This window comes from Protopterus annectens, chromosome 16.part0, assembly GCF_019279795.1.
Source record: "Protopterus annectens isolate FY-2018-M chromosome 16.part0, PAN1.0, whole genome shotgun sequence".
Taxonomy (NCBI): domain Eukaryota; kingdom Metazoa; phylum Chordata; order Ceratodontiformes; family Protopteridae; genus Protopterus; species Protopterus annectens.
Genome location: NC_056750.1, coordinates 821,043,366 through 821,115,454, shown reverse-complemented (window position 1 = coordinate 821,115,454; position 72,089 = coordinate 821,043,366).

Below are 72,089 nucleotides of genomic sequence, written 5' to 3'. Positions count from 1 at the left end.
GTATTCTAATAATGCACAATACACATACAAACCCATTACTCATAATTCTTCTTCCATTCCCCCATCACTACAACAATACTCTAACTATGCGCACTACACTTACAAACCCATTACTCACAATTTTTCTTGTATTCTCCCTTCACTACAATACTCTAACTTTGCGCACTATACTTACAAACCCATTACTTATAATTCTTCTTCTATTCCCCCTTCACTATAATGCTCTAACTCTGTGCACTACACTTACAAACTCATTACTCATAATTCTTCTTCCATTCTCCCTTCACTACAATACTCTAACTATGCGCACTACACTTACAAACCCATTACTCATAATTCTTCTTCCATTCTCCCTTTCACTACAACAATACTCTAACTATAAGCACTACACTTACAAACCCATTAGTCATATTTCTTTTTCCATTCTCCCTTCACTACAATACTCTAACTATGCACTACACTTACAAACCCATTACTCATAATTCTTCTTCCATTCTCCCTTCACTACAACATTACTCTAATGATGTGCACTACACTTACAAACTCAATACTCATAATTCTTCTTCCATTCTCCATTCACTACAACAATACTCCAACTATGCGCACTACACTTACAAACCCATTACTCATAATTCTTTTTCCATTCTCCCTTCACCTCAACAATAATCTAGCTATGCGCACTACACTTACAAACCCATTACTCATAATTCTTCATCCATTCTCCCTTCACTACAACAATACTCTAACTTTGCGCACTACACTTACAAACCCATTACTTATAATTCTTCTTCCATTCTCCCTTCACTACAATACTCTACCTATGCGCACTATACTTACAAACCCATTACTCATAATTCTTCTTCCGTTCTCCCTTCACTACAACAATACTCTAACTATGACAACTACACTTACAAATCCATTACTCACAATTCTTCTTCCATTCTCCCTTCTCTACAACAATACTCTAACTATGCGCACTTCACTTACAAATCCATTACTCACAATTCTTCTTCCATTCTCCCTTCAATATAATTATACTCTAACTATGCGCACTACACTTACAAACCCATTACTCATAATTCTTCTTCCATTCTCCGTTCACTAGAACAATACTCTAACTCTGCGCATTACACTTACAAACCCATTACTCATAATTTGTCTTCCATTCTCCTTTCAGTACAACAATACTCTAACTATGCACTACACTTACAAACCCATTACTCATAATTCTTCTTCCATTCTCCCTTCACTACAACAATACTTTAACTATGCGCACTACACTTACAAACCCATTAATCATAATTCTTCTTCCTTTCCCCCATCACTACAACAATACTCTAACTATGCGCACTACACTTACAAACCCATTACTCATAATTCTTCTTCCATTCTCCCTTCACTATCATTATACTCTAACTATGCGCACTACACTTACAAACCCATTACTCATAATTCTTCTTCCATTCTCCCTTCACTAGAACAATACTCTAACTATGCTCACTACACTTCCAAACCCATTTCTCATAATTCTTCTTCCATTCTCCCTTCACTACAACAATACTCTAACTATGCGCACTACACTTACAAACCCATTACTCATAATTCTTCTTCCATTCTCCCTTTCACTACAACAATACTCTAACTTTGCACACTACACTTACAAACCCATTACTCATAATTCTTCTTCCATTCTCCCTTCACTACAACAATACTCTAACTATGCACACTACACTTACAAACCCATTACTCATAATTCTTCTTCCATTCTCCCATCACTACAACAATACTCTAACTATGCGCACTACACTTACAAACCTATTACTCACAATTCTTCTTGTATTCTCCCTTCACTACAATAGTCTAACTTTGCGCACTATACTTACAAACTCATTACTCATAATTCTTCTTCCATTCTCCCTTCACTACAATACTCTAACTATGCGCACTACATTTACAAACCCATTACTTATAATTCTTCTTCCATTCTCCCTTCACTACAATGCTCTAACTATGCGCACTACACTTACAAACCCATTACTCATAATTCTTCTTCCATTCTCCCTTCACTACAACAATACTCTAACTATGCGCACTACACTTACAAACCCATTACTCACAATTCTTCTTGTATTCTCCCTTCACTACAATAGCCTAACTTTGCGCACTATACTTACAAACTCATTACTCATAATTCTTCTTCCATTCTCCCTTCACTACAATACTCTAACTATGCGCACTACACTTACAAACCCATTACTCATAATTCTTCTTCCATTCTCCCTTCACTACAATACTCTAACTATGCACACTACACTTACAAACCCATTACTCATAATTCTTCTTCCATTCTCCCTTCACTACAACAATACTCTAACTATGCGCACTACACTTACAAACCCATTTCTCATAATTTTTCTTCCATTCTCCCTCTACCTTCTACTCCACCTTACCTATCTCCCTGATTTCTCATATTGTCCACCCTGCTACATAACCTCTACCCATCCCAAAAAAGAACCCTTCTATTCAGCCTACATTTCTTCTCACCTCTATCAATCCAATAACTCTCACTTAGAAAGACCCTTATGACCTCAAATATAACCCCCACCTCTCAGATTCTCTATCCTTCCTTCTCTCCTCCCCTCACCTCCAACTCTAGGGACTCTAAAGAACTGCTATCCTTCCTTCTCAACCTAATCTCCATCCTCCTTTCTGGTGATATTCACCCTAATCACGGACCCCCTAACAACCATATTACCAATTCCACTCCACCGCTTTCACCCTCTCCCCACAAGTCCTTCCTCTTAGCTACTATTAATGCCCAAAGCCTCTGTAACAAACTACCAAACTTCCATGCCTCGCACCCTAACATTCTATCCATTTCTGAAACTCAGCTCAAGCCACACCTGAATGACTCCGAAATTACCACCCCAACTACAGAATTATTAGAAATGAAAAGTCTCATAAAAAAGGAGGAGGAGTAGCCATACTTTTTTCCTCTTCTCTAACAGTAACATCCTACACCATCCCTATACCTCAATTCACCACAGCTGATATAACTCTGGCCCTCCTAAAAATTTACAACCAGAAAGACATTGTAATAGCTGCCATATACATTCCACCTGGAAACAATATCCACATTATTGAAGATATTCTTTCTTGGTTCTCAGCTAATATTTCTAATGAAACAATTATTTTAGGAGATGTTAATTTTAACTGGTCTTCTATATACTCAACCACTACCTCCCGCAGTATAAACCTATACAGTTTCTCTCAATTAATTAACTGTTCTACCAGACCCACTAAAGACAACTACTCAGGCACTATCCTGGACTGGATATTATTTTCTCACCCCAACATCTCTGACAGTGGTACCATGCCTAACTCCCTAAATGATCACCTACCTGCCTTTGAACTACACTCCCCTTCACCATATTCCTACAGCATAACTATCTCACAACCTGTACCCTCACAAATTTCAACCCTCAATCCTTCTCTGACTGCTTAAAACAGCTGAACTGAAACCCTCGGAAAACTCCTCCTCTCAATGATACTGTTACTTCAATTCTTTGTTCAGTAATATATTCAACAGCTTTTCCACTCCTAGAACTAAATAAGTGAAATCCAAAACCACCCCATGGCTTTCCAAAGATGCTATAATACTTATGCATACCATGATAAATCAAAAAACGTATTGTCTCCGACAGTAAATCCTACTACTCAAAACTCCAAAATAATCACAAATCCAACTCCAAGAAATTTTGGAGTAGCATCACTGCCCTCCTTAGTCCTGGCAGAAAAGATAACCCTTGCCCAACCCTAGCACTCCAGATCACACCATAGCCACTAAAATTAACTCCTTCTTCATTGACTTTATAGCCAAGCTCACCACACCTTTCCCTAAGAACTGTCTAGCTACTTCTGCAACTCTCTCCTCTAACCCTTCTCCTTCTGCCACCAATACTACCCACCCCCTTCCTTCTCCCTTAAATCTATCCCTGCCAATACTGTAAATAAACTTCTCAATAAATTAAAACCATGCTCTAATGCCCTGACAACTTACCATCAAACTTTCTCAAGTTAGATGCAGACGGCATAGCTCTCCCTATCTGTATACTCATTAACCATTACATCCAAGAATCCTATGTGTCCCTCCTCTGGAAAAAAGCCTTTATCATTTCCCTACACAAAGGAAGCAAAAACCCTGACATCCCCAACTTCTACCCTATAGCCATCCTCTCCCTATCTCAAAAATACTTGAAAAAATGTATTCACCTACAACTCTTACCCTACCATTTAGACAATCATCTCCTGACCCTTACACAACATGGTTTCAGACCCAGTCATAGTGCCATCACAGCCCTCCTATAATTCCTTGACAACATCAACTACTCCCAAGACACAGGTAATGTTGTATCTTCCCTTTTCTTGGACCTATCCAAAGCTTTTGATACCATTTTCCATACCCTACTATTGTTAAAGCTCTCTCACCTTAATCTCTCCTCCCCAACTATCAGTTGGTTTTCCAATTACCTCTCAAATAGGCAACAGGCCATTGAATGAAGCAATTGTACCTCTTCCTACATCGACACTAGCACAAGCATCCCCCAAGGTTCTATCCTGGGCCCTTTATTATTTAATATCTTCATTAACGACTTTCATCATTGCATCCCAAATCCTAAACTCATCCAATATTCAGATGACTCTACTATCATCTGCTCTGCTGAATCTATCCCCAAACTTATGCAAGTAATTTAGGTGTTTTAACAGCACTGCGACATGGATGCTAAATAGCCATCTATCCCTTAACGCATCTAAAACCAAAATCATGATTTTTACCCCATCTAAAAACACTAAAATAGACAAAAACTCCTTCTCTATAATAAGCCAAAACATTACTCCCATCAAATATAAGCTTCTTGGAGTCCTTATTGATGAACAACTAAAGTCTGACATGCACCTTCAAACTTACATCAAGAAATCTCACTAGAAACTCAGCATGCTCTACCATCACAACCGCTATCTAACCTCTTCAACTAGGCTTACCCTCTCTAACACTTACCTCCTCCTATCTATCATGTATGGGGCACTTATCCTTACCAACCTTCAAGCCACTCATAAAGCTAAACTGGCGTCCTGCTACAATAAAATCTCCACGTTTGCTATGAGCTCCAAATCATCCTCTCATCACTGTGACTCCTTACACTCCTTGAATAGGCTGGAACTCCCCAACTATCTCTCTTACATTCAATGCTCTAATGCCCATAACTCATCTTCAAGTCTTCAAATTGCCCTTCCCTCTTCTCCAGCCTCACTATGCACCTTCCTGACTGATCTCTCAAATCTAATAAACAGAACCTGCTTGAAGTGTATAAACCATTACATACTCCTGGCCAGGCTCTATTATCATTCTCACTAGCATGGACATGGAACTCATTTCCTCCCACATATTAACTAACCAGAACCTCTCTACTTGTAAGACCCTACTCCACCCTTATCTCTTTTCTACTTGGGAGTGCTCCTACTCCCATCCCTCCTAAACTCCTCGCTCTACCCATACTGCCCTCAAGCAAATCATCTCAAAACTCTACCTAACCCTAAGCCATCCTATTCTTCTCCTCCTGTCTCTTACAACTACCTACTCCCCTTCTCCTCCTGTCTCTTACAACTACCTACTCCCCTTCTCCTCCTGTCTCTTACAACTACATACTCCCCTTCTCCTTCTTTCTCTTACAACAACCTACTCCCTTTCTCCTTCTGTCTCTTACAACTACCTACTCCCCTTCTCCTCCTGTCTCTTACAACTATCTACTCCCCTTCTCCTTCTGTCTCTTACAACTACCTACTCCTCTTCTCCTCCTGTCTCTTACAACTACCTACTCCCCTTCTCCTTCTGTCTCGTACAACTACCTACTCCCCTTCTCCTTCTGTCTCTTACAACTACCTACTCCCCTTCTCCTCCTGTCTCTTACAACTACTTACTCCCATTCTCCTCCTGTCTCTTACAACTACCTACTCCTCTTCTCCTCCTGTCTCTTACAATTACCTACTCCCCTTCTCCTTCTGTCTCTTACAACTACCTACTCCCCTTCTCCTCCTGTCTCTTACAACTACCTACTCCCCTTCTCCTCCTGTCCCTTACAACTAACTACTCCCCTTCTCCTCCTGTCTCTTACAACTACCTACTCCCCTTCCCCTTCTGTCTCTTACAACTACCTACTCCCCTTCTCCTTCTGTCTCTTACAACTACCTACTCCCCTTCTCCTCCTGTCTCTTACAACTACCTACTCCCCTTCTCCTCCCGTCTCTTACAACTACCTACTCCCCTTCTCCTTCTGTCTCGTACAACTACCTACTCCCCTTCTCCTTCTGTCTCTTACAGCTACCTACTCCCCTTCTCCTCCTGTCTCTTACAACTAATTACTCCCCTTCTGCTCCTGTCTCTTACAACTACCTACTCCCCTTTTCCTTCTGTCTCTTACAACTACCTACTCCTCTTCTCCTCCTGTCTCTTACAACTACCTGCCCACCTTCTCCTCCTGTCTCTTACAACTACCTACTCCCCTTCTCCTTCTGTCTCTTACAACTACCTACTCCCCTTCTCCTTATGTCTCTTACAACTACCTATTCCCCTTCTCCTTCTGTCTCTTACAACTACCTACTCCCCTTCTCCTCCTGTCTCTTACAACTACCTACTCCCCTTCTCCTTCCGTCTCTTACAACTACCTACTCCCCTTCTCCTCCTGTCTCTTACAACTACCTACTCCCCTTCTCCTCCTGTCTCTTACAACTACCTACTTGCCTTCTCCTCCTGTCTCTTACAACTACCTACTCCCCTTCTCCTCCTGTCTCTTACAACTACCTACTCCCCTTTTCCTCCTGTCTCTTACAACTACCTACTCCCCCTTCTCCTTCTGTCTCTTACAACTACCTACTCCCCTTCTCCTCCTGTCTCTTACAACTACCTACTCCCCTTCTCCTCCTGTCTCCTACAGCTACCTACTCCCCTTCTCCTTCTGTCTCTTACAACTACCTACTCCCCTTCTCCTCCTGTCTCTTACAACTACCTACTCCCCTTCTCCTCCTGTCTCTTACAACTACCTACTCCCCTTTTCCTCCTGTCTCTTACAACTACCTACTCCCCTTCTCCTTCTGTCTTTTACAACTACCTTCTCCCTTTCTCCTTCTGTCTCTTACAACTACCTACTCCCTTTTTCTCTTTAAATATTACAGGCTGTCTACTTCCCCATATAACTAAATGCTTACTAGCTCACAATGGTGCAAAATCTATAATTACGACATCCCTTACAGTCCTGTTTTTATATTGTGTAAAATTGTGTAATAACCCTGTTATTTTTTATACTACAATATCCTGTATTAATTTTTGTATTAAGCTGCTGATATTTGTGTATGTATGTACATGGCGCTTTTCTCCCCAGGCCTCCATTGAAAAAGGGCTCATCTTGGCCCAATGGACTTTCCCAGTTAACAAACTACAAATAAATAAAAATAAAAAAATATTATTACTATGTTTTTTCATGTGTTTTTCCAGTTTATAGTATACACATCCTTGGTCAAATGATTAACAGAAATACTTGCATTGTTCATACTCATAATTCGGCCTGAAAATAAATGAAATGTTCTCACCATCTGACTTTCACATTTAGATCAGCTCCCATTCATAACCAGTGTCCTAATATTACCTATGAAATGCTATTTCACAGTGCTACCAAGTGCACAGCACTTTAGTTATTTTCATAAATATGATATTTATGCGTTTTTGCTGTACTGCATTGCTAAAGTACAGATGTCTGTAATGTAGTGGTGGAGAGCAGGTTATCGCTGGGAAGCTGTCATGCATTATGTAAGCTTTCATTTCATACCATAGAAACTACTCCTTGGTCAGTGAATTAATAGAACTATTACTATAACATTTATTCATAATTCAAAGTGCAAACTACACTCTCACTTACTGACCACTCTGTTTGGGTCAGAAGCAATTTCTGACTTGTGTGCTGACTTGGCCAGTGAAATTTATTTTAGTTTACATTTGTTTACAAGGAAGTCAGAGAAAGCCCAGGGAGAAAAGTGCCATGAACTACATTGCAATGTTCAGCATTACACTAGTACAATTGAAAACATTTATGGTGATGCAGTACTTGGTAAGGAAACAGTTCTGGACAGTATTAAAGACAATATTTACATAGTCAGTAGACTGATAAATTAAAACACTGTCAGTGAAAAGAAATGGTACTTCCATAACAGCAGATGAGCATTTTTTTCTTTATAATAAGAGTAGAAATCCGAGACGGTTCTTCAGTTGCTTAAGTAGGAAGTTAAGGAGAGCAGGTAGTACAGGACAAAGAAGAATGTATCAGATGACAGGTGAAAACTGGAAAAGAAGGGTGGATGACAGGAGCTGATGGAGAGATTTTAGCCAGGAAATACACTGTTCAATACACTGTGCAAGGAAACGTAACTGTAGATGAGTTTTGAATTTTTTATGGTTTTTAAGCTGTTCAATAGTGGATGCTAGAGCATTTTGGAGCTTAGCTACAGAACTGGAATAAAATTAGATTCATGCTGTATTTTTTTTCCTCACATTCTACCTTGTGCTAAATGCTTGGCTGAGTGTCCCCTACCCATCCTGATCCTGTCCAGTCCCAAAGCTTTCACCCCTGGTGCCAGTAATCAGCCCTGGAGGCCAGACATCCCTGTTACAGTACAGCTGGGCCTCGGGTCTTTTACGGCTACTATTTTCACCATCCAATTTGCAAAACAGCTAATTCACTAGAACCCCAAAGCACTCGTCCCTGGTGCAAGTAATCTGCCCTGGGGGCAAAACATCCCTGTTACAGTTCAGCAGCACCTCAGGTCTTTTGCCGCTAATATTTTGATCATCCAATTTGCAAAACAGCTAATTCACTAGAACCCCAAAGCTCTAGCCCCTGGTGCCAGTAATCAGCCCTAGAGGCCAGCCATCCCTGTTACAGTACAGCAGGGCCTTGGGTCTTTTGCAGCTACTATTTTCACCATCCAATTTGCAAAACAGCTAATTCACTAGAACCCCAAAGCTCTAGCCCCTGGTGCCAGTAATCAGCCCTGAAGGCCAGACATCCCTCTTACAGTACAGCAGGGCCTCAGATCTTTTATGGCTACTATTTTCAGCATCCAATTTGCAAAACAGCTAATTCATTAGAAACTCAAAGCTCTCACCCCTAGTGCCAGTAATCAGCCCTGAAGGCCAGACATCCCTGTTACAGTACAGCAGTGCCTCTGGTCTTTTACTGCTATTATTTTCACCATCCAATTTGCAAAACAGCTAATTCACTACAAGTATGTGTAAGCCTGTCTTGGTCACCTGGATGTCAGTTGTGCATTAGTTGCATTTCTTACTCTGTATTAGGCTCCAACCTGGAGGGACATGTGGGCAGTATTAGGGACATTAGCCATTTCTCTTTTCTTTCTAAATAACCTCTCTGCCATAGCTCATTTTTTTTCCTCCTTTTATTTTTCCTCCTCTAATCACCAGCCTTGCACTTGAGAGTGGCCGTCAGTCCATCCACCCACTTTCTTTCTGCTGTTATTTTTTCTCTAAACTTTTGTCCAGGCAGTAATCACTTATTGTCTCCAATTTCTACCCACCTTTTGACTCACTGTTCTACAGCTTTCACTTCCCTTAACCCCTACTTTTTCCTTGTGTTTTTTCTTTTGTCTTTCTCCTGCAAGATCTCTACCTTATCCTCGATTCTAATACACAGCCTTACACTTCGCCATATTTATGGGTAGCGCTCCACTGACTTACCTACATTCTCATCTCATTTATATCCCTCTTTGAGAACACTTACTGATCATTTTTTCATCATATTCTTTGCAGCTTGTGGCCCGGTGTAGCCCCGCTCCCCTACCCTACAACCATTCCCACCCACCCCATTACAGTTTTCTTAATACCACCCACTCCCTCCCCTTCCTCTCACATCATCCACTCGCTACCAGCTTACTGCCATAACCACTCTCACTATCACATCTATCATACTTAACCTTCTAGACTTCTCAATTTTCACTACTATACCCACCCTATAATCTCTACCTACACCCTAATATGCTACACCTTCTTATTTCCACTACACTCCTCATATTTCTCTCTACCCTTACATCCTATCACTCCCCAACTTCCCCAGCCACAGTCATACTCTCCTACAGCCTACACCTATAATATTCATCCTACAACATCCTGCTTTTTTATCTCCCCAACTCTGTTTAATCTCTCCACCGCATGTCTTTATAAACTACCTCAGCTTCAAATACTTCCACCTACCAACAAATTTAAACCAAAGCTATACAAACTTCATTTACCTTTTGCTATACACTATCTTCTGACACAAAAACCTACTTACCTCTGGGGACATCCACCCCAATCCAGGCTCCCCCACCCACTCCTTTTAGACATATACCCCCAAACCTACATCTACCTCCCCCTCTTCACACACTTCACAGCCTCTTACACCAAATTCATTTTTATCCAAGCACCTGTCTATAGTATCTCTGAATATCCAAAGTCTAACCAATAAAATAACAGAGCTGCACACCTGGATAGCCTATACCACTCCCCACATCCTCTGCTTATCTGAAACCTGGCTCAAGCCACATATCACTAACAATGAAATACTCCCTCCTGACTATAGCTTCTTCTGTTCAGACAGACTTCCAAAAAAAGGAGGGGGCATCGCCATCCTCTATTACAATAGTCTCAACCTCTCACCTTTTACCTCATCTATCCCTGACTTCCACCCAGCTGAACTTATCATCCTAAACTGCCACCTTAATGCATTTAAGAAATTTGCTGTTGCCTCCATCTATATCCCCCCTGGGAATAATTTGCCCAACCTAGAGAATATCCTATCCTGGTTTTCCCTTAATATACCCTATGAAACCATCATCTTAGGAGATGTTCATAGGTTCCTAGATTAGCAGGTTCATAGATTAGTACTAGGCTAACTGCCCCTGTAGGCCATTGTTTTAAGCCTAGCCAATTACCCCATGTGAGAATCGAACCCTGCACCTTGTGTCTGTAAGGCGAACACCTTAGCCATTATGCCAGCCCCCTCCCCTTAGACTGGTCCAAACTTACAACTGACTCTCTACAACTCAGTATCAACCTACATGGCTTCCATCAACTGATATCCTCCCCCACCTGCCTCCATAAAAACTCTTCATCCAGCTCCACTATTTACTGGATCCTCACTAACTCCCCCCACCACTACCATAACCCCACTACCTTACCTGAGTCCCTTAGTGATCACCTCCCCACCTCTGTGCTAAGACACTCCATCCAACCTCCCAAACCCCACCTTTACAAAGACTGCCATAAACTCTCTGACTTCAACATATCCTAATTCATCTCCATTCTTTCCAGTACTGACTGGTCCATCCTTAGACAAATCCCTCTCAATGACGCAGTCAGTTTGTTCAATAGCATCTTCCTGAATACCTTAAACTCCTTTACTCCTCAAGAAAGACTAGGATAAAATCAAATTATACTCCCTGGCTTTCCAAGGAAACTAGGCCCCTTGTGCATAGAAGAGATAGTGCTTAGAAAGCATGGATAAAAACAAAAGAACTTCCCCTTCTTCACAAATATAGACAGCTAAGGAATCTTACAAAGAAACAAACAAATAAAGACAAAAAGTCCTACTATAACTGTGCTCAACTAAATTGCAAAGCCAACCCTCAGAGATTCTGGTCTACTCTTAACAAGATTATCTGCCCTGGCTGTCCCTCAAACCCCTGCCCATATCCCAGTACATCCCCCCCAAGAAACTGCTACCCTCCTCATCAAACACTTTACTGACACCATCCAAACACCTTTACCTTCCAACTGCAGCACAACTTCTCTGCCAACCCCTTCCAATCCTCCAAACACAAATCTGTTCTCCTTCCACCCTGTCCCTACTTCCTATATTAGATCTCTTCTTCTTAAGGTCAAACCTTGTTCTCCCTCCACTGATAATCTGTCTCCTATTTTCCTCAAACTTGCTGCTGAATCCATTGCCTATCCTGTATCTATTCTAATCAACAAATCAATTCAAGAATATTCTGCTCCTATCCTTTGGAAATCCTTCTTCACCATTCTCCTGCATAAAGGTGGCAACTCTACAGACCCATCAAAGTACCGACCCATTGCCATTCTATCCCCCTCTCTAAGATTCTTGAAAAATGCATTCACTCACAGCTTCTTAACTACCTCCTCCAGCATAACCTTCTCACTCCCACTCAACACAGCTTTCATCCTAACCACAGCACAACTACTGTCTTCCTGTCTTTCACACATACTGTTGTTGAGACCCTAGACAATAATAAACTCATATCTTACCTCTTCCTAGACCTTTCCAAAGCCTTCAATACAGTCTCCCACCCACTACTACTTTCCAAACTTACTAATCTCAACCTATCTTCCTCTTCCCTTGCCTGATTCTCTAGTTACCTGTCCTGCAGGAAGCAATCTGCTAAATGTCTCTCATCCTTCTATTCTTTCATTCCTGTTCCAACCAGAGTTCCACAAGGTTCCATCTTAGTTGCCCTTCTGTTCAATATCTTCACCAATGATCTCTATATATCTTGTAAACAGTCCTCTCTCATCCAATACACTGATGACTCAACCCTCATCGCCATTTCTAACAAAATTTGTGAACTCCATACCCTAAGCCAACAAGCCTTTCTGTCCACTGAACAGTGGCTATAATCTACTGATCCTTAACCCTAAGAAGACCAAACTCTTACTCTTCCTCCCCCACTCTCTTACTCACCATAAATCCACCTTTGCTATTACATCCTCTAACATCACAATAATCCAACCCAAACCCACTGAAAACTCCTTGGAGTGGTCATTGATGATGAAGTCAAATTCAACCTGCACATACTCCAATGGATAATAAAACACACCAGAAACTAGGTTTACTGTATCGCAACAAAAAATGTATAACCCCAATGCCAGTCTCTCCCTTCTCAGGCAATCCTCCTCCTCTCCCTACTATATGCTTCTCCAGTTCTTACTAATATCCAGGCCACAACCTTGGAAAAATTCCAACAAACTTACCATAAGATAGCTTGATTTATCAAAAACTCTTCATACAATTCTCATCACTGCCTTGCCCTAAACTCTCCAATGGCTTGAACTTCCCCAGCAACTATTGTTATCTCAATTTCAAATGGTACACTTCATTCTGTAAAAACCTCTATTATGTCCAGCTCTCTCTTCATTTGTCTGTATCTAATCCCCAACTCGGACATTTCGCACCTCCAACCAGCAACTTCTAAACACCTACCAACCCAAGGAAACAGTAGGCAAACTTCTATACAAATACTCTGTTGCCCATGCTTGGAATAAACTTCCATTAGACATACGTACCATCATCCGCCCATCTCACTTTAAAAATGAACTCAAACTTCTTCTACTTAAGTCCAAAACCTGCCCGACCCAACCTAACCTCCCTGTACCCCTTACACACTTTTAAATAATTCCTTCCATCTCAACCTTTTCTGTTCTAAACAGATACTTCCGGAACTCAGTCATCTATGCTAATGGCTCATTTCTTATGTAAATATGTAAATATATTATCATTCCATGCTGATGGCTCATTTCTTATGTAAATATGTAAATATATTATCATTCCATGCTGATGGCTCATTTCTTATGTAAATATATTATCATCCCATGCTGATGGCTCATTTCTTATGTAAATATGTAAATATATTATCATTCCATGCTGATGGCTCATTTCTTATGTAAATATGTAAATATATTATCATTCCATGCTGATGGCTCATTTCTTATGTAAGTATGTAAATATATTATCATTCCATGCTGATGGCTCATTTCTTATGTAAGTATGTAAATATATTATCATTCCATGCTGATGGCTCATTTCTTATGTAAGTATGTAAATATATTATCATTCCATGCTGATGGCTCATTTCTTATGTAAGTATGTAAATATATTATCATTCCATGCTGATGGCTCATTTCTTATGTAAGTATGTAAATATATTATCATTCCATGCTGATGGCTCATTTCTTATGTAAGTATGTAAATATATTATCATTCCATGCTGATGGCTCATTTCTTATGTAAATATGTAAATATATTATCATTCCATGCTGATGACTCATTTCTTATGTAAATATGTAAATATATTATCATTCCATGCTGATGGCTCATTTCTTATGTAAATATGTAAATATATTATCATTCCATGCTGATGGCTCATTTCTTATGTAAATATGTAAATATATTATAATTCCATGCTGATGGCTCATTTCTTATGTAAATATATTATCATTTTTGTTTTCTCTCTGTATAAACTTTATGTACATTACTTTTGTGCATGTACTCTGTTTTGTTTCTTTAAATTGCTGTTTAATATCCTTTGTTCTGTAATTCTTTCTGTCTTACATATTGTCAATTATTGTAACTTACTTTACTGACTGTGCACTAGAGCTTTTCTCCTTGGGTCTCTAGTGAAAATGGGCCACAAGCCCAGCTGAGCCAACCCAGTTAACAAATGTCAATAAATAAATAAATATTAAGGGGTCTGGTGATGGAGACTATGAATTTGTCTTTCGAACAAAGGCTTCCATTGAGATGACATTGCAGGAGCATGTCTTTGATACTTGTTGGGGGTATGTATAAGGGAGTGAATGATTGGTAGCGGGCTTTGGCTCAGATAATACAGGAGTTTGCTACATTTAAGATGTCTGAGAGCTTGACAGTGTTGTGTTCCATAACAGATCTTAGTAGCAAAGTGAGCTACAGGGTATTTTACTAGAGCATTGTTCAAGTTTAATTTGCATATTACCCTGTATATTTAAAAACAGAAAGGAGGCATACACAACAGCTGTCAGAAGGCAGATTTGAGCTATAGTAGCGTAGTACTGCTGAGAAATGGTTTAACTCTATATAGCAGGACAACTTGTGGCGGGTCTTTTTCATGAAAGTTTGGAAATGCGGTCAAACTTCATATTATTGTCAATTGTTACACACCTAGCAATTGTATATGATCGACCTATTCAATGTTTGTGTTATCTAATAAGGTAATTTTTATGAGTTTTGTTATGGGCTACTGTTTTTGAAGTAAATAACAGTAGTTTAGTAATTTTAGGGTTTAGTAGAATTTATGAGTTGCCTAGACATGAATCAATAGAAGTGAAAGATTCTTGAGTATTTTTTTGTAGTTTTTATGGGTTGGAGGAATGCAGATGAGGGAAGAATCATCTGTGTATTGTATGAGAGTGGCACGTTTGGCAGCAGAGTGTTGATAGTTTATAAATATACTGAACTGGAGTGGCCCTAGGATGGATCCCTGTCGTACCCCTACAGTTATGGGTACGAATGAAGAGTATTTGTATTGCTGTTTTACTGCTTGGTAACTATTAGTTAAGCAGTTCTGTTACTGTGGTTTCCTTAGTTGGGGGTGGTGGTGGGTTGTGGACATCCAGAGTGATTAGTTTATGGTCTGATCTAACCAGTAACGGGTTGAACTCCGGTGTGGAACACGTGTCACCCATGTTGGTGATGACCAGGTCCAATATGTTTTCACCTCTGGTAGGAGAGTTTACCAGCTGATCCAGGGCATTTGAGTTGATGAATTCCAGGAAGCGCTGGGCCTGGGAATTTGTATTAGAGTAGTTTTCCCAGTGAATGGTAGGGTAATTGAAATTGCCCAATATCAGGGTATTTGGTAGGACCTTCATGTTTTCCACTGTCTCCAGAAAGGTGGAGTGGTGGTCCTGGGTCATGGAGGGTGATCTGTAGCAGGCCACAATTTGCATTGCAGATTTGCCCGATGTTAGTTGCACATGGATGATCTCAAAGGTATCATGCTGCACCACTAACCTGGAGGTGTAGGTATCCTTGATGAATATGGATACACCCCCTCCTTTTGTGTTTTGGTCCATGTTCTGTGGCTGAAACGTGTGGTATGAGCTGTAGCCCGGTAGTGCTGGGGTGCTCTGTGGAGCCTTGAACCAGGTTTCAGTTACTGAACAGATGTCAACATTCTCCATACTGAGGAGTGCTTCGAGCACATGCATTTTGAGATTTAAACTCCTGGCGTTGAGTAGCATAACCCTCAGTTTTTTGTTAATTGTGCTGTTTACGGAGGTGAGTTTGACTTTTGAGTCTTGCCTAAAAAAGGCACTATGGGGGCAGCAAGAGCCTTGGCCAGTATTTGAAAGCCTAGGGGTGACAGGTGCAAGCCGTCTCTTGCGAGGCAATGAGGCTTGTCGAGCAAGTCGTCCCAGGCTGACAGACACTGGATCCACTTTGAATGACACCGGAAGGTTAGCCAATTGTTGAAATTGATCTTTTTTTTCTTTATACTGAGGTATCATTCTTGGTGAGGGCAGGATGCTACTCAAGGTCAGGGTCATACCAGTCTGGGCTACATGATCAGAGAGCTCTTCCATGTCTCTTTTCATGTAGTCCAGGAAGGTACATCTCAGGTCATTCACACCAACATGAACAATGACAGAGTCATATTTGTACTTGTTCTGGAGTGACCTGAGTGCTTGTGTTATGTGGCGGATTCTGGCTCCCGACAGGCAGCTAACAGTAACCTTCTGCTTGCCCAGCCTAGTGAGTGGGACGTCACTGTTCCTGACTATACAGTCACCTATTACTAGTTTGTCAGGTATGTTATTTCACCTTAAGGGCTGTGATTGTGCAGTACACTGATTTTTGTCTTTTATGTGTTGTCTGGTTTGTGATGGGAAGTGCAGGTTGTTTGGGTGTCTGCTTTGTAGGTCTCTGATGCTTTTGCAGGTTTTTATTTAGAGCCTCCGAGTATGATTTTGTGTATTTATGTGTATTTTTTGCCGGTTGTTGAAGTTGTTTCCAATACTAGGCTAACAGACACTAGGGCCTTTTTAGCCATGTCATGCATCCCGGACCTCTGACAAGTTCTGGTACACATGGTAGAGTAAGCAGGGGCTTAGGAGATGAAACATTTATAAGCAGGGACCTGGAAGAGGAAACATTTACACTGTATCCCTTAGAGACAAAGGTGCGAAATCAGGGATGAATTTCCTGTTCCCCATCCAGTTGTCCAAGTTACACTTGAATTAGGTTAGGGACAAACTCTGCTTCACATGGATGGGGAGCCTGTTCCAGAGACAGAGTAGTCTCTGGGACACACCCCTGTTTCTCCAGTAGGTCCTATTTATCACAGGCAAGGTTTGAGTCTTTAAAAAGGGGTAATTGTGGTGTTGTTTGTTTTGCAGATTTGAAGAAGGTGCATTACAGTGGGTTCTGAAGATGCCATGCATGCCAGGCATAGATAACCCTCAACAGTCTGTAGGAGACAGACTACTGGAATAGGCACTAATGCGGTCTGCACAGACCATGCTATTTATGTCCTGTAGTCTTGTACTGAGAAACCTCTATGGATGGTCAAAATTGCTGAATGTGTCTGGTTAGGTACACACCAAAGGGGATATTGTACTCAATGTTAGGTCTTATGAATGCCACATACAGTGGAAACAATCAGCTCCTTGGACCTAGACTTCCTCACTACTGTAGACACATGATGGACTGATGGACAAAGGCTAGATTACTGTCTATGATGTAATCTGTGTAAAGTGTTTGGGTTGGAGGTGGTGGCCTGAGTTAATTAAGTTTTGGACTAAAGCCCAGAATAATCTTGGATTGTGCTGATGTATGCTTCTGCCCAACACGCAGTACAACTACTGTCCTCCTATCATTTACTAACAACAAAAACAAATACAGGGACTTGGAAAAATGGGTTCTTCCTTATTCCTTGACTTGTCAAATGCCTTTGATACAGTTTCTCACCCCAAACACCCATATAGACTGTCTCAACTTGGACTATCCCTTTTCATTACTGTTTCAATAGCTATTTAACTGATAGGCTCCAGTCTGTAAAATGGCAGAACACTCTCTTTTCTCTCCTTACCTGGAAGTTTCCACTGGTGTACCCCAAGGCTCTCATCTCGGTCCCTTCCTCTTTAGTATCTTTATGAATGACCTATATACCTCTGTAGCTCCAGCTTCCCCTTATACAATACATTGATGATTTTGCACTTATATCTGCATCTAATAATGTGCCTCAACTCCTGCATATCATGCAAGAACCTTTTTCCTCAGTTGTGAAATGGCTCCATAATGCCCAGCTACTACTCAGCTCTGAAAAAACAAAGTTACTGCAATTTTTCCACAAATCACACACTCCTGATAAAGCAAATTTCAAAATCTTTTCACTAAACAAAATTAAAATTGAAACAGTCTCTCATACAAAACTTCTTGGGTGATGAGCTTAAATTTGACCTGAATGTTCAAAATAACATTAAAAAATGTCACTAAAAATCAGGAGTGCTCTACAGACATGAAAATGTACTTATCAATACCAGCAAAACCACTCTTGTCACTACCTACCTTCTCCCATCTCTCTTATATGGTACACCCAACCCATCTTTAGGCTACAGTCAGAAATAAGCTGGAGGAGTGCTGTAATAAGGCTGCAAAATTTGCCACCAACAAACAATAACACAGCCACCACTGTGCAAACAATAACACAGCCACCACTGTACAAACAATAACACAGCCACCACTGTATTGCCCATAAGCCTTTCAATTGCTTCAAACTGCCTCACCACTTAGATTACATACAGCTTATCTCTACACACAACTATATTCACAAAGCTGATGACTGCCCTGCATTTAATCCTATCACCCTAATACATCTAATGACAACATTTTCTCACTTCTCAGCATATACAAACCCCACATATCCTTTGGCCAAAGTCTCTATTCATAGGTTCATAGGTTGGTACTAGGCTATTGGCCCTAGGGCATATACAAGCCTAGCCATAACAATTCCCTGGATATTTTTTCCCACAATATTTACTTCCCTGGACCCCTGTCTAGCAGGGCGACTGACATGATCCCCAGGGTGAGTTTCCTATCTCCCATCCAATCATCAAGGTTCCTTTTAAAGAGGGCCAAGGAGGCACTCTGCTTGACATGTATGAGCAGTCTTTTCCAGAGTATGGGGAGTATCTGGGTCAGGAACCTATCCCTCCAGCATGTTATGTTCATTGTGATGACAAGGTTTATACCTCTGGAGTGTGTGGCTCTGAGGGATTGGGATTTCTTTAAGTGGAGCATGTCCAACAGCTCAGTGTTTGACATGGCCTTGTATGTTAAGCAGAGATTGCCTCTGAGTAGACGATATGCCACAGAGTATAGCTGGAGGTTTTTTAGACGGCCAGCATAGGGCATCTGCTTTAGGCCTGTGATTCTTTTAGTAAGGTGTTTCTGCAGCCTTTTCAGCTGTTGCAGATGTCTTGTGAGGTACATACCAAACGGGGTGTTGTATTCTATAATGGGTCTAATGAGGGATGAGTACAGTGGGACAATTGACTGCCTTTTTTCTGGATGAAAAGCTGTTAGTGATGAGGTGTGCCACATAGAAGGATTTTCTGACTGTTGTGGTGATGTGGTTATCCAAGGTAAGACCACTGTCCACTTGTGTCCCTAAGTCTCTCATCACACTTTTGGTGTTTAGTGTACTGCCACCTATGTGGTAATTCATGGGTACATGTTTTTTCCCAAAGGGGATAACTATACATTTCTTGGCATTAAGCTTGAGCCCATGGCTCTGGCACCAAGCATCTGTTTCTGTAAGGCCCTTTTGTAGAATATCCACATCATTTGGGGATTCAGTAATGGCTCCCAGTTTGCAGTCATCTGCAAACTTTGTTAGCCAGAGTCCCTTAGTGTTGGCCTGTACTTCAGAGAAGTAGATGCCAAACAAGAGCAGACCCAAGACTGAACCCTGAGGTACTCCACTTTTCACTTGTCTGGAGCTGGATTTGGAGTCAGCTACTTTTACAGTCTGGGTTCTGTCAGTAAACCAGTTGGTAACCCATCGAGTGACGTAGGGATTTATGTCCAGCTTAGTAAGTTTTTCTATGATTCCAGTGTGGGGGATGGTGTCAAAGGCCTTGGCAAGGTTCAGATAGGCTGTGTGGACCACCTAACCCTCGTCCACAGCTCTGGAGACATAATCACTAAAAATGGAATTCTATTCTTCTGCAAATTAGATCTACCTCTGATCTCTCCAACTTTAAGCAACTACTTAAAGACTACCTAAATAAAACTTGGATCTACTCCTGAGCAAAGCTGAGAAATGGATGACCTAGTTCCTCCCTCCTTCCATCATCTGCATACTTTGACTATGTACAGAAAGATGGAATTAGCAAAATCTTTTTCTTAGACATATATTGTTGCCTAGGCTATATTATGTAGTCATCTCATTTCCAAAGAGGATACTTAGTGTGTTTGTCATCCTGTGAACTACAACTTGTGAATACTTTATCTATTAACAGTGTTATTTTTCAGCTTGTTACAGCGCTCCAGATATTTGCATATGGATGTATAGGTTCACACTGTACAAACAGAAGCTACATTTTTACTTAGTTAATATGTCATTCTTCTCGCATACCTCTCAACTGTACAGATTTTTGCAGACTGTCCAGATTTTTGTGTCATATATTTATTCTGTCCCTCATAAAATTTGTGTTTTTTGGGAAATCACTGGGATGATCACAGGATTGAAGTCACTAAATAATGATGTACATTTGAGTTTCAGAATTCAAATCCTTCAGAAAATGTATGTTAAAAAAACCCTATTACCCTAGCAACTCTCTCTGTTAATAAAGGCAATATTTAAAATAGGACCCTATTTTTGAGCCTTTATCCCCCCATTTTCTCTGGCTTTGTCCAGATTTCTTGCACTAAGAGGTTGAAGGGAATGATAAAGCTTTGTAATAACTTTATTTAACAGTAACCATGTTATGTAACATGCAGCTGAAGGTATCGCCCTTCCAATTAGTATTCTGATTAATAGATCCTTAACTGAGTCATACGTACCCAAACTTTGGTGTTCAGCCTACATCCTGCCTCTTCACAAAGGAGGCAAAAACACCTCTATTTCTAACTTCCGCCCTATCGCCCTACTCTCTCCAATATCTAAAATTCTAGAAAAATGTGTCCACCACCAATTCTTACCCTATCTTATTCAAAATCACCTCCTTACACCCACACAGCATGGCTTCCGTCCTGGCCACAGTACCATAACTACACTATTATCCTTCTTAGAAACTATCAGTCAAGCTCGAGACTCTGGACTCATTGTATCCACAGTGCTGCTAGACCTTTCAAAAGCTTTTGACACCATCTCCCACACACACCTTCTTCATCATCTGGCTAATCTCAAACTCTCCCCAAACACTCTTTCCTGGTTCTCCAGTTGCCCATCTGACAGATCTCAAGCAGTCAAATGGAAGAACTCATTCTCTTCCTTTTTGCCAACATCTACTGGTGTTCCTCAGGGATCCATCCTTGGAGCCATGCTTTTCAACATCTTCATAAACAACCTTCACATCTTCATCCCTGACACCACAGTCATCCAATACGCAGATGACTCTACCTTGGTCTGCTCTGCCCCTAACCTTCCTGAACTCCAGACCAAAACCCAAATAGCCTTTACCACCACAGAGAACTGGATGCACCAATACCACCTTTCTCTTAACTCCAATAAATCCAAAATACTAATGTTTCTCCCCTCCAAAGTTTCCTCTGTGGACAAAAACACTTTCAATGTTTTCAGCCAAACTAACACTGCCATTGAATGGTCCCCTCTGCAAAACTCCTTGGCATCACCATAGACGAACACCTCAAATTTGATCTTCACATACAGCATAACATAAAGAAAACCCACCAAAAGCTAGATATGCTATATAGGAACAATCTCTTCCTTTCAAACTCCACTAGGCATACCCTGGCAATATCCTTCCTCCTACCTTCCCTTCTATATGGAGCACCTCTCTGCTACCAACACCTCTAAGCTCGAAGCTTGTTATAATAAGATCTCTAAATTTGCCACCAAATCCAAAACATGAAGTCACCACTGCCACAGCCTTCGTTCTCTGAACTGGCTAGAACTCCCTAATCACCTAGACTATCTACAACTAACCACCGTTCACAAACTAATATTCTCCCCTAATAAATGCCCAGCCTTAAAGGACATCCTTCCTCCATACATCCCTAACAGATCACTGAGATCCGAAAACCAAAACCTAATCTCCATTAGTAAACCAAAACGACCAGCTGGCCAGCTTTTACTCTCCTTCTCACTAGGTAAAAAATCTAACTCTGCCTACTTCACTTAGGACTATACCCAACACTGAATCCTTCAAAACTCAACTTTTTCTTCACCTATCCTCCAAATGGAAATGCTCCTGCTTTCACCCCACTTAAATTCCATAGCGACCCCTAACTAAGCACTCCTACTCCTACTCCACTATACTCTCATACTTATTCTAATTTCTCAGAATAACTACAACTAACAGACTTTAAGTGACTGTAGGCATATAAATATTGATTCAAAAAAAAAAAAAAATCTGCCATCAAGTTCTCTGCAACTCTCAAATGTATTAACCCTACTTGTTTTTACAAACTATATTGTATGTATTTTTACTTTGTAATCTTTATTTGCATTCTGTAACCTATATTGTATTATACTGTTCTTGGAGCTTTTATTCTGTAACCTATATTGTATTATACTGTTCTTGGAGCTTTTATTCTGTAACCTATATTGTATTATACTGTTCTTGGAGCTTTTATTCTGTAACCTATATTGTATTATACTGTTCTTGGAGCTTTTATTCTGTAACCTATATTGTATTATACTGTTCTTGGAGCTTTTCTCCCCGGGACTCCACTGAAAATGGGCACTTCTTGGCCCAGTGGACTTCCCCGGTAATCAAACTGAAATAAATAAAATAAATAAATAAATGTCAATGTTGAGCTTTTCTCCCCGGGCCTCTGCTGAAAATGGGATAGTATCCTAGTCTGACTTTCGTGCTAAACAAATGTCATATAAAAATATTGTGTTGTAAATTACAATAATGCTGTGTTTTGTTCTGTTTAACATTATATTTTGTATTATTTCTTAGTTGTTTACATTTAAAAAGAATATCTTAGGTTTTATGTTCTTGCTGTACTTTCCATGCTTTGCCTCTATTCTCCAAGAGTTGCCTAGTATTTATTTATTTATTTTATTTATTTAACATCTGTTTACCAGGATAATCCGGCTGGACAACTGGTGTCCATTTTCAGTGGAGTCCTGGAGAGAAAACCTCCAAACAATACAGAAAGTAAAGTAATGACAATAATTAGTTACAGACTATAATATAGTATAAAAAGAAAACAAAAAAAATGTATACAGTAGTATAATAAGAAACATGACAAGGGTTGGAAGGGTGGCCTAATGGTTAAGGACGATGTTTGCCTTACAAACACAAGGTACAGGGTTTGAATCTCACAGGGGATAATTGGCTAGGCTTAAAATGGTTCCCAAGGGCAGTTAGCCTAGTACTAATCTATGAACCTATGAACCTATGAAGTTTCACAGAAGACTTAATCAGCATAGATAGAAGATAGTGTAACAAGCATTTGTCGGATTGTAGTACTATATACAATATGTACAGTAATCACTGGTTGATAGACAAGTTGGTGAAAAACTCAGAGCATAAGGGATTAACAATAGGAACTGTTAAAAGGTTCAGTTAAAGAGTTGGTGTGAGTTCAGGGGGGTGGATTGCAGTTACATAAGTGGTTGCTGTAGAGGTAGATTTTAAGGAGGTTTTTTGAATGTAAAAGTTTGGTTTTGCATTCTGAGGTCAGGGGGCAGGATGTTCCATATTTTTGTGACTTCATTTGGGAAGAGAGAATTGCCTGAGCTATTTTTGCAAGGGACAGTAGTGACCAGGGCTTTTTTACTGGATCGTAGGGATCTGTTTGAGATGTAAAAGTTAAGGAGGCCAGTCAGGGCAGGGATTTTGTCAGGATAGTATAATAGTTGGTGGGAAAGGTTAAGTTGGTGATAGTGTAGTAGATTGGAGAATTCGAGCCAGTATAATATTCGTAAGGATTGGCAGTGGTAGGAGCAGGATTTGGCACTGATTGCAAATCTTGCAATTTTGTTATAACAGGTAGAAAGTTTAAGTTGGTTTTATTTAGGTTAGTAAGTACTGGGGATGTATTAAGTAGTGTGGACAGGAGGTGTGTTCTAGCAATATCTATTCGTGCCTTGGAGGTAAGGAACTTCTTGCAGCGATAAAGGGTGCCTAGTTTCTTGTGCACTTTGGAGATGATTATAGACATGTTTTTTACTGAATTTTAGTTGAGGGTCAGTTGTGAGACCTAGAAGTTTGGCATCTGATACTGGAGAGATTAGCGTCTTATTGGTTGAGTGTATGGTGAAGTTGGGGTCGCTGGATTTTGGTTGGTGAAATAACATAAGTTGGGTTTTCTTGGGGTTTATATTAGCTGTGCCTTACTTAACCAGTTTTCTATCTCTTTAAAGGATTCTTGGGCTTTTTGCTGGAGGAGCTGGATATTTGGGGCTGAACAGATCAGGGTTGTGTCATCAGTGTATTGGACTATGCCTGCTTTTGTTGTTACTAAGTGAAGTTGATTTGTAAAGATGTTGAAGAGAAGGGGACCTAAAATTGAACCTTGCAGGACACCAAGTGTGACAGGAAGTGGGGGGATATGGAGTCAAGTCATTTGACAGACTGTTGGCGGTTGTATAAGTAGCTTTCGAACCAGAGTAGGGAGGGGCTGTCAATGTTAAGGTCGGATAGGTAGGTTAGGAGTTTATTATGAGAAACAGAATCAAATGCTTTGGATAGATCTAGGAAGGTAGTGGAGATGAGGTTGCCTTGATTTCTAAGTGAGTTTACAGTGTTATTGAAGTCACTTAGGGCAGTGGTAGTACTGTGGGATGAGCAAAATCCATGTTGAGATTTGGAGAGGAGATTGTTAGAGAAAAGGTAGGTGAGGAGTTGGTGGTGGATACACTTTTCTAAGATCTTGGATAGGGGTGATAGGATTGTGATGGGATGGTAATTAGAGAGGTGGGTAGAGGAGCCACCCTTATGAAAGGGAATGATGAGTGATGTCTTCCATAAGGATGGGACAGTTTTTTTCTTTAATAGATCAGTTTATTAGCAGTGAGATGAGGAAAGCTATAGCTTGGGATGCAAGTTGAAGATATTCAGTGGGAAGACTGTCGGCTGCTAGAGTAGTTGGTTTTAGTTTGGATAAGTATTTTTGAATGATAGCAGATGGGACTGGTGCAAGGGAGAATGGAGTGGAGTTTTTTATGGCTTTGGTGGTTTGTGGTGGGTTGGGAGCATTTGTATTGTTTATAAGTTTGAGTATAGAGGTTGTAAAGTAGCCATTGAAGTTGGCGGCTATTTCCTAGTTAGTGTCATCTATACTGGGGGAGGGGGGGGGTTGAGTCTTTCCAGTATTGCTGGATAACATGGGTGCAGGATTATTTTTAATTGTTTTTCTCCCTAGGGGAGCATGTTTATTCAGAAGGTTAGTGAAACTTTTGTTGAATTCGCTGGTGGTTTCATCACAGTAAGGGATTTTATTATGATCCAGTTGTAATGCTTTAGTGTAGAGACAAACATTTCTACATTGAAAGTGGATAGATTCTGCACTGACTTGTAAAGGTTTTATTTTGCTGAATGGCTAGAGATACTTTAAAAAACAAACTAGGCTGGTGGTCATTTAGCTTGGCTGGTAAGGTGCCAGAGCTGGAGTTATTAAAGGGTATTATTGAGAGTATCCAGTTGAGAGTGGAGCCTTAGTTGGAGGATTTTTCATATCTAATTGGACTGACAATGAGTTGAGAAAAGCTACAGAAAAGTATGGAGATAGCAGGGGTGCTGCATAAAGTTTGGCTTCAGTCAATGCTGAGGTCTTCAATGATAAACATTTCATAGTAGCAGATACCCAAGATAATACATCATCAGTGCAAACATTATTTCCGGGGGTGGCTGGTTAGGGCTATGATGCATATAGTATTTAAGGGGTTCAGTTCAATAATAAGAGGAGGATCTCGGCATTGTTAAATACCAGTATCTGTTGCTGATGGGATAGGATCTCAGTGTTGTTAAATACCAGTATCTGTTGCTGATGGGATAGGATCTCAGTGTTGTTAAATACCAGTATCTGTTACTGATGGGATAGGATCTCAGCGTTTGTTAAATACTGGTATCTGTTACTGATGGGATAGGATCTCAGCGTTTGTTAAATACTGGTATCTGCTGCTGATGGGATAGGATCTTGGCATTGTTAAATATTGCTATCTGCTGATTATGGGATAGGACCTCGGCATTGTTAAATACTGGTATCTGCTACTAATGGGATAGGATCTCGGCGTTTGTTAAATACCGGTATCTGTTGCTGATGGGATAGGATCTCAGTGTTGTTAAATACCAGTATCTGTTGCTGATGGGATAGGATCTCAGTGTTGTTAAATACCAGTATCTGTTACTGATGGGATAGGATCTCAGTGTTGTTAAATACCAGTATCTGTTGCTGATGGGATAGGATCTCAGTGTTGTTAAATACCAGTATCTGCTGCTGATGGGATAGGATCTCAGCATTCTTAAATACTGGTATCTGCTGCTGATGGGATAGGATCTTGGCATTGTTAAATATTGCTATCTGCTGATTATGGGATAGGACCTCGGCATTGTTAAATACTGGTATCTGCTACTAATGGGATAGGATCTCGGCGTTTGTTAAATACTGGTATCTGCTGCTGATGGGATCATACATCTTATCACTTCCGAAGAAGGATGATTGGAAGTGCTCAATAGATCTTAAGGACCCCTACCACCATATCAAGGTAAACAGGCACTCCAAGAGGTTCCTGCATTTCCAACTGGAGGCCAATCATGACCAGTTCAGGGCCCTGCCATTTGGTCTCATCACAGACCCCTGGGTGTTTACCAAGTGCATGACAGTGGTCACAGCCTAGCTCCAGCTGCAGGAATTCCAGGTCTTTCCATACCTGGATGACTGGCACCACACTGCCCCCACAAGGGCATCATTGGTCACGGCCAGTGATACCGTCCTCCAACTGTGCGGCTACTTAGGCATTACAGTTAATTACCACAAGTCAAGCCTTCAGTCCGTTCTGGTTTTACAACTGTCTTGATCTAATCTACAAGCTTCCAAGTTCCAGAGTGTTCAGCTTTCCTGCTCAGGCCATATTGGTGTTGGCAACATTGAAGCCTCCAGCTTATGCAGTTATGAAACTTCTAAGTCATATGGCAGCATACAAAGGGTTGGTTCCTTTAGCCAGGTATTATATGAGGGGTCTACAATGAACTCTGGCTGTACAGTTTTCTTTCCTAACCTGTCCAATGGATTTTCTATACAGCTGACAAAGGTGTGTCATGCCCACATTCATTGGTGGTTGCTGTCTCCTTTAGTAACCAAAGTGAGACCGTTTCTTCTTCCAACTCTTTCAGCCACAGTGACCGTGGACACCTGTCTCCCTCTTGGGAATGGGTGGGGCATTTTGAAGGGAGAATGGTTTAAGGGTCCTGGTCATCTGTAGAGGCCCACATTCACATCAATGTTGTAGACATGAGAGAGGTCCTCTTTGTATTGCAGTCTTTACAGGACACCCTTTGTAAAGGTGTGATTTGTGATATATGTGGAGAATATGTCAGTTATCTGGTATCTCAACAAGCAGGAGGGAGTGCATTCATATCCTTTTTGTCAAGAAGCCATGAAGGTTTGGAAATGAGTGATTTCTCCTCAGCAGTTTCTGGTGACAATGCACACCTGGGGAAATCCATTCTGGTTGATAGCCTCAGCATGAGCATTCTTCTTCCTCACAAGTGGTCCCTAAATACAAAGAGTTACAGATTGGGTTTTTTAGCACTGGGGCACTTCATGTTGTGACATATTCACCTCCCTGTACAACACCAAGTGCAGCAGCTATTTCATCTTAGCTCCCTCTCCAGGCCAGTCACACAGGGATGCTTTCATGTTTGCTTGGCCCCCAGGGCTTCTTTATGCTTATCCCCCAGTTCCTTTGATGGTAATGTTTCCTTATAAGGCAGCCAACTGCAGAGCTGCCATGCTCCTCAAAGCTCCATTTGGGCCTCATCAGGTGTAGTTTCCCTTCCATTGGCCTCTTCTGGAGTCCTCCCTTTGGAATTGGATCCCATTTTGGATCTTCTTTCTCATCCAATGATTCTAGAACCCCCAGTCTTCAGTCCCTCCAGATAACTGCACTGTTCCTCCAGTTTCGTTGATGGCCAGAAATTCCAAGCTATCATAGCGTGTTATTCAAATATTGTCTTCATCTCAAAAACAGTCTACTAGAAAACAGTATTCCATTAAATGGAAAAGGTTTGTCCTGTGGGAAGAATCTCTGGGACTTGACCATTTCTCTGTCCCTTTGGAAATTGTTTTGGATTTTCTCACTAAGTTGTTTCAGTCAGGTTCCAGTTGTTTTATAACTAAAGTGCAATTGGTGGCCATTTCTACCTTTCATGTTGGCAGAGATAATGTGCCACTGGCTTCCCTCAAGATTTCCAAGGTATTCCTCAAGGGCTTCTTTTTGCTCCATCCCCTGGTTCAGGATCCGGCTCCTCCATGGAATTCGCCTTTCATTTTGCAGGTCTTTTCAGGCCCTCCATTTGAGCCATCAGCTACTTCTGACTTGAAAGCTGTTATCTTGGAAAACTTTGTTTTTGGTTTGTTTTTGCTGGGGGTTACTTCTGACAGCAGGGTTTCAGCATGCTCTTGATTCTTCGCCCCCTTATTTACTGTTCCATAAAGTCAGGATTTCTCTTCATTATAAACCCTTCTTTTCTACCAAAGATTGCTTCCAAGAACAACCTTAACAGTTCTATTCATCTTCCTGTGTTTTTTTCCCAATTTCTCCAACAAAGGTGAATACATTTTATATTGTTTGGATGTAAACAGGCAAGTGAGATTTTATTTGGACTATACCAAAGCTTTCAGAAAATCTAATTGGTTATTTGTCTCCTTTTCAAACTCCAGGCTGGACTCACCTGTGTCTAAAGTAACTTTATCCAAGTGGGTGTCAGATTGTACTTTATTAGCATGTTCTTTGAAAGGTAAGATCCTTCCTCACAAACCTAAGGGCCATTAGACATGGACTGTGGTTACTTCTACACCCTTCCTTTTTAGAGTATTAATGGATGAAGTTTATGCAGCTACTACTTGGCTGGGTCATCACATTTTTTGTCGCATTATAAGCCTGATATTCAGTATAGATCCAGGGCTTCATTTGGCTCCACTGTGTTGCTGAATATCCTTCCTTAGTTTGTCCTAAGGAATTTTTCATGGCCAGGGTCTCAGTCTCACAGGTTGAAGCCAGACAGAGCAGTTAACATTGGATATAAAAGTTATGTACTTATCATAATGATAGATCCATGTTGTCTGTCTCCATCTGGTGCAACCTTCCCCCTCTCCTGCCCCCTCTTTACATACATGCATACATACATACATACATACATATATTCAAGCACATGCATTAATGTCCTTCTAGCTTGCCAATATACCAAATAATAATAATAATAATGTGTCCTGGCTGTTACTAAAAATATCTAAACTAGTGCTTACTTTAATGGAATTTGGTAGTCTGTTCCAATCATCAGCTACTCTGTCAGAAAACCAATTAGTTACACTTCTCATTCCTATAGAATCTTCTACATAGGTTGTGTGATGACTCTCTAGTACTTTTTGACAAGCCCAAACATTCCCAGAGGTAGCTGTCTATAAATGCCCTATATACCTGAATAAAACCTTCTCTTAGATATCTGTAAGAGACACTGTACAAGTTCAGATATTTTAATCTTTCATAATAACTTACATTTTCACATCAATGGAACTCCTGGGTATATTTCTGCTGTACTCTTTCCAGTTTACTCATGCTTGTTTTCTTATAGGGTTTCCATATATTTCAATACTACCTTCTTAACCACCCTTAACCATCACACCCCCTCCAGAACAACAAGAATTAAAACTAAATATGCCCACTGGTTAACCCCAGACACAAAATCCCTCCTCAAAAAAAGAAACAAGGCCTGGACCAACTACTTCAACAGTAAATCCCAATTGAACAAACAAATATACGTTGAACTATGTAACAAAGCCAAAAAACTCACCAATGCAGACAAAACATCTTACTACCAAAAGTTACAGGATAAGCCCAGGAACAACCCACAAAATTTTTGGGCAGCAATTAACTCTATTCTACAACCAGGTAAAACAAATACCCCGACCCCAAAAATAGATAACAACCAAGAAGACATCCCACTCAATTTAATAAATAATTTACAGAAACTATCCAGACCCTTGCAAACAACCAACCCTATGACAACATCCCCACCCCTGCAAATCCACCCACCTACCCCAACTAACCCCAAGTTCAGCTTCCACCCAGAACCAACCAAATCCATTGAAAAGCTACTCCACAAGCTCAAACCAACGTCTCTAGCTGCAGATAAATTACCCACTGAATACCTCCACCTGGCTGTAGAAGCCATATCATATCCTGTCTCCATCCTAATTAACAGATCCATCTCTGAGTGTATAGTACCCAAGCTATGGAAAATATCACATATCATCCCTCTACATAAAGGGGGAACCTCCCTGGCACTCAATAACTACTGCCCTATAGCCATACTACCCCCTTTATCTAAACTTTTAGAGAGGGTAATACACAAGCAACTAATAAAATATCTCCTAGAAAATAATCTAATAGCAACGCAGCAACATGGCTTTAGACCTTTCCATAGCACCACCACCACACTAAAAGAATTCACCAACATTGTCAATACTCACAGAAGCAACAGACTCCTTGTATCTGCCACCTTCCTTGACTTGTCCAAAGCATTCAGTATGGTTAACCACAATAAACTCCTTCTTTCACTAGCAACTCTAAACCTTACCATCCCTGCCATCTCCTGGTTCAAAAACTCCCTAGAGGGAAAGAAACATGCTGTTATGTGGCAAAACCAACTCTCCCCCTCCCTACCAGTCTCCCTAGGAGTACCCCAAGGATCCATCCTGGGGCCACTTCTTTTTACACTCTTCACCAATCAGCTCCCAAACAGCATTCCTAAAACCTCAATAGTGCAATATGCAGATGATACCATCATAATATGTGCAGCCAAATCAATTGACATCCTTCACTCCCTAACACAAGAATGCTTTTCCCTAGCAGAAACTTGGATTACAAACCAAAGGTTCATTCTGAACCCAAGTAAAACAAAGCTAGTACTCTTTAGCTCCCACAGAGCCACACCTCCCACTGATTCTTTCTTCATCTCCTCCTTTAACAAGACCACAATCACCCCCACAAATCATACCAAACTATTAGGGGTTGAAACAGATAATCAGCTTAGATTTGACTTACATATTTCTATAACCATAAAACAAGTACATAAAAAACTTGACCTACTGTATTGCAATAAAATATTCCTCACTGACCACTCCAAAACTACAATAGTGAGGACTCACCTACTATCCACCCTACTTTATGCCTCCCCCGTGCTTACAAATCTCCACAAATCCGACCTAAACAAACCTGATAGTTGTTATAATGTGTGTGTGTGTGTCTTTTGGCTTTTTCCAGTTAGGGGTCGCCACAGCGGAACTCCGGTCCGCTAATGATTGGTAGTTGATTTTTATGTGTCGAGTTACCAGCCCTGACACACAACCTTCAACGAAGGTACGCCCTTTCACGCATATCTCCACGCAGAAGATGCTTTAGCTGAGAATCGAACTGAACAACGTCTTACTGTGAGGTGACAATGCTACCACAGCACCACCACAATAAGATAGCCAAATTCGCTATAACCTCTCCCATCAGAACACATCATTGTGAATGTCTAAAAAAACTCAATTGGCTAGAACTACCACTACTACTTCAACTCAATCAACTATCACTAGCCCACAAAATAATACATAACTCTGAAAACACCCCAGCCTTACAAAATCTTTTGCAACCCTATACAACAGCCAGGCCCTTGAGGTCTAGCACACAAAGCCTCTTCAAAGTAACCAAATATAACAATAAAGCTGGTAAGTCTGTCTACAGCCACTGTAGAGCAAAAACCTGGAACTCCCTCCCTGCCCACATAACTGACAACAAATCCCTGTTACAGTTCAAGAAATATGTTAAAACTCACTTTTTGAATAATCGACTGTGCTCCTGTACCCCCCCTGGCTAATGTCTCATTAGAACACTTCACCTAACTTAAGTAACTCTGCTAAACCAACCAATCATAGTACTGTGCCCACTTAGGACTGTTAATCTACTGCTCATCCCATCTCTCCAGGAGTTAGGGAAAACTACCCCAATAATGTTGTGCTTTCCATAAGCAACTAAAACCAGGAGAAGACATGTTGTAAATCAATTTGTTATCCTTCTCAATTAAAACCAGGTGAAGACATATAGTAAATCAGTTTGTTATCCTTCTCAACTATAGCGAGCATCATCTGCTCTCTCAGAGCCTTATTCTACGTCTCTCTAATTTTACTATGATAGTAAAGCTATCACAGGAATCCTAAACTTAGGAATATCTTTTAAAATATAATATTATATTGTAGAGAATGAATGTATCCTATCTGTTAGTTAATATGTATGTCAAATTCTCTTCTATGAAAATTGTATGTCAAAAGTCTGTCCTTAAAACTATGTTTTGTAAAAAATTGTTTTCTTGGAGCTTTTCTCCCCGGGTCTCGACTGAAAATGGACTTGTAATCCTGTTGGACTCTTCCGGTCAACAAATGTAAAATAAATAAATTAATAAATATTGTTATTCCATACTCCGGTTTGGGTCTAATGTAACTAAAAACAATGACTTCATTATTTTTGATTTCCTATACTCTTTGGTTGCTATGGTGAGCTTCTCCTTTTTCTGATGGTTGGACAATGGGGTCTATATCACATCATCAAATATGTGAATATTAAATGCACACATGAGCGAATATTCACGTACTCGAAGTTTATGAATTTTTTTGCAGATCGGGATTTTTGCCCTTTCCTCACTGTAGTGCAATCTTGAAGTTGGACTATATATTTAGTGGGGTGTGTGTAGGGGGCACAGTCCCCCAAAATACCATTTTTGAGTATGTGAATATTCGCTCATGTGCACATTCAATATTCACGTATTCGATGGTGTGATATAGACGTGGACATTGGAGGTAGTCTGTTCCTTCTTTTTGGAGTCCTGTGGACTCTTTGGTTGGGGGAGCTTCTTAGTATATTTTGAAAGTGGTCATCATAGGGCAAACTCATTCCTAAGATTAGGGAGAGGAGCAGAGAACTGTGGGTAGGGAAGGCAGAGCCAAGCAAGTTTGAAGTCTGATGGAATTAGCCGGTGTTGGATCTGAGCTGTTGAACCAGATGCAGACAGAAAACATGGATCTATCATTATGGTGGTAAGTACATAAGTTTGATTTTAGTTTAGCAGGCTTTTATTTTCCTCATGTCTTAAATAAGATAATATTCTTACATCTGCATCAATAGATGAACTTGTTAAGAGTCAGCTGTGCCTTAACTTTAAATTAAAATCTTATGCAAAATTAATATTGAAGTAATAGTTTACTAACGTCCTAAATATAGTGTATTCATATCCTAAGTAATGTATCAGCTGCTCACACTTTTTTCACAATAAAACTAGGATAATTAAATCTCTACATATATAAATGTAAATACACAGCTTTATATACATATTACTTAATCCTGGCGGTTTCCCAAATAAGTAGATCAAACGGACTTTGTTGTTGCCAAAGCCACAATGACTGCATACGTGACAACAGTACATCAGTTATGACAAGCACAGCTTCATGATATTCCAATGGGACTGAGTTAACTAGTTCAGTAATATGGTACAACATATAAACTGTTTCTAAGTCTCTGGCCAGTTAGCCAACAGTACAAGTAACAGCTACCCATTCGATAATATCAGTTTTTTTGAAGTTGACCTTAACCAAGCTCACTGAAAAAGAGTTATCCAACAAAGGATGACCAGTGCTGCATTTCCTAGAGATAGGTATCCAGTGAGGAATGTGACATCACCATGGTTACAATGTAAGACAAAGATGATGTCATCAAAGTTGTGCCTTCCAAATCAACTTCAGCAAACATAAGTTGGATGGCAGGCTGTTAAGTAAAAGAACAATTCCACGATTTTTTGTATTTTTTTTAAGATGGGGGTTACTGTAATAGTATCCAGAGACTAAACTATAATGATTAAGCTAGACTAATGCCTAAACATATATAATAAATGTGTTAAGCTAAATTGTTACTTAAGGGGCCTGGCTACTCAGCATAGTATCTTAGTTGTTGGTGTCCTATCATGAATGGTCAAAAACAAAAAAACAGAATCACAAATAATCGAACAAAAAAATCGCAAAACACTGAACTGCCCTTAAGAGCAAATCATAAAATACTTCTTTCCAAGTAAAAAGTCCTATATCAGTAAAGTGGGTGGGAGGATGGCAGAATAGTTAAGGTGTTTACCTTGCAGACACAAGGTGCAGGGTTTGATTCTCACATGGGGTAATTGGATAGGCTTAAAATGGCCAACAAGGGCAATTAGCCTAGTACTAATCTATCTATCTATCTATCTATCTAAGTCCAGTTGCAAAGCAAAGATTATGTGTCCTCTTCATAATGGTACTGTTGTGGAAAGGGTTTTTAGTAATGTGCTTGTAGGATTAGTGTTGGGGCAGTGGAGGGATTGGGTTTAGGGTTATTCATGTGTGCTAGCCCTACCCTACACATTATGTTTCTAAAAAACATTTCTTTAACAGTACCACTACACAGATAAAAGGGCTCAGGAAATGCACACACACACACACACACACACACACACACACACACACACACACACACACACACACACACACACACACACACACACACACACAAACACGCCAAGACATGCACAAACACGCACACACACACACACACACACACACACACACACACACACACACACGCGCTGCTGCACACGCACGCACACACACACGCACACACACACACACACACACACACACACGCGCGCGCGCACACGCACGCGCACACGCACACACACACACACACACACACACACACACACACACACACACACACACACACACACACACACAAATAATACAAAACAGCAAATCTCTCCCCTTAGTCTACCTCTAATGAGTATTCATCCACGTATGCACTAACTGCTATAATGTTCTCAGAACAACATTCATTTTCCTGCACACTCCTACTTACTTACATTACAGAAATGAGCATTCAGTCATTTGTGCATGTGTGGGATGCTAAACTGGATGAAAACAAAACAACAAGGATCATTCATTATGGCAAGTATATAACTTTCATATCCAATGTTGTCTGTTTTCTTCCAATTCAAACTTTTGGACAAATTCCCAAAGCTACCCAAACACCTGGGAGGTATATGGGAAGGATATTCCTAAGAATAGTAGTGCCAAAGGATGCACGGAATCTGGACTGTATATCCACGTTATGGTGAGACTCAGACATGTGGACAGTAGACCATGTAGCTCCAAGACGTATTTCTTCAGTAGGTACTCTGTGCATAAAGAGAGTAGAAGTAATGATAGGCCTTGCAGAATGAGCTTTTGGTTTCTTGAGTAAAGATATTTCCAACTTGTCATAATCAAAAACTACACAAACAGAAAGGCACCTAAACAGAGTGACTTTAGAAACACTTTGGCCCACTTTGACTTTGCAGAAAGCAAAAACAGATGATCAGATTTTCTAATATCTTTAGCCCTGTGCAGATAAAATCTGAGTTGTCTATAAACATCTAGTAAATGCAAAGTTTGCTATCATTTATTACAGCATTTTGGGAAGAATACTAGCAGACTGATAGTCTGGTCAAGATTCTTTTCAGATGTCCCATCAGGAGAAAAGTGGGATGCATTCTCAAAGACACTTTGTCATTATGGAAGATCATACAATAAGGTTTACAGGACAGTACTTGCAATTCAGAAATCCTCTTTGCGGAGGTAACAGACAGCAGAAAAATGGTTTTCCAAGAAAGGAATTTCAAATCCTCTGTGACTGCTGGTGCAAAAGGAGCCCAAGTTAAAGACTGCAGCATGATAGTTACTTCCCATGGAGGAATTCCATCCTTTACAGAGACCTTCATTATTTATTTTTATTTTATCTGTCATCTGTTAACCAGGTTAGTCCAGCTGAGTCAAAGGCCCATTTTCAGTGGAGACCTGAGGGGTAAAGCTCCAGAGGAAAAAAACACAAGACTTTAACACAAGTGTAACATGCAAAAAATTAAAAAAATAGGAATATAACATAGTTATAATGCACATTTAAAAAGCAAGAAAATTACATAGTTAGAACATTGCATAAATTGACAGTTACAGAAGTTTCATGATATATACAAAAGTAAAATGCTGAGAGAACAGCAGATGAGTTTAGAAGAAAATAAATTAAAAAAAATCAGCCTTAGGTTTACACTAGTGTGTCATAATTAGTCATAATGACTAGTATGTCATTATTTATTTTATTTTATTTTATTTTATTTTACATTTGTTGACCGGGCTAGTCCAACTGGATATATGTCCATTTTCAGTAGAGGCCCGGGGAGAAAAGCTCCAAAGACAGATACATTATAGCAAAATGTATAAGGTTACAAATACAAAACAGTGTTTGTAAGGTTACAATCAAGTTAACATAGCAGTAGATACAAACATTTTACAGTTTATTACAAGACAAATATTTACAATAATATGGGACAAGATATTCTCATGAGGTAGATTAAACTTAAGGTTTACAATTTCCTGAGAACGGTTACATAAGAGTATTGATAACATGTTGATCAAGATATCCATGTGAGGTAGAACATCACTAAAGCGGGTTTGCTATTCTTCTAAAGTTTGCAGAAAGAGCATTAAATTATAATTAGAGAGGAGTTAGGAGAAACTTAGTCGCTGAGGTAGTAGGTTAGTCAGGGTTAGTACAAGGACATAGCCAGTGTGTTCTAAGGTATATTTTGAGTTTTTGTTTGAAGTGGGGTAGGGAAGGAAGTGATATAAGATCACTAGGTAGAAGATTCCAGTATTTCCCAGTTGTGTTAGAGAAAAGAGAGTTACCTGCCATGTTGTTAGACTTACTAATACTAAGTAGAGGTTTGTTAGCAGAGCGTAAGGTATTAAGATTTTTATACGGAGTAATGAGGTTTGAGAGTATAGGAGTGTTGTTGGGCTGGTTGAGGATCTTATGAACAATGGTTAGTTGGTTAAAATAAAGCTGATTTTGCAGTTCAAGCCATCTTAGTTGTTTTAGATTCTGGCAGTGATGAGTTCTAAAGCGATTACCAGTAGCAAATCTGGAAATGTTGTTGTAAGATGTAGTGAATTTAAGAAGATTCTTCTTGGATAGGTTGGTGTAAATTGGTGAGGCATAGAGGAGTGTTGAGATTAGATGAGAGTGGGAAATAGTAGTTCTGGCTGTTGGAGTGAGAAAATATTTGATCCTGTATAGGGAGCCCATTTTTCTGTTGACTGTTTTTATAGTGTTATTAATATGGTCATCAAAGCTGAGGTGACTGTCTATAGTTATTCCTAGGAGTTTGGTGGGAGAATCAGGGGATATGAGGGTGGCATTGTTAGAAATGACAGAGAAATCTAAAGGCATGGATTTACGGGTAGGTATAAAGAGAAGGAGCTTTGTTTTTTTGGGATTCAAGAGGAGGCAACATTTTATGAACCAAGTCTCAACTATGTTAAATATTTTCTGAGTTAGGGATTGCAGTTCAGATGAAGATTCAGCTGCACAGATTAAAGTTGAATCATCTGCGTATTATATGCATGTTGCCTGAGGAATAGCTAGGTAGAGATCATTGATAAATATTGAGAATAAGAGAGGGCCTAGGATGGAGCCCTGAGGGACACAGAGTGAGACTGGAAGGTGGGATGATAGTTTATTCTCCCAGAGCACAGCCTGTTGCCTATTGCTGAGGTAAGAAGTAAACCATTGTACAGCCAAAGTATCAAGAGAGAGTGATTTCAGAATATTTATAAGTAGAGAGTGGTTTACCATATCAAATGCTTTTGAGAGATCAATAAATAGAGAGGAAGAGAGAATATTGTTATTACGGTTTTTGTTTATGGTATCAGTAAAAGATAAAAGGGCAGCAGTAGTACTGTGGAATGACCTAAAGCCATGTTGGCTTTCAGCAAGTATGTTATGTTGTATTAAATGGTTTAGAAGCTGATGGTGAATACATTTTTCCATTATTTTTGCTAAGGGGATAGTAGGGCTATAGGTCGATAATTAGAGTATTCATTAAAAACATTCCCTTCAGAAAGGCCTCTGAAACCTTTAGATATGGGAGTTTGATTGTGTCCAGTGTGGAAATTGGAAATGGCTGCTAACCCGCACCTTGTATAACAGCTAATGATACACTGTCTTCCTAGGCACTTGCCACCAGTGGCATACCCTTGCAAAAATCTCCTGGACTGCTTCAATATCTTGATATGATAGTAGGCATTCTGGAGATCACATCCAGTCATCCTTTCTCAGAAGAAATAGAATGGACTTAACAGTGACCATTTGGAACTTTGCCTGTTTTACAAACTGGTTGACGTGCCTTAGATCCAAAACTGGCCTGAGGTCCCCTATTTATTTCAGAACTAACCTGGAATAGAACCCATATCCGAAGCAGTCTGGAGGGACCTGCTGCATGACCATGTTGGGTGGCACCACAGGAATAGTGTGGCCTTTGCTGATTATCCACAGCATCCACGAATCTTGTTTGATGTTTGAGTGTGTCAGTCAGGCAATCCTTCAGGTGTGCTGATAGGATTTCTCAGTGAAAGCACCACAAAATATGTGGTTCTGCAATCTGCCTGTGCCTCCAGGGAGACATTAGTTGAAAATGCTCCCACCTATGCCCTAGGAGAGTCTGTTCACAGGAGCATCATGGTTAAATCTCTGGGATTTTCTGAACCACATCTTCTTTTTCCTCTCTTTCTGGTTTCACAAGAAGGTCCTTTGAGGGGTGGAAAAATAGATCCCAATGGCAGACAGCTTCTCACCATCTTGTTTGCTCCTGCTAAGTGTCTCCTTAACCATAGGTCCAAAAAGCGTCAAACCATGAAAAGGAGTATTAATGAAGGGCATCTAAAAGCCTTCCACAAAATCACATAATTGCATCCAGGTATGCCAGCAGATGGCTATTCCAGTGCCTGCTGCTCTAGCTGTACCATAAACTGCATTAGAAAGCATATGCATGGGTGCATTGAAAATCAGGTGCAGGGTAAACAACTGGGACTTCACTGTTTTCTGGATCTCCATTTCCTGAATCTGTCCAATGCCCTTGACTCCCTGTTAGGGGAATGGACAAATGTACTATGTTCACTATGGTATCTATTGGGGAACCCTTGCTCCTGTATATCCTATTCTTTGGATTGACCAAGAGCTTGTTCACTTCTTTGGGATTATCTTGACCACATCAGGATCCTTCCACATTCCAAGCCCTCTACACCATGCAATCTATGAGATCATCAGCAGGTGACACCATCCACAGGATCCTTCCACCTTCCATGGCCTCTACACCACGAGATCTATGAGGTCATCAGCAGGTGACACCATCCCCAGGATCCTTCCACTTTTCATGCCCTCTACACCACGAGATCTATGAGGTCATCAGCAGGCCCTCTACACCATGAGATCATCAGCAGGTGACACCACCCAATAAGCAGAAGAGTCCCAAAAGCCTTGAGGAACACAGACGTCTCAGGAGAGGCAAGATGAGCACCCCAAAGTTGAGTGAGGCTGACTCTTCAAGTCGATCTGGATGGTTGGAGACAGGGGCAGTATCCAAACAAGGGCTGGAGCTGAGCATAACAGAGACAACCTCTTCTCTTGGCCGTTAAACACCAACTTGTCCCTGCAACCTTATAGAGCCCTTGTACTGAAGGAGGCACAAACCTTGCAATCTGCATCCAAATGTGCCGCTACCAGTCGGTACACATATTGACCATGAGGTTCCTGCAGTAGAATCTTGTGTCCACAGGAAAAACACTTTAAAGCCTAGTACGTGTAATACGAATGTGATATGAAAGAGGGGTACATTGAGTGATTGTGGTTATTTAACTGTTGCCTCACTATATCTTAACATTTTCCTTTTTTACTTTTATGCAACATATTATAAGGTGCTGTGTTCTGGAACATTCTAGTGATTTCAGCAAAGCCAATTATATTTGACTGCAAAACATGCTTTGTGTGTTCTGGAATATTCCAGTAAAGTATTCGAAAATTGCAAAGTCACTGGAATATTCCAGTAAAGTACCTGAAAATTGCAAAGTCATTGTATTTGGTGGGATCTGCTGTCCCTTCTGGGGTGGGTGGCCAATGCCATGGAATGGTCAAGCAAGCCCAGTCCAAACTATATATATATATATATATATATATATATATATATATATATATATATATATATATATATATATATATATATATATATATATATATATTCTGGGGCTCTCTGCACTCAGGTAGAAGCCTCACCTGTGGGGTGGATGCACTGCCCAGGACCGTTTTCCTGATGAAGACTCCTGCCCAACTGCAATGGGGATTCTCAGTCGAAACTGAAGACAGGATGAAGTTTTTCTCTTTATCGGTGATGTATAACTTTCTTTAAATGTGTTGTCTAATATTGTTTGATTTTATGTTTTAGTAAGATAGAGTTTGTTTATTTGTGTCAGTAGAAATAAAGTAGTTGGTTAAACAAATGTATTGTGGTGTAGTGCATCCCTTTGCATTCTTCTCATTAGGGAATACATTATTTTGGCATAGTCGCCAAGATTCAAAACGCTGAAGAAAGAAAAATAAGAAAGAAATAGCAGCTGCTGAAGTAGAAATCCCAGGAGGAGATCAGGATCCTTATAAAGAGCTAGCTTTAGAATGGTCAAGTGGTTCAGGATTAAGTGAAAATCGGGATGTTTACTTGAAAGATGATGAACCAAGTTCAGTACAAACATATTTGCAAAAGGTTTCAGTAGAGAAAGGGAAGGAATTGAGTGCCGTATGCAGACGAGGCTGGATCCTCTTGACTGCATACCAAAAACAATGTGAACAAATAAAACAGTTGGAGAAATGAATAGTAGAGTTAGAAAAACAAAATAGACACCCCGACAATGTGGGAAATGTATAAAAGGTGAGGCTTGAATAAGAAAAGTAGGCAGTCGGAATGTAGAAAAACAGGATGAGTATGTGACAGAAAGTAAAATTGTGAATAAGAAAGAGAATTCAACATACGGTTGTGCATCTTAATGAGCCCACCGACTTACTGGGCCTGGTCAGTTTCCCAATCAAAATTTAAATTTGATAGATTAGGGTACATCAAAGGTGGCTCCAGTAAGTGGGGGAGCTCAGCAAGATGCTCGACCGTGTGTAGATTTGACGATATTTTGGGAAAGTAAAAATAAACAATGTGTCCGAGCCCTAATTGATACTGGAGCGGAGGCCTCATTGATTTATGGTGATCCACATTTTTTTAAATGATGGCAAGTTATTATCACTGACTTAGTGGAAAACAAATCAGGGCAGTTCAGACAATGTTAGAAATGAAAACAGGTCAATTATCAAAGAAAAAGTATAGTGTGCTGATAGTGCCTGTACCCAAATACGTAATAGGAATTGACATTTTAAAAGGCCTGGCATTGAATTTTTCTGATGGACAGTATCAATTTGTCGTTATTTTTCTGTAAAAGTAGTGACAGTAGCAAAGGTTAAAATGCCACTGATAGAATTACCCCCGGTGATGAAGGTAATTAGTTTAAAGCAATCTAGAATTCCTGGGGGACATAAGGAAATAGGTGAGACAATTCAGGATTTACTGAATGCAGGTGTTTTAAAAATTACTACAACACCATGGAATAATCCAGTTTAGCCTGTCAAAAAGTCAGGCAGATCTTGACGGATGACAGTCGATTATCGGGAACTGAATAAGTATACTCTGCCATTAACAGCTGTAGTTCCAGATACAATAACGTTAATAGAAAATGTACAAAAACACCAGGGCGCTTGGTACACAGTAACAGATTTAGTGAATGCTTTCTTTACCATACCAATTGCAGAGAAAAATTATGATCAGTTTGCTTTTACCAGTCAGGGACGACAGTATACATATACCCGATTACCACAGGGTTATTTACATAGTCCCACTATCTGCCCTAGGATGGTACCAGAACATTTAGATGAGGTAAAATTACCTCAGAATAAGCAAATTTCACATTACATAGATGACATTTTGATTCAAGGAACCTCTGAACAGGAAGTAAGTGAGTATTTACAAGCAGTAATTAATCACATGAAGATGAAAGGCTGGGAAATAAATCTTAACAAAATACAGGGCCCAGCTCAGACAGTGAAGTTTTTAGAAATCCAGTGGCATTAGGGACACAGAGAAACTTTGTCAAAGGCAGGACAAAAGATTTTAGAATTCTTGACTCCTCGAGATAAAAGGGAAGCACAAAGTTTTATAGGATTGTTTGGATTCTGGAGACAGCATATTCCTCATTTGAGTCAAATACTTTCCCCGTTATACAAAGTGACTAGAAAAAAATATGAGTTTGTATGAGGGGACGACCAGCAGACAGTTTCTGAACAAACAAAGCAGGCCATTCAGAAGGCATTAGATTTATGGCCCGTACAGGATGGGGAAGTAGAATTGCATGTGTCTGTACAAGACCATTATGCTAATTGGAGCCTTTGGCAGGAACAGGAATCTAAGCGAGTGCATTTAGGATTCTGGACTAGGAAGTTACCAGATACAGGAGAAAGATATTCTCCTTTTGAAAAACAATTGTTAGCATGGTATTCAGCACTGGCAGATACCAAACAAATGATAATAGGACTTATAATGCAGTGGGTAATGAGTTCACCCAAAACACACAGAACAGGTCATGCACAAGTAGCAAACATTATTAAATGGAAATGGTACATTCAGGATAGAGCTAAACCTAGAATTAATGGGGTGGCAATGTTGTACAAAAAGGTAGCTCCAACACCGATAGATCACCATCTATCTATTACTGACCCTTGACTTGATTAGTCTTTATTACAGAATTCCTTTCAAATACAAAGTGATAATGGCTCCCATTTTAAAGGGAGAATGGTGCAAGAGTTTGCAAAACAGCTTAATATTGAGTGGAAAAGATAATACAATTTTAATTATTAAACCAGAAAAAGAGAAATGGGAATATGTGCCAGCAGATTGGTGTTATTTACGAGAATAAGCATGCTATTTTTCTTTAAGTTCAGACTCCAGGCCCAGTATATGTCATGCTAACTGTTGGTATTCTTGCTGTGTTGTATGGAGTTCCTTTGGCAGAGTGAGTAACACCGGGTATAAAAGCAACCAAAATGAATTCAACAGTACTCTGGTGGGGATGGGTTAACATCAAGCAAAACAGGACACAAGGAACTTTTACCTGTCCTGCTGGATGAGGATGTTCCATTGTTCATTTGACCCTTGAAGGAAACTTCACCATTTGGAGAGTGAGAAGAGCGCATGTATATCACCATTTGGAGAGTGAGAAGAGCGCGTGTATATCACCATTTGGAGAGTGAGAAGAGCGCATGTATATCACCATTTGGAGAGTGAGAAGAGCGCGTGTATATCACCATTTGGAGAGTGAGAAGAGCGCATGTATATCACCATTTGGAGAGTGAGAAGAGTGCGCTTATATCACCATTTGGAGAGTGAGAAGAGCGCATGTATATCACCATTTGGAGAGTGAGAAGAGCGCATGTATATATTCAGTTACTGGATGAAGAACAAGTCACAGTAACATTTAGAAATTCCACAGACATAAAATGTAAGTGTAAATATGGACAGACGTATAGAGACAATTATTATTTTTGTCAGAATGAAACTGATATTTATAATGAAACAATTAATATGCAAAATATCACTGTACTCTTTTGTATGAATGCAACCCCAAATAACAAATCGACATGCATGGGGTTCACAAATAATTATTAAATAATAATCCTAAGGCTCATCTTGACCAAATAATTAAAGTACCTTCAATATGTAAATATACAAGACAGGAATATCAAAACACTGTAATACATTTTAATGTTACTTTTCCAAAGACAGGTGAGCGTAGACAAAAAACAAGCATGGTATAATAGCTTACTGTGAGGTACTGGTACCAGGTTGGGAACTTTGAATGCAACTGATGTTGAAGTTTTAGCTAATAAAATCAAAACTATTGGTCAAGATATTTCCCACATTATACATTTGCAAGCAAGATGGAATCCTACAGTTTGGTATACACAGAAACAGCTTGTTGATTGTAAAAAATAATTTTTAGATTAGTTTAATGCTTCTGTAGTTTATAATTTAAATTTTGATAAGAATGTTACCAAATTTGTGTGTTGGACAACATCTACTTTGCAATTTTTTTATATATCAATGCAGAAAAATTTTGTTCAAACAAAATTAATGCTTAGGAATGAACGTGTATGGAGACAATTCTTTAGTAAATGGATACCTAGTACAAATTGAATAAAAATATTCTCTGAAAAAACTAACATGTACAGATGACTTTTGCACAGGTTATATTATATACTATAATGTCACAAGTGCAAAGATGATCCCCAGGATTCACGAACAGCTGTTTTCCATGCAGGAACAGTGTAGGAGCTCCTGCACAGAAAATGGCTGCCAAGCGATCCAGGAAAGTGCCGTTTTCACATGCATGAACGGCCCCACACTGTTCCTGCATGGAAAGCCATGTGGGTTTCAAATGACCTCATTTCCTGGTAAAAAACATGCAAATGAGGTGATTTTGCAATCCATGAAGCTGCCTAAACTCCGTGCAAGAACAGTGTCAGAGCAGAAATGTATTCAATTAGTAACTGAATACATTTCTACATCTGAGCAAACGGAGACAGGGCAGCTCATGGAAAGCATGTATTAAAGTCAAACACACATGTCAATGGCCAAATATAAGGCCATTGGCATTAATAATAGTTTTTTTTTTATGAAATTAAACTTTTTTTTAGACAATCACGGCCGTTTAAGCTTAGGGCAGTGGTGCGCAAACAGGAACGTGCCGAAAATAAAAAAAATGAGAAAAGTCAATTTTAAGATAATTCTGCATTTTGCCATTATAGTTAATGGCATGCAGAATGTAAACAATACGTGGAAGCACTGGTTGTCAAGGGGTTGTCAAGGGGAAAGGGTCCGTCTAAGTGCAGTAACTAAGGACTTACACACTACAATGCAAAGGAGGAGAATTATATTGAATCACAGATTTCCTCAAAGTGTCAGCTTGTACCTTACCGTGTAGGTGCAGCAATACAACAGTGTAAGTATAAGAGCTGAATGACTTCATGAGGGTGTGTGTCATGCTTGCTGTAAGCTCATTGGAGCTCTGTGGCCCATGTTTGCCCTTAGCTAAGCACAGCTAAGGAAGGTGGTGTGTCTGAGGCTGTATTGTCTTATTCCATGAAATGCAGAGCTTGTTCACATTCAGGGAGGACCATTTCTGCTTAAAAGTGCTTACATTAGCTAAACAGGTGTGCACGGCATGCAGCAAGCCTAAAAAAAACAAAAAAAAACACAGGAAATAGCAGAACTATTTACATTTGGGCACCGGGTATGCACGGCATGCCTTGGGGCTTAAATAGGGAGGAAGTGGAAAGGGAAAACAGCAAGAGGAAGGCAATCAAGGAGAACTAGCATAGCTAACAGGTGGAATGTATCAGAATCAGCCAATTACACAGGCAGCAGGCCAGCACACTAATAGAAACTATGTATCAGAATCAGCCAACTACACATGCAGCAGGCCAGCACACTAATAGAAACTATGTATCAGAATCAGCCAACTACACATGCAGCAGGCCAGCACACTAATAGAAACTATGTATCAGAATCAGCCAACTACACATGCAGCAGGCCAGCACACTAATAGAAACTATGTATCAGAATCAGCCAACTACACATGCAGCAGGCCAGCACACTAATAGAAACTATGTATCAGAATCAGCCAACTACACATGCAGCAGGCCAGCACACTAATAGAAACTATGTATCAGAATCAGCCAACTACACATGCAGCAGGCCAGCACACTAATAGAAACTATGTATCAGAATCAGCCAACTACACATGCAGCAGGCCAGCACACTAATAGAAACTATGTATCAGAATCAGCCAACTACACATGCAGCAGGCCAGCACACTAATAGAAACTATGCAAACACCCTACAGACTGTTTTTTCCTCACAAACTCTACACCACCGGTGCACACAGATGGGGGATTTTTAACTGGCAAAAATAACTAAATATGTTAGAGGCTGCTGCTGCTTTACTCCATCAATATGTGCTAGACACTGTGGGTGGTGAGGAGGAGAATGCTGACAACTGACCCACAGTGAGGAGGAGGGGAAGAGTGTACAGACCCAGGGTAACCTACCAGGGCCTACATGAGCTGGAGATAGTAGAGCGCTATAGGGTGGACAGGGACATTCTACAGCAACTCATCGAACTGTGCCAGCCAAGCCTTACACACAGAACTAATAGAGGGGAACCCATCCCAGTGGATAACAAGGTATGTCTAGGCTTAAGAATACTAGCCACAGGTACCTTCCAAAGATCAACTGGGGATATCATGGGGGTCTCACAGGCATCAGCCTCCAGGGTACTCCACCAGTTTCTGGATGCCATGACACAACATACCAATGAGCACATATATTTCCCCTCTGCCCGTGAGGCGCTGACCACACATATGCGTCTCTTCCACCATATAGCAGAATACCCTGAGGTAATTGGTGCTATAGACTGCAGGCACATCCACATCAAAGCACCACTGGGTGAGCAGGACAGGGTCTACATAAACCACAAGGGCTTCCCCTCCATAAACTGCCAGGTTGTGTGCGATGCCCAGGGAATTATCATGAATGTGTGTGCTGGCAGCCCTGGAAGCTATCATGATTCCCACATCTGGCATTGCTCACAGCTGTATCAGGCATTTGTCAGGGGGGACATCCCATATGGCCATCTAGTGGGAGATGCTGGCTATGCACTGGAGCCGTGGCTGATGACACCCATCAGAAATGCACACACACCTGAACAAGAATACCATAATGAAGGAGATGCACAAACCAGGATCATTGTAGAGCATGTGTTTGGGATGATTAAGTCACGGTTCCACTGCCTTGACATATCCGGTGGAACCTTGCAGTACTCTCCAACTACATGTACACAAATGTTCATAGTATGTGCCATGTTACACAATATGATCCTGCAGAAACAGCTGCAGCAGGAACAGCACGGGGCAAGGCCACACAGCCACCCCACCATTGCCAAGGCCAGCACAGGCACAGAGGGACTCGGAGGTGGAACATCCTGAGCCTGCCCCTGTAGACAGAAGGAGGCATGCACAGTATATCCAGGCCTTGGCAAAGAGGCAAGCAAAGCGCACACACTGACACTGTAGGGACCCAGGGACTGATACTTCTCTCTGACTCACCTATACAGTAAAAGGGATGCCAAACATAACACTACCTGAGCTTTACCATGTACAGGGAGTGTACTATGTGCATCTAACATAGTCCTTCAGCACTGTCCTCAGTACTGGCCCAGCAACAAGGTAAGTCACTCCTCCTATCAGTTACTAAATGGAGTAGTATGTTCTCATACTTGTATGTATGATATGCATGCAAGCATGCAAGGAAATTGGGTGGCTGAATGGGTTAGCAGCTGACAGCTATATTGGACAGCAGGAAATTCATAACAAATGCTGGTGTCAGCATACTAGGCAGCAGTACACATGGCGACAACCCCCACTGCAGTACATGTGATAGCCCAAAGAACTGTGGGTGTCAATAGGTCACACACATGGATATCCACCACCAGCCTCACCCAGCAGAACAGGTGTAGATGACCATGAAGAAAGGTTGGGCTAAGACCCGCAAATGATGGCAATGGTGAACAGCCCCCCCCCCCCACTATACCTACACAGACATACTACAACAGGTCTGGCAGTTGCATTCCAGTTCTGAAGGGTAAGAAGTCTGAAACTGAAATATATGCAATTAAGATCCAACATGTGTACTCTACTGATATGCCTCCTGTCTGCATGATAGGTCACAATACAATAAGAAATGGAAGCCACCAGAGTAACCGAAATACCAGTACAGTCATTGCAAATATTAAAGTCTGCAGGTGTGCACCTCCCCCCACAATCCCATGTAGAAATGCAGTAACAGAGGGCCTGCAGCACTCTCAAATGGCCTACAGTCCTCTGGCAAAGGCCCATGCCTCACCCATAGTGCCAATGTATGGAATGTCAGGGGGTCCCAACTAACAACCTAACAGTAAACAGAAAACAAATGCAAGGCCATGTTGACAAATGCAAGTAGCATGCCTCCCCATGTCCTACTGCAAGGACTGTGGATCAGGCCATAAATGCTACTGGGATAAATGCCCAACTATAGGGATACCTCTGAGATATTGCTTACATAATGTTAGGTGGAGGAGAGAATAACAGAGGGGGGTGTAAAAGCATGGATGTCATGGAGTGTGTAAAGTATGAAACTCTAATGTCAGCCCATACTACCCCTGACTGAAAACCCATTAATGAATAGCCACAAAACCACTTATAAACCACAATGTGAAGGTAAACTGACCAGATATATGAGTCCTGCTTCTGGATAACCTGGGTGTATCTGTACAGCTGAGAGTTATGGCCCCAGCAGGGCATGGCCATTCCGTGAAGTTGAGAAAAGCACAAAGAGGGGATCCCCAGCCAGCACACTAACAAGGTGCTGCACCATTTACACAGAACCAGCAGTCTATTGTCTGTAGCTGCCCCTCCACAATGGCAGGTGTGTGCCAGAATGTGTAGTCTATATGCCTCAGAATATTGGTCTCAGCTTTATTCATCTCGTATTTCCCAGTAAATAACTGTGTGCAAAGAATGATAACTGTCAGTAGTTGATGACATGACACATGACAGTGTAAAGCAGTACATATGTCAGAATATCTATACTACAACCAAACATGTAACACAAGCAGCACAGACAGCAATAGTTACAGTATCCCCTGTATGTTAAGCCCATTGTGTCTCCATATTGGCAACCTATCTAAAGATATCCTGCAGAAACAGTTTGCTAGGTGTAGCTGTAGCACACAAAACCCTGAAATGGAGTCCAACCCTCCCTGGAATGGATGCACACACTCAATATAGAAGGTCAAACTGGGCATGTTCCTACACTTAGAGAAATGAAGCCCATGTCTCACAACACAGTGGACTACAGATATTGGTTATTTGCAGCTGTCTGGGCACACATACCAAATTGTACACCATTGATACTTCACACACTCACATTGGATAGGAACACATACACACATATCTAAGGCCAACATATGATATGTCAAACATACACTCGCAGAGACGTGGGGAAGAGAAAGACAGACAGCAACAGAAAGAATCCCATTATGAGGCCTGTCCCACCCACTACACATCCCATTGGTCTATATCACATGATGTGCTGATGTCATTCAGTGTAGAAATACCTTTGATTAGTCCTCAGCCCTATAGTGTCAGTGGTGCTTGTGATAACTTGTGTAACACAACAGTACAAATAGGTATCCATGTAGCAGTTGTAATCTCAGTCCTGTCAAATGTAAAGTTGTATGTGAGTGTGTGTGTGTATGTTTCTAGATGAATGTGGTTGAGGCCATTCATACTCACTAAATCTCCTGTACCCTTCCTTCAGCACTGCTGCTGATGACACTCAACTTCACAGATACCTGTGGACACCTCTCCAACATATAAGCTCTATGGTGCTTGTGATAACTGTGTAATACTATAGTGTAGCAAACTAGTTAGGTAGGTGTTCCAATTCTGATCCTGGCAACTGTGTAAATGTGAGTGTTTGTGTGAGAGAGTGTGTGTATTCTTGAAGAGACCTGATTTTGTGGCCATTCACACTTACAACAGTTCTCTTACCCCTCGTTTAGCACTGCTGCTGATGTCACTCACACTCAAAGATACCTTTTGGACAATTCTCCAATGTATAAGCTTTGTGGCACTTGTGATAAATGTGGAACAATGTAGTAGCAATAACTACAAAGGTATGGGTTTGAATATCATCCCTGGCATGTGTTTGTGTGTGTACATATGTATATCTGTACCTCAAAGATTTTGGCCCCATTTACACCCAGTACACATCTCAGTGCCTGACTTTAGCAGTCCTGCAGATATCATCCACCTTAGAAGTACCTGTTGGCAACCCTAAGCTATGTAAGGTTGGTGGTGCATGTGGTAAATGTGTAACCTAATGGTCCAAAAGGATAGTTAGATAGAGGTTTGAACCTCACCCCTGGCAAATGTAAATGTGTGAGTAGGGTAAAATATGTTTTGGAATCTCTCACCCACAACATCACCCAATGTCAGTATTTAGAAGGGCTGGTGATGTTCCTCACCTTCGAAGTACCTTGGGACAACATCCTTCGTATAAGCTCCGTGGCACATGCGATAAATGCGGTACACTGTAGTAGCAATAGTGACTAGGGTTTGAATCTTTTCCCTGGCAAGTGTGCGTGTGTCTACATATGTATGTCTGTACCTCAAAGATTTTGGCCCCATTTACACCCAGTACACATCTCAGTGCCTGACTTTAGCAGTCCTGCAGATATCATCCACCTTAGAAGTACCTGTTGGCCACCCTAAACCATGTAAGGTCAGTAGTGCATGTGGGAAATGTGTAACCTAATGGTCCAAAAAGATAGCTCGATAAAGGTTTGAACCTCACCCCTGGCAAATGTAAATGTGAGTGTAGGGTAAAATATTTTTTGGAATCTCTCACCCACTACATTACCCAATGCCAGTATTTACAAGGGCTGGTGATGTTCCATACCTTAGAAGTACCTTGGGACAACATCCATCCTCTAAGCTCCATGGCACACATGATAAATCTGGTACACTGTAGTAGCAATATATAGCTAGGTAGGAGTTTGAAACTCAGTACTGGCAAATGTGTGTGTGTCTATCATCAATATTCTGTGTGGAGGTCGGTGTGATTGTGTAATAACAGGATCCATTGGGGGTGGGGTTTGCTAAATTATTATGTTGGGGACCTAGTATATGTCACAATGTCCACATTACAAGACCAACAGTTGTCAAACACCGTAGAGGTTGGTGATGACAATCCGCAGCCCTAAATGTCTAGTGCCATGTGCAATGACTATGTGACAGTATGGATTAGTGAACAATATAGGCAACCCTTCTATTACTCAAAGACCACATATCCTACACAAACACAATTGGCTAGGCAACAGCCACTATATTGGTAGTCCCCCTGCATATTGCCTCACAGATAGTACCCACAGTGTGATTGCAGTGGACTACATGCCTGTTGACCACAACAGTGCCACTGACATCAGAAAGTACTTTGATGTGTTACATCTCCTGACTGAGTCTGTGTTATCTAGCAAGTAAAAGGATATGGCATGCTGTTCCATCCCCTCAGTAGCCCAATCAATGTGTACAGTGGCCCTTTTGCCATGTTCCCCACTGGATGCCTGCAACAACTGTAGAGTCTGCAAATGTACCCCACAAAGCGAACACAATGCCTTATACACATGCCCTGTATGGACAGACGCCACTAACTCCACTGAATACCCGTATCATACTGTCATTGTAGGTGCAATCACTACATCAGTTACATAGCCAGGTCTCATTAAATGAGGTCAGGAATGCTACATCAGAAGATAGCAATCTGTCTACACAACATGCCCCAGAGACCACAAGCACACTTCTACACATCAAAGAACATGCATGTGGGACATGTGCACAACCCAGACACTGTCCATGTTATGGAATATAGATTACATACATGGGAAGCAGTGCACATCACTGGCCACCCACAATAGAAACCTGGATGAGTGGATGGGGAATACAATACCCATCCCTGGGGTCCACTCCAGTGAATATACTCCTGAGCCACACTGGGGACTATTGTCATGTGGCCTGATGCCAAGGTATTCCCTTGGGCTAATCTTGTAGAGCCTTCAGCCCCATTCACCTACTATACACCTATGAAGCAATGAGCCTATGGATCTCAGTACTGGCAAATGTGTGTGTGTGTGTGCGTGTGTGTGTGTGTGTGTGTGTGTGTGTGTGTGTGTGTGTGTGTGTGTGTGTGTGTGTGTGTGTGTGTGTGTGTGTGTGTGTGTTTGAATAGTAATCCCATTGTGTTTGGTTGATGAATATCCCCTGTGGCTGTGGTTATTAGCAATCAGAGGTGTGTCCAAACCATAACATGTACCATACTCTATTCTACAACAGATGTTTTACATCAACATGTACCTATGTACAACCCTCAGCCCTATAATCTGTGAGGCATATGCAATCACTGTGTTACAGACCAGAAATTACTGTACACATACTGTACCCTGTCTATGACATGGTGGATGTATCACCACACTGCCATACCCTGTGGCCTTGCTACAGGGCCACATCCTGGTGACACACAGACACTTAGAATGGAAATGGGATACAGCATGTGAGAACACATTCACTCAGCACTTCACTTGTGGGGGGAGAGAGGGGTAAAGCTGGCACTGAATGTGTTGCCAAGACTGTGGCCAATATCTGATGTCTCAGGATAGGTATTAGCTTTGTGCAGTAACTCGCAGCACTTGTCATTAATGCTGTGGAGGTTGTTGATGTAACTATCAAGGCTGTTGTGATGGTCATCAGTGTCTGCTGCATCTCTTCTGCCATAGATACATGTCAGGGATTCCATGAGGGATCCAAAGTTGTGTTTGAGACTAATAAGGGAGTTCGACAGTCATGGGACACCACCTTTCCCTGCAATAGTGTCCTCTTTCTGACATAGACTTTAGTAATGGCAGGGGACCATCACATTGTCTCCCAGTGTTTGGAAGACAGTGTCTGGGTTCTGTTGGCTCTGGCTAGTGCCATGCATTCATGTACCTGTTTGTACAGTGTCTATGTGTATGATTCCACAGTCATGCAGCTACATCCCATTGCCATGGGTGCAGTGAAGACATCCACCACTGTTTTCATGGCTGCAAAGTCAGCTTTGTTTCTGCCAGGTGGTTATCTTTGTGGGGTTGTGGCTGACATGTTGAGTTCCATGTTGATTGCAGCCTGTGTGAATCTCACCATGCATGGATTGACATCTGGGGATGACCAACGGTCCCATATTTAAATGGTCAACACAGGTCAAGGTTGTTGCATTCTCTACCAGGGGTCAGTATGAGCTGGTCTAGGACAATGGAAATGATGAATCCCAGAAGTGCTGGGCCACTGTACTGGTGATTATGTACATTCCCCAGGTGATGGAGGGGTAGTTGAAGACTCGTACTATGTCAGTGTTGCATTGGATCATCAGAGATGGCAGAGTGTTGAGGAATGTGCATTGACAGTCTAGGGATATAGATGTGGACCCATAGCAGGCTATGGTCTGGATTGCACTATTACCCCAAGATAGTTGTACTGGAAGTATCTTCAATGCATTATGATGGGATACTAGTCTGGAGGTATTCCTATCCATAATGAATATGGAGACAACGCCACCTGTGGAGGTGTGGCGTGGTCCATGTTTGGGGGCTGACAGCTGTGGAATGCATCATAGCCTGATACTGCAGGTCTGCTGTCTGCTGCTGTGAACCACCTCTCCATTACAGCAGACGTGTCCTCCACAACTGTTATGAATGACTGCATCCTGACAGTCAGATGTCCACTGTTGAGCAGCATGACCCTCAGATTTCATACATGTGTAGCTGTTATGGTAGTAATAACATTAGAAACACTGCCTAATAAGGCACCATATGGGGGGCAAGACACACAGCCAGTGCCTGGTAACCCAGCAGTGACAGATGTAGGACATCCATGGGAAGTCATTGGGTTATGTCAATTATGCCATCCCAAGCAGAGAGGTCCTGGATCCCATGAGAATGACACATAATGCATAAGCCAATGTTGCAATCAACCATCTGTTGATAGTACCGCAGCATCATACTGGGTGACAGTGGTACACTGCCCAGGGCTACTGTCACACCTGCCTGAACTGCATAATCAGAGAGTTCAACCATGTCTCCTGTCATGTAGTCCAGGGAGGTGTATCCCAATTCATCCACACCCACATGGATAAAAAGTGCTACTCATAGTTGTTGTGGCGTGACATGACTGGCTGTGTCATGTGTTAGATGCTGGCATGTGATTGATATTTGGCTGTTACCTGCTCCATATTCAACCTAGTGAATGGGATGTGTGTGCCTCAGTATTGAGTTACCCATGATCACTGTATTGTGCAAGGTGGTTAGCCTTAGGGGCTTAGGTTGGGGGCACACTGTGTAGTTTAAATATGTGTCCTTTGGCATGTGCTATGTTGCAGTGTCTGAGTGGGTGTCTGCCTTGCTGGTCTGTGCTGTTTGGGTAGATGTCCATTGAATGCCTCTGGGAAGGTGGGTCTGTGGCTTTTCACTGTATGTCATGGCTGTCAAAGTGGGTATCATGGTGAGCTATGTGTTCCACATAGTGTGGTGCAGGTGTTGATCTTATCCTCTTGACTTGCTATTCCAGTCTTTGCTGGAGAGTGCATATGTCCACATTGGGTGATATATGTGTAACCCTCACAGGTCTGAGTGTTTGGAGTTTAGAGGGGAGGGTAGTCTGTGTACATGCGGAAGTTGCAACAATGCCCCAGAATGGACATGTGCACCAGGTCAATGGGTGAAAGCACAGATAACCATCCTTCAAACATGCTAGGAGGGGTGGACATAACTAGTAAGTACTGGGGCGACATCTGTGATGAACAAGTACTGCTGACAGCTCACAGGTGTGCCACAATTCATGATACAATACCCTGGTGAAGTGCCAAGCCATAATGCAAGTTGAAGTGCAAGACAGAAAGAACTAGCATGATGTATAGGTGGAACAGAAGGCATACTGTCTGCCACCTGTACCACTTTACCACAGCTGTGCAGTTATCAGCAGCTTTGGCCATGTGAATGTTTAGTAAGCTCTGTAGAGTGTGCGGTAACTGCATAACATTATAGTAGACATACCTAGATAGGCAGAAGGTCTAATCCCAATACTGGCAGGTGTATGTGTGTGTGAATCATGTACTATCTGGCTCATACCATTTTTTGACCTGTGTACTACCCTTTACACTTCCCTTCACTCCAATTAAGTAGACCTGTTGATGTCATCCACCTTAGAAGTACCTTTGGAAGAGGTGGAACTGTATAAGCTCTGTGGCATGTCTGATAACTCCGTAGCACTATAATAGGAATACCTAGATAGGCAGAAGTTCTAATCCCAATACTGGCAAGTATGTGTGAATCATCTACTGTTTGGCTCATACCATTTCTGACCTGTGTACTACCCTTTACACTTCCCTTCACTCCAATTTAGTAGACCTGTTGATGTCATCCACATTAGAAGTACCTTTGGAAGAGGTGGAAATGTATATGTTCTGTAGCATGTCTGATAGCTGCATAGCACTATAGTAAGAATATCTAGATAGGCAGGAGTTTTAATCCTAATGCTGCCAACTGTGTGTGAGTGTGAATCATATCATGTGCGGCTTATACCATTTTGATGTGTATACCATACACAGTTGGTGACCACCTCTAACTGCCATTACTTTATAGAGTGTGGTGACAGCATCTGCCTCACATGCAGCAGGTTAAACCATTGTATAGTCCTCTGTACAGATGTGTCTGAAATATCCATATGTTTGAAGCCTATACGTGGTCAGAAGTGGTCTGTGTGCCTTAACAGTGCCCATGCATGTGATAGTATAGCCAAATAGGCCACAGTGAATGTACTGACAAATATGGCAGCATGAGGTATCATACCTGACTGAAACATCATGCTGATAAGATGTCTGCTGCTCTCACAGGTGGCCTGCCTTGTAGGTGCAATATATGAGTACAGATGCTTGGTTTTACAAGTGAACTGTACCTGTTATGGGTCACATTAAAGACTGGAAGAGGTGTGGACTGTCATACTGTGGTCCTAATTAGTATTTAACAGGAGCACCTTGCATTTTAAGAGGGGTGTGTACACAATTTATATTCACTGTATACCAGTAATGTGTCACAGATGACTTTACCTTAGGCCGTTTGTCCAGCACAATTTGCTGGCCTCTGTTCCGACATCTTGGCATTGACAAGTTGTGAGGTATGCTGCAGGAATGTTGAATTCACATCAGATAGGCCTCAGTGGTGACCACTGTGATGCAATACAATTAACCCCAGCACAAGTGAACATGCACAACAAGCAATATAGCTATTACATAAAGCAATATAGCTATTACTGATGGCTGTGTGCATGGTAAATTGCATGCACTTCACATGCCTGGAGTATTGCCAGGCAACAACAGAACAATGTAATACTCACCAGCTTCAGGCTGCTGTCCCATATGCAGACTAGAGGGTCCTAGATAGTTGTTAGAAGGAGTTATTGTCAGCAGATGCACATTTGGCTTTGGTACAGGATGGATGCAGCATGTCTGCACAGCTACAGTACTAACCGCAATAATACACAATGTCCTGTCCTCACCATAGATGTGCACCTCTGTGCATTAGAAAAACCCGTCCACAGCTGCAATCGGACCTGACACATGGATGTAGATACAATACAGATACATGTATGTCTGATACATTAGTGTACAAATCCCCACTGGGCCCTTACCTGCACGCTCCTCATCCAGTGTGTGTGTGCAACCCACCTCCATAATGCTTCCCTCAGTGTCATGGCTTATGCATTCGAAGTGTGGCCCAAGTGTGGTGAGGAGCTCCTCGGGGGTGTCAGTGGGGGCTGGATGGCTGGGCCCCCACCTGTGTCTAGCCATTACCTTGCTACAGCAGCAGCCCATTAATGGGCATGGCATTTGAGGTTGGTGGCCCAATGCTGTACATGCTCATAAGTTCTGCCGGCATCATTTACCCTGTGGACCACACTGTTCCACAGGGCAGTCCCCTCTCACACATCTTCTGCTCTCCGTCCACATGACAGGGCATAATGTCCAATCACATATTGGGTGATGATGTCTGTTTCCCCAACAGAGAATGCTGGTAGGTGAGCACAATGCATGTTACCTGGAATACATAAACAGGAAAAAGGTCACAGGTCCTCATATGGTTGACAAAATGCACACCAACAGTGGATATTACTTGAAAATAATCCAGACCACCCCAGAAACCTCCAAGCTATCATGGCTATAGCAGCTTGCATTACATGCCTGTCTCTGGACTATCTTATTCCCCCCAATGTTGGACACCTGATTGCATAATCCTCTATCCTCCATTCATGTCTGTGTAGAGGGTTGACAGTGGTCATCTTCCATGTGGATGGTGTGTGGATTGTGGCAGGTCTGTGTTTGTGATGTGTGATGGAGCACTGAGCACATGCCTGAGTTCATGTAGGAGGCAGACACTGATGTTATTATGCCCCATGGAGATATGCTGTTGTTGCCATCAGTAAGCAATATGTACATGCTCACCATTGCTGAGGGTAGGAGTGTGGTTGATGTGCATATCTCCATGTATGACTGAGGTGGACAGGGGGACGATGTTCCCACCTAACCTGTGTGATGCAGGTTGCCTATATCCATGGCATGTGTGTATGAGGTGTTCTTTAGCCCCAGTACAGGGTGAATTGTGTTATTTTATCTGAGACTTACAACATATGTATAGACATGGTTGCAATTGTCTTTGGTGGTGTGGATATGTCCGATTCATAGTCATAGTCAGCCTTACAGGGTGTCACCTGTGAACTTACCTGCTTGCTCAGATATAGTTGGACTTGCTTCAAAGTTGTTGCCTGCACCTATTTGTCCCTGTACAGCCAATGTAGCAACCTATTATGTGGTTTGTGTATTGCTGCTGTCCTCCAAAGGGGATTACTCTACTTTGGTGGAGGCTGGATATAGAGGTCAGGTACTGCTGTGTCCATATAGCTACAGTGGATATAAAGGATATACACCCCTGATACACTGCCTGGTATTTGTGCAATTGGAACATGACACCACAATAACTCATTTCATAACAATTCCCACATATAGTATGACCTATAGCCTTAACAATCCAATTGAAAACATAACAATCTGGTCTGTGAAAACATATGGAAATAATACTCAGTACAATAAGCCAGTTGAATGAGGGTGTACACCCTTAGACTTGTGTATGTACCTCTTGAGATGGTTACATCATTCATCTGTCTAGGTCTGGACTCTAACATCATGGCACATTTTCACTTGGCAATAGTTGCTCACCTTCCTAGAAACACCTTTGATCGTATTTAAATGGAATTGGACAGGGTAGGGGTCACATTCAAGATGAGAAACATTATGAAATTATCTTTTGTGGTCTGATTGTCATACAGCACACAAACCTGGCATTCCAACATGGGTATGTACACTTGTGATATCCACTCTATATAGGTGTAGATATAGCAGGTAGTGGTAGGCATGGATAGAGGGTCATAACACAGGTGGACACTTCTCTGATTGATACCTGATAATCATGCCTACTGCAGTACCCACATCACTGTCAGGGCAATGCAACCACCAGTAGCTGTACACATATATGTCTGTTCTATGCATTGACACTGATATTACACATGTGCAACATGCATAACCTGTTTACCTGACTGCTTGAAACCCATGTGATTAGTTTTGTGCCTTCCAGCTGAGCATATGCCTACATACATGTGCTCAGGGGATACATGGTATACATTTCTGTTGAATGTTAGTATGGCACACTGTATTTACAGTCTTGCTGCTCAATCATGCTTCTCAACCTGTTACAGCAGTACATCTGGACAATGGCACACATAAATGGGTGTCAAAAGAGACATCAATACTGATACTGTATTAATATAGCTGCATCATACATTAGTAAGTTGATTGCACAGTAGGGTTTGACATTACAGTGATAACCTGGAAGATGTCCAACAGTCATAAGTAGGCTATTATGTTACAATGCCATTGCTCACAGACCTGCCAATGGTTTGGCTGACATAACACAGGTATATTTGTATGTGACTACAGATATCAATCACAAATGTGCTTATTGTCCACCAGAACACTGTACAGTTGAATGTTATTAATTCAATATATCACATGCAGTTTAACACACATGTCTGCAACAGTACTCTACTATGCACACGCCCTCTATAGGTGTCTTAACTTTACAAGGCAAACATGTGTCATACTCATAATCACAGATAACATGGATATGGAAAACATCCCATTAACTGGCCTAGCAGTGACACAGTCACAACTGTTTGACAGGCACCCCTGTGGTCATCATATATGAGCTGTCCTTTCCCAGGTGAGACAGGCTCCTGAGCTGTGATCCCATCTCACAACCTCTCAGAGCATCACATCTGGACAAAGCCTAAAATGATGTGGGGATAAATAGGGACAGACTTGAAATATACCTGTTACAAACATAGAAAGTTAGTAGAAGTTAGAGTTTAGCATTACAGAGAAAATTCTTAAGGATGTGGAGTCTTAAACTCAAGTGTTTGTCATAACTTGATGACTTCAATCCTCAGCTATTTGCCAGAAAAGTACAGATCTCAGGAAGAACAGACAAAAATACATGATGGTAAAATGTGGGCATTCTGTAAGGATCTGTACAGTTGAGAGGTATGTCTGTGATATCTCCCACTGCAGAGAGGGCCAGATGCTATGGCCATAGCAGCTGTTTAGCAGGACATTAGTACAGCATGTCTTGTTGGGACATATATTCCTCCAAATCATATTTCCCAATATTACCGACCAAGTACTACATTCAATTACTTGCTTACATGTTCCACTTACCTTTTTTCTTACTTCTCTTCCACTTTATGTTTAATTTATTTCTCTCTCTCTCTCTCTCTGTGCACTACAGGGACAGAGCTGGTTTGAATAGGTGGTGGCATGGCTTTGTAGGTGATGTTCATTACCCAGTGATGGCCTGTGCACCTGTTGGGGTTCCCCACTTGCTAATTGCATGCAGAGCAGCTGTGTAGTTCTTCCAATAGCCAATGTCATGGCAACACACTCCTATAAATGAGTACTCCATGTCGGCGTTGGCCCTTTCCCTTACTTGTGAGGAAGACATCCTGGAGTTGTGTGAGCTACTACCTCTTACAACAAGACTTGTGGAGACAAGTCAACTAAATGGTGGGGAAGGTTCAGGACTTAGGAGCTGAATGTGAGTATTGCTGTTATATGTTTGGAATACTGATAGTTTAATAGGGTTTGTCTGCACATGCTATTTCTGCATGGGTTTCAATCTGACAAAGTTCTGTCTCTGCATAGCTTTCAACTGTAGGGTCATCCACATAATTGCCACAGGTTAGCCTGTTATGCATGGGCTGTACCCCAGACAGGTGTTGTCCTTGGCAAATCAGTAGCATACTCTGGTGATTGCATTATGTAGATGGTAACATCCATTTGTTTTTCTGACTTTATATCCCTCAGAAACGATATGTTACAACAAACCCTGTAACACAAGCAACTTTCTCAGTGTATAACAGCAGTATTTCATGTATGGCCATGTATTTGGGCTTCTGTCCACCAATTATGTCAGGCTTTGTCCAAATGTCATACAGTAGTAGGTGTATAGGTATACTGGTCTATCATCATTTAGTGCTGTAATTCCTGCTGAGGGGAATGGCTGGGAAACATGCTGAAGTCTGTACATTCAAGAGGTAGGCATATAGAGAATGCTCTTAGATGGCCTTGTAACATATTTTATGTGGGAGACAGTAACACGTGTCTTAAAACTATGCTGTTAGAACATGTTAGACGTATTACTGATATGAAATATGTCAGTTCTATAGCTGTACATTTGAATAAATCACACTATTGGGACAGTAGTAGGTCTCAAGGTAATGTTTCTGAAAAAGTCTGTTCCTCACTGTAATGAAACACTCATAAAAGGACAATTGTTATGTACAGACTTCATTGTATTAATATTAACTGTGATACTTTATCCCATAGGGGGTTAATGATGAGTGCAATTGGAGGCTGTGTATTCAATTATGTAATTAGGTGTTAATTGCTTCTTGAGATTAAGGCATGTATTTCTGGTGATGTATACTCCTTGAAGACTTTGGCCAAGGCATCAGAGTATTTTATTTATTTATTTTATTTTACATTTGTTAACCTGAATGGTCCGACTGGACACAGGTCCATTTCCAGAGAAGGCCTGGGGAGAAAAGCTCCACAGTAAGTAAAATTTTACACAATAGACAGAGAATTTTCAAACAATATGTTAAAATACAGAATACAGCAGAAGAATATATATATATATATATATATATATATATATATATATATATATATATATGTGTGTGTGTGTATATATATATATATATATATATATATACATATATATATATATATATATATATGTGTATATATATATATACATATATATATATATATATATATATATATATATATATATATATATATATATATATATATATATATATACATGCACAACTCAGTATTTATTGGTAATATATCTGTATATTGTTGTACACATATATGGATCGCTTTACATATCTCACTCTCTCTCTCTATGTATGTTTCTATTCAGATGTATATATTTATAGATACCAATCCTTCCTAATTGCACACTTGTTTCTTCCCTATTGTAAACTGGCTGTAAAGAAGGGTATGCTTGAGAAAACATTCTGAAACAATACAGCTGATGTGGCTTAGTGGTAAATTGCATAAGCTATGGTGTGCAGGGTCCTGGGTTCAAGATCTGCAAGGACTGTTTATTTTGTTGCTAGGCCGAACAATGACTGTTGGATACAGAGTGGTTAAGGCAGTTGTGAGCAGCTTTTAGCATGTTTGCGTGGGTTTGTGTGATGGTAAGTGATGCTAACATACGGTTGAACGATTAGACTGTTATACCATGTAGGCTTCGCTTACCAGTGCACAAATCTGCTTAGCATTTGCATTTAAGCAATGCTGAAACATGCTAAGCATAGCTTAGCCCTGGAAACCAGTGATCACATTCCAATCTGATAAAATAGCAGGGCAAGGAAATCTTTAATAAGTGTACTTAATTCCTGTACATAATATGCTTCTATGTGCTGTCATTACAGTAGCAAGGGGTGTGAGTATACTGTATGGGACACCTGGATATACATGGGTAGTACCACAATCTTTTTTCTTTGGATTTGTTTCATACATGGGTATTATCTCAGGTTATATGCAGTCACACTTGCATGTTACACCAGCTACAATGCACTGGTTGACAGAAATAGTTTAACACTTATGGTATCATTACGTTAGTACTTTTAACAGTGCTTTTTCAAGTAAGAGTAGATTGCAGATTGTAGTACTGGAACCATACACCCCTGCATGCAGAGCTGGACTCTGGCTACTGAATATCTTGTTCTAGGAGTTTAAGCTGTATGTTTATATGTATCTTTTATTGGATATTGATTTGATGTGTTGATATTAACTGTAGACTACTATGTTCTTTGGACATGTCATTAAGGACTGCTGGTATGTAGTAATGGCATACATTTCAGTTTCAGACATGTATCTTTCAAAACATTTATCCTAATGTATAACCTGTTGGCTATCAACTTTCTGTCTGTCCTCTGTACAAATTTGCAGATGTCAGGTATTGCTACAGCCATGCCACTATGTAGGTTCCAACATTGTACTGTGCTATGAGCCTGGACACTGCTGCTAGTTCCCACATATGGGACATTCCTTAATGTGGGCCTTGCCCCATTTCCTTGCCTGTGTGAGGGACATTACAGAGGTGGTGGCCTACAGATTCACATACAGTGGGTGGCAGTACGTCACAGGACATGTGGAGACAGCCAACCAACATGGGGTGCATATCCCCAGATTTGTGAACAGATTCTATGTCATCAGTGCTGTTATACACATGGTGGATTGATAGAGTCACAGGGTTTGTGTGGACATGCATTTAGTGTGTGGCGTCACGACTCACAGTGATATGTCTCTGACATACCTCTCCACTGGCACGCTGTCCACAGATTGCCACATGTCTGCCTATCATATTTTGTTTGCTAATTGGAAGAGCGTTGCACCACAGGTATTAGTATTTCATCTGAGTATTCAAAACTTGCTAAACAACCAAAATGGCAGAAAGACAGCTTCAGAACAACAGCTTCAGTAACAGGCTTTTACCATGTTGAATCCAGAATATATGAAATATAGAGCTTTGCTGTTGTAAAAGTCAAGTTGCGTTGTAATTCCACAGCTTTAAAACATGTGGATGTGATAAACGGAAGATCCAGCAGGCTCTTTATGACATGCTATTGCAAAGAGAGATTAATGAGTATTTCCATGATCTTTTCATCACTGAGCACCCCACTGTACCAACTATAACTGTACTTTACTGTAACCTCTAACAATGGTACTAACATATCCCTTGACACTACTACCCGTCTACTGGGAGTAACAATTGATAACCACCTTAGCTATGATCACCATATTAACTCTACAATAAAGTCTGTTAACAAAAAACTTGGCACCCTTTACAGAATCAAACCCTTCCTAACCCCTTCTGCCAGGATAACCATTTCCCAGACCCATCTGATTTCTACCCTATTCTATGCCTCTGCAATATATACTAATCTTTCTAAAAGCAATCTCTCCAAACTCTCAGCATGTTACAATAACATAGCCAGATTTTCCACTGGCACCCCCTTTAGAACCCACCATTGTCACAACATCAAACAACTGGGATGGTTAGAACTGCAGAACCAACTGCTATGCCAACAACTTGTCATCTCCCATAAGATTCTCTATCATCCTAACAATACCCCAATCCTCAATAAACTGATCACTCCCTACAAAAATCTTACTACACTTCGATCAGCTAATAAGCTACTAGTTTCCACTTTTAAATCCAACAACAAAGCAGGGGACTCTCTTTTCTCCAACAGAATAGGAAAAAGTTGGAACCAGCTTCCTAATGAACTTACCACCCTCACTTCCACTCTTCTTTTCAAAACACTACTTAAAGAATACCTTAAAACTCACTGGCTCTGTCCCTGCTCTAACGCTGACTAACACCTCCTTCCCCTTGCTGCTCTCTCTATTCTCCTGATCTACTGCACTATCAGTCCTTGTAGTTATGAAAGTATATTAGTCAATAATTTTATTAATTGTTATCTTTCAAATGCTCACTAAATGTATTTTGTTTTAGTATATCCAACTATACTGCTTTGTTTCAAGTCTAACTGAACCTCAATTATAAACCATCTACTGTATTTCTGTCAACTATTACTATATATAATATTGATTGTCTGTGCCTTTGCTTGGAGCTTTTCTCCCCGGGCCTCTACTGAAAATGGACATATATCCAGCTAGACTAGCCCGGTCAACAAATGTAAAATAAAATAATAAATAAAATAAATTACCAAAAATCCATAATGATCTTAAACACCCACCTTTAAGACCAATTGTGGCTGGTAGAGGATGGTTGACGGAATCTATTTCTATGTTTATTGAACAAGAACTAAAAAAAGATGTTACCTAGGGCCTCCACTGTGATTAAAGATACAGCTGAATTTCTACAACATCTGTATATAGCTCTAGAACATCATGATGATCTTGAGAGTCTGCTCTTGGTAACCCTAGACATGAATAGTTTATTCACTTCCATACCAAATAATTATGGCATTGAAGCAGTAAGAGAATTTCTAACTGAAGAGAAGGTAGAATCATGTTTGATATGTGATCTTTTGGAAATCGTGTTGGAGTACAATGTGTTTACCTATGACAACAGCTACTATTGGCAGAGATGGGGGGTTGCCATGGGCACACCCTGTGCCAATAGTTATGCAAACTTGGTTTTAGCCAACTGGGAGAGAGGTTGGTCCAAGGATGCTAATAACAGTTGGAATGACCAGATAATTCTGTACAATCGGTTTGTGAATGACACCTTCATTGTATGGAAGGGCAAAGAAGAAGATTTAAGAAGCTTTGTTAACTTCCTGTCACAGACCACTACTTTCCTGAAATTGGATGTAAAAACATCTAGAGAGATGATTGACTTTCTGGATGTGAGATTATCTCTTGATCCAGGGAAGGGAATAGACACTTGCCTCTATAGGAAAGATATGTGGCAAAACCACATGCTCCATTTTTCCAGTATGCATCCCAGGCATATTTTCTCTAACATTGTTGAAAATCATATTGCAAGGATTTCAAAGCTATGTACAGAAGAGGCAACCTTTCTCCAGGAAGAAGAGAGGCTTATTAATAATTTCAGCCAACGAGGATATGGAAAGAGAAGTTTAGAACTAAACAAAACCAGAATTAATGACATACGTAAAGGAAAAGGGAAACCTTTTTATTCCTCTAAGGTCAGAGAAGGTGAAAGTACACTATCCCTAGCTATACCTAAAAGAACATCTAATTTAAGGGTCAATTTGACTTACAATATGGACCATGATAACGTATGCCAGGTGATCAGAAAGTTCTGGCCGATTCTAACTTCAGATAAAAAGTTAAAAGAAATTGTTGGAGATAACCCAAGTTTCCTTTTCAAAAATAAAAAGAATCTCAAAAGGATTTTATGCTCAAATGATGGGATATGTAACAACTACCTACATAATAATTCATCAGGAACAAAGAAATGTGGCTTCTGCAAGGTCTGCAATGTAATCAATTGTAGCAACACATTTAAGCATCCGGTTACTAAACAGACATTTGTTTTTCATGGATTAGCTAATTGCCTAACCAGCAATATTGTTTACATAGCTACCTGCACTTCCTGCACAGCATTTTATGTTGGAAAAACTAATATGAAGCTAAAGGGAAGAATTATCAAACATCAATCTGATATACATAACAGAAATGAAACAAATTCTCTTTTTTTTTTTCATTTACGTGAGCATGAGGGACATAGCTTTGTTTTCATGGTCATTTCAAAGATACATTTTACTTCCAGAGAAGGAGACCTGACCAATCTGACTGAGAGAGAGGAAGCCAAATGGATAATGTGGCTGAGGGCAGATAACCCCCCCTAGCCTTAATGGCTGTGTTCCCTTAAAACCTTTTCTTAAAAATAGACGAGCAATGAGCTATGCTCACTTATGACCTGTTTTCATTGACAGAAACCTTAGGTATACTACTGCTGAAATGAAATAAAAAGAAACGCCCTAAATAACCATCTTTTTTTTTTTTTCACCTTTTTCTCTCAAATCTTGGGTTTTATGCAGAGCTTGTTCTTTTAACTAGAACCTACTGAAAAGATTTTGCTAATATTCCTTCTGAAAATATGTCTGAGTCTGTCTTAGAAACGTCAGACTGTCATGTTGTTTTAAACAAAGAGTTTTAAATAAAGAGTTTTAACTTCAAGCTATGGAGGTATGTACCAATGGACTAACTTGATTGGTTAACATTCATCATTCACTGAGGTGTTTCATTGGATGATACCAACTTTTAAACACTGAACCCAGCTTACCTACTTGGATCTGAAGAAGGCTTGAAAAAGCTGAAAGCGCTTGTCCATTGTTTACATCAGAAGGGTTCTTCACTTTTATGTTCGTTTTTTCTGTTTTTATGACATCCACATGTTTTAAAGCTGTGGAATTGCAACGCCACTTGACTTTTACAACAGCAAAGCTCTATATTTCATATATTATGAATTCAACATGGTAAAAGCTTGTTACTGAAGCTGTTGTTTTCAAGCTGTCTTTCTGTCATTTTGGTTGTTTAGCAAGTTTTGAATACTCAGATGAAATACTAATACCTGTGGTGCAATGTTCTTCCAATATTTACATTGTTTTTTGTTCTGTTGGGCGTTCTTCAGCGGAATTCACTTCTTTTTCTGGATTTGACTTTTGTTTGCTGTGTATTCCGCACACAGTTTGCAACAGCAGTTTGTACTAAGAGTCACTACTTTTTTACTGCCTTTTCCATGCAATGTCTCTAGATTTAATTGACATGAAAAGAAAGAAGTTAGCGACAGGCTTTATGTCTGGCACGATTAATCCGCTGATTCAGTTGAATCTTGCAACAACTGAGTTTTCAGTTGTGGAAACTGAAAAGGTTGACCTAAACTTTGAGTCTATTTTTAAAACAGTTGAAAATGTGGCCTTTAAGCTAAAGAGATTACAATGGCAATGTTTCCATATGGAAGCCTGCCTACATCATCAGGTTATTCCTAGAGGTCTCAGGGTTAGATGTATGCCCAGTTATGGAAACACCTACCCTGAGCTTTTGGCCAAATGGCAAGCAATTAATATACAGACAAGTTTCAGTTATATGAAACTGCTGGTTGACTTCTTCAAGCCTCAAGAAGAAGAAATGAGCACCTTGATAGAAGAGAAACAAAAATAACTTCCAAGTATGAATTTGTCTGATAATAACTTCATGAAATTGGGGAATTTACAGGATAAGCTAACAACATATGAAGTTAAGCTAAAAGGCATTAAAAGTCAGAAATTAATGAGAGACTTTAATGATATACAGAAAGGCCATTTATTTAAATGGCCTAAAGTCAGAAACTTCAATGAGCATCCGCGGAAAGAAGATAGAAATCCTGAGCAGAGAGGTACAACTCTGCACACCAATAATAATAACCAGAGATCTCGAGATCTTTTGGTTAGTGCACAAGTCCATCACATGGACAAACAAGAGCCTATAGTCAGAACAGTCCCGAATGGGAGTATTGTCACCAATGAAAATGCTTGTGTTATCGAACAAGAACATGACTTGGATGCAATTATTAATGTCAATAATACCAGTCCTTTTAATAGCACTGGCATCAATGGTCATCCACTAGGAACAATACCTAAGAGAGGAGCACAACATGTTACCGTCACAGAGCAGGTCCCTTTTTTAATGATGAACAAAGTCTCTCGAACAGGGAGATCTGTAAGCAGAGAGAGAAAGAAAAGGAAAGTAACACAATAAATTCTTTAGCGGTTAATATTTCGAACATTCAGCTCACTCACTCACTCTCAGATGGCTCTATTAGAGAAAGGTCTCAGCTTTATTCCTGCAACCAAATCTACACATGATGAATTTGCACTGGACCTTAGAATGTTTGGAAGGAATCTTACTTTGAAGTATATTTTTGTGGATGGAAATGATAAATGTCTCATTAAAAGGAATTATATGCTCAAGAAGCTGAGCACATTTGTTCCCCTCAACCACCCATCCATGGATTATTTTATTCATGCCTGTGAAGAGGAGTTACTGAGAACAAGAATGTCTCAAAAAGGGAAACAGTTTTTCAATCTAACCAAAGAAGAAAATCAGGCGCTTAAAGAGTTTAAAGAGAGGAAGATATTGTGGTTAAACCTGCTGACAAAGGAGGAGCCATAGTGTTAATGGATGCAATGATGTATGTCCAATGGATGAAAGAATTATTAAGTGATCGAAAGACCTATTCCTTGATTAGTAAGAATGAGCTAAATATTATGAAACAGAAGATCCAGCAGGCTCTTTATGACATGCTATTGCAAAGAGAGATTAATGAGTATTTCCATGATCTTTTCATCACTGAGCACCCCACCGTACCAACTATCAGTGGATTACCAAAAATCCATAATGATCTTAAACACCCACCTTTAAGACCAATTGTGGCTGGTAGAGGATGGTTGACAGAATCTATTTCTATGTTTATTGAACAAGAACTAAAAATGATGTTACCTAGGGCCTCCACTGTGATTAAAGATACAGCTGAGTTTCTACAACATCTGTATATAGCTCTAGAACATCATGATGATCTTGAGAGTCTGCTGTTGGTAACCCTAGACATGAATAGTTTATTCACTTCCATACCAAATAATTATGGCATTGAAGCAGTAAGAGAATTTCTAACTGAAGAGAAGGTAGAATCACGTTTGATATGTGATCTTTTGGAAATCGTGTTGGAGTACAATGTGTTTACCTATGACAACAGCTACTATTGGCAGAGATGGGGGGTTGCCATGGGCACACCCTGTGCCAATAGTTATGCAAACTTGGTTTTAGCCAACTGGGAGAGAGGTTGGTCCAAGGATGCTAATAACATTTGGAATGACCAGATAATTCTGTACAATCGGTTTGTGGATGACACCTTCATTGTATGGAAGGGCAAAGAAGAAGATTTAAGAAGCTTTGTTAACTTCCTGTCACAGACCACTACTTTCCTGAAATTGGATGTAAAAACATCTAGAGAGATGATTGACTTTCTGGATGTGAGATTATCTCTTGATCTGGGGAAGGGAATAGACACTTGCCTCTATAGGAAAGATATGTGGCGAAACCACATGCTCCATTTTTCCAGTATGCATCCCAGGCATATTTTCTCTAACATTGTTGAAAATCATATTGCAAGGATTTCAAAGCTATGTACAGAAGAGGCAACCTTTCTCATAGGTTCATAGGTTCATAGGTTCATACTAGGCTATCTGCCCTAGGGCATTTATAAGCCTACCCAGAGTGTGTTTGGCTTTCGCCACCCATTTTAAATTAATTTTGCTATGCCCTTTTTCAAGGTTAGTATACTGTGCTTCTGTCTAACAGTGACTCAGAAGTGATACCCGGGCTAAACCTACGATCTCCCATCCACTCATCAGGATTCCTCTTGAAGAGAGTCAATGAGGGACTCTGCCTAACCTGGACTTGGATTTTATTCCAGAGTGCAGGGAGCCTCTGGGTTATGAATCTGTCCCTCCAGCATGTCCTATTTATTTCAGTGCTGAGGTTCAAGTCTCTCGAGCGCATAGCTTGATAGGATTTGAAATTTTCTGAGGTGCAGCATGTCCATTAATTCCGGGTAGGACATGGCTTTATACATCAGGCACAGATCACCTCTGAGCAGGCGGTATGCCACTGAGTAGAGCTGGAGTTTCTTTAACCGGGCAGCATATGGCATCTGTTTGAGCCCTTTGATCCTCTTGGTGAGGTACTTTTGGGGTCTTTCCAGTTGCTGCAGGTGTCTGGTAAGGTACGTCCCAAAAGGGGCATTGTACTCAATTATGGGCCTGATGAGGGATGAGTAAAGAGGCACGATGACCTCCCCTGATCTAGATGTGAATCCCTTCATGATTAGGTGGGCTATATAAAATGTTTTTCTAACCACTTTGGCCACATGGTTGTCAAATGAGAGATTGCTATCAACTTGGGTCCCCAGGTCCCTAATTACTTCTTCTGTACTTAATGGATTACCACTTATGTGGTAATTTGTGGGCACTTTGTTTTTGCCAAAAGGGATGACTATACACTTTTTGGCGTTTAGCTTGAGGCCATGGTTCTGGCACCAGTTGTCTGTTTCTATGAGGCCCTTTTGGAGGATGCTTGTGTCGGCTGGAGAGTCGATTATGGCACCCAGTTTGCAGTCATCTGCGAACTTGGTCAGCCATAGTCCTTCCGTGTTGGCCTGTACCTCCGAGAAATATATACCGAACAAGAGAGGTCCCAGGACTGAGCCTTGTGGGACGCCACTTGTAACTGGTTTGGAGTCTGACATGGCTCCAGCAATTCTATCCATGTGGGTCCTGTCCTTGAGCCAGTTTGCAACCCATCTAGTGACATAGGGGTTTATATTTAAGTTGGTGAGCTTATCTATAATGCCCGAGTGGGGTATTGTATCGAAGGCTTTTGCGAGGTCCAGGTAGGCAGTGTGGACCACCTTCCCCTCGTCAATGGCCTTGGTGACTGTTTCAAAGAAATCAACCAGGTTTAAGAGGCAGGATCTGCCCTTAACAAAGCCGAACTGGGTAGGATCCAGTGTCTCTAGGTCCCCAATATCTTTATTTATGAGGTCCATGATGATCCTTTCCATAGCTTTACAGACCAAGCTAGTCAGGCTCATGGTGCGATAGTTTCCAGGATCCGTTGAGGCACCACCTTTGTGGAGAGGGACCACTGTTGCTGTATGCCAGTCTTTGGGTACATATACTGTAGTAAGGCTGAGATTGAACAGTAGTTTTATGTTTGGGTTTAGCTCTTCTTGGAGTTCATGTAGGATGCAGCCTGGGACACCGTCTGGTCCCATTGATGTTGTGTTTTTTGCTTTGGAAAGGGCAGCTCTTACCTGAGCATTTGAGATGTCAAGGGGGCAGCACTCTGCTGGGATAGATATTTGCCCTTTTGGTGGGGAGGGGGGGGAGTTTGCGCTGAACCTGTCAGCTAGGATGTTGGCAATGTCTGTGGGTTCGGTGTATTTTTTGTCATTTTGGACTAATTCTGAGCATATCTGGGAATTCCCACACAGGTTCCTAACATAACCAAAGAAAGCCTTGTGATTATCCTTAGTGTCCTGTGCAATTTTTCTCTCGAAGCTGGCCTTAGACGATTTTATGAGTGCCCATAGTTTTTTGCTAATACTGATCAGAGATGCCTCCCCTTTTTGGGATTTTGCTCTATCATGTAGTAGCTTCCTCCTTTTATTGTATAGTTTGTTTATGGCTGGGGTCCACCAGACAGGACGTCTGCCTTTGGAGGATTGGGTCTTGGTTTTATTTGGGATTGCATGATCCATGCATTCCTGAAGGTGTTCATAGAATGTGTTTATAAAGGATTCTGCGGTCTGGGCTGTATTTTCCACAGGCCCAGGGGCTTTGAAGGATTCCACCTCGGTTTTGAGGAGTGTGAAATTTGCTTTAGAGAAGTTTTTCACTGTGGTTTTCAGGGCAGGGGGTGGAGTCGGGATGTGAATATCCAGTGAGATTAGTTTATGGTCTGATCTTACCAGTGAGGGATACACTTCTGGTCTGGAGCATAGAGCCCCCATGTTGGTGATGATCAGGTCCAGTATGTTTTCCCCTCTTGTGGGAGTGGTAACAAGTTGTTCCATAGCATTTGAGTTTATAAATTCTAGGAACCTTTGGGCTAGGGTGTTGGAGCTAGACTAATGCTCCCAGTCTATGTTTGGGTAGTTGAAGTCACCCAATATAATGGTGTTTGGAGAGACCTTCATATTTTCCAGTGTTCTCAGGAAGGCTGAGTGGGGTTCCTCGGTTTGGGAGGGTGGTCTGTAGCAGGCTATAAACTGGAAGGCAGTTTTACCCACTGTTAGTTGCACATGGATAGTCTCTGATGCTTCGTGCTGTGCCACCAACCTGGAGGTGTGGGTATCTTTGACGAATATTGATAC